This window comes from Aegilops tauschii, chromosome 1, assembly GCF_002575655.3.
Source record: "Aegilops tauschii subsp. strangulata cultivar AL8/78 chromosome 1, Aet v6.0, whole genome shotgun sequence".
Lineage (NCBI taxonomy): Eukaryota > Viridiplantae > Streptophyta > Magnoliopsida > Poales > Poaceae > Aegilops > Aegilops tauschii.
This window is the reverse complement of record NC_053035.3, coordinates 29,965,868-30,037,956: the sequence shown is the minus strand read 5'-3', so window position 1 is coordinate 30,037,956 and position 72,089 is coordinate 29,965,868. Positions and strand designations below refer to the sequence as shown.

Here is a 72,089-nt window from a genome sequence, read left to right as displayed (position 1 = left end):
GGCACGGCACGGTCCGTTTATTATTTTTAATTTTTTTCAGAATCTTCTGGTGGGCAACATCATTACTTTCTCGAGAGCACATGCTATTTCGGGACCCTTTTTTTTTTTTTGAGGCTATCGGGACCCATTTTGTTGGGAGCTCCTGTTCTACGCTCGTGAGCGTCAAAACGAGCTGGTTTCACTTAAGGTAGCGCGCAAATGGGCCAGCCCAGTTCGCAGGCGCCGAGCAAATCGCAAAAAGAAAAAGGAATCGGCTGGGAGTCGAACGCCCAACGTAGCGATGCGTACAAGCAGTGCTAGCCAGCTAAGCTATGGACTGAGTATGGCTGATATATGGCACAACTTGGTCTACAATATAAAAGCGGCAGGTCCGAGTATTTTCAACTTTTTCAACATTTCTTGGACACAAATTTGAAGATTTTCTAATATTCATTTTTCTTCAATACGGTGAACAAAAGGGAATACCGAAGTATTTTGGAAACGTGAACAAAATTTGAAAACAGGAACAATAATCTAAAATTGTGAACAAATTTCGAAAATCTGAACAATTTTTTTAACTTTGAACAATTTTTAAAAAATACTTTAAAATATTAATTGAACATTTTCTTAGTATACCATGAACATTATTCAAATACACACTGAACATTTTTTTAAATACGATGAACATTTTTCCAAATGCACTTGAACAAAGTTTTCTATACACGATGAACATTATTTATACAGGAGTGAACATTTTTTAAATGTACGGTGAACATTTTTCTTCAATACGGCGAACAAAAGTTAATTCCGAACTTTTTTGGAAACGTGAGCAAAATTTGAAAACAGGAACAATAATCGAAAAACTTGAACAAAATTTGGAATTTCAAGCATTTTTCTGAATTTTTTTTGGAAATATTGAATTTACAAAAAAACAGAAAAAAGGAAAACAGTAGAAAAAGAAAAGAAAAGGAAGAAATAAGAAGGAAGAAAAAGAAAAAGGAAAATGAAAAACAAAAATAATGAAGAAAACCGGAAAACCCTGTAAGAAAAAACAAAACAGGGAAAAACCGGTATAGGGAACCTTCTAGAAAGTTTCCAAAACCGGTTCCTTGCTGCTAGTGGGCCGGCCCGTGTCGGTCGCTCGCTTCGCTTTGCTTCAGCGAAGCTGTGCCGATTTAACGCTAACGGGCGTTATATAGGATCCACCCATTTTGTTCATCTGTTCTTGAGAGAAAACCTAAGAGCAGGTCTAGTAGAGCCCTTAAACCTTCAAATAAATAAAAGTAACTTTTTTTACGGGTTGAAACGAAAAAAGGGCAAATAATAGAACCCCTAAACCCCTAAACCCTTAATTTTTTTTACGGATTGGATCTGGGGTTGCCCTCCCAATCTGTAAAATTGAGGATTGGAGAGGGAAACCCACCTCCAACCCGCACTCCACCGGTCGTTGCGCGGGAGGGAAATTTCCCCTCGCGCGCTCCCTCCCGTCGGACGCTTCGTTGATCCCGTCGCCCCCGCGGCGAGCCATGGAGGCGCCGCCGGACTCCTCCGTCGCCCCGGCCACCCCGCCCGCGTCCTCCCTCCCTCCGCCCGTCGCCCCGCCCCCGACCTCGGCCTCGGCGACGCCTGCGCAAGGCCGACTTGGAGGAGAGGATGATCAAGGTCAAAGAAGCAAAGGCATGGAAAGAACTCATGGTGGAAGAGAAGGAGCACATGATGATGTCCAAGAAGGACATGGATGAAAACCAATTGATGTGGTGAAAGGAGTACAAGCAGGACATCATGGAGAGGAAGAGGATATTCCGTGATGCGTCCTCTACTCTTCGAGGTGACACTCCGATGAGTGGTGGTGGCGATGGCGGTGTGAAGGACTCCACCACCAGCGACAATGGAGGTGCTTGATGGACGTGGAAGTGGTCTAAGAGATGGCGCCAGGTGCAACTTTTTGATGATGGTGCCGATGAGAGGGGGAAGATGATAATTGTGTGATGTAAACTATTAAACTATGCATCAATGATCTTCATTTCTATGTTTGTTTGAAGGTTGATTGCATTTTCTAGTGAAAATTATGATATGTCAAATGACAGTTTTAAGGGGTGGGGTTGGGACAAAGACTATTCTCAACCCTTAAAACTAAAACCAGATTTAAAGAAATGGCCAATTCTCAACCCTTAAAATTAAAACCAGATTTAAAGATTTGAGGGCTCTACTAGACATGATCTAAACCAGATCCAGATGCGGGTCTGACACCGGACCCCCTCCCACGTCGAGCACGCGCTTCCCCCCGCCGTCGATTCTCTGCGGCCGCCGAGCAAGCCCCTCCCCGACTCCTCGCCGTCGGCCTCCCAGCTCGCGCCTCCCGCTCCTGACCCGTTCGCGCCTCCCCGACCCCTGCCGCCGACCTCCGCCGGCTGCGGCTGACGCCGTCGACAACTCCTCCCCAACTCTGCAGCCTTCAGCCTCCCGCAAGAAGATCGAGGTAACTGCATGGTCTTTTTTCCGAGAGATCTTTGTGAGGCCTTTTGTTTGAATTGTCACCGGGGTAGAGATTCCCCACCTTTTTTTTCAAAAAAGACCAAGACGAATGAGCTAGGCAGTGGTGTGATCCTGAAGATCTTGTGAGGCCTTTTTCACTCCATGGTCGATGCAGTTAACAGACCGGTTGAGTCCCCCGGAGAAATTAAGAAGTTCGCAGTAGCAACACTACAGTATTAGTTATCTGTTCTTGCTCCGACAAAAGTTACAGGGAAGGAATGAACTACTACTATGTTCCCAAATATAAGACGTTTTGGCAGTTTAATCCTAGAGAATGCATTTGGAGCTTTAATCCAAATGTGGAGCTTAAAAGCTGCTTGCCTGATCCATCTAGACAATAACCTGCAATTGAGGACCCCTGAGGGTGTAGTAATTTGCAGGTTAGTGAGAGGTGTTACACCAGAGGTCCCCAAGTGCCACTTTGTTTCAGCCTTTCAGGTGTGGACATGCATCAGTTTGTTATGGCTCAATCTTGCAATTTTCTGCACCAAAAGGCCGCTGTTAATTCTGAGAGTATTATGGATCGTGGATACGTTGATTTAACAGTAATAGGAGAGGGTTCTGTGCCTGGGATAAGAAAACATTTCAGATTTACTTTAGACTTTAACATGTCCTTTCTTCTATTCTGCGAATCGGGTTTGGTCATGCTTCAGTTATAATATGTGTTTCAGACTTTTAGTTTATGTATGGACAATAGCTCATGTGTATGCTGGATTGCTGGTTGTTCATGTCCTTGATGCTTGTTTTATTTAATGTTCTTTTGGTATTATGTATGAACTGTTTAATCTTTGCTAGCTATTAGGGCCTTGTTGAATAGTTCACATATGCTTGCTGTCCACATATATACTTGCTGTAAATGTACATATACGGAGCAAGATAATAAGACTCAACCAAAAGAGAAATAGTCATCCTAGAGAATGCATATCCAGTAGCTTTACATGGATCAGGCAAGCAGCTTTTAAGCTCCAAAGGCATTCTCTAGGATGACTATTTTTAAGTTCATAAGTACTCACTAAAGTTTGAAAATATGAAGTCATGTTGCTGCCATAACATAATCATCAAGCCTCAAGACAGCAGCTACATGTTGGAAAATTAATTTATTTGCTTGTTTGGACCAACAAAAACCTAGTCAGTAAATGGGCCTACACACTATATGACATTATTAATGCTGTGAGGGTGCATTTTGGGTTGATTGGCACCATTTGCATGTAAGTTTGTCTGGTTCAACTGATTATGCTTCTTTGAATTTTCAACTCGAGCCGTCTTATTTTTGGTGTGTTTGCTGGAGCATTATCTATTTTAGCCTATTGTGGTATCTTTAAATTTTACTAAAGATCAGTTGTTTGACGGTTGCAAATGTTATATTTATACTTAATACACCATTTGAATGCATCTCCAAATAGTGCATGATACTTTCTAAGAAGTTGTGATGTTGATGATACTGTCCTCTGAATTCTTAATTACTGTGAAGTGTCGATTTCTGTGAAGCAAAAGATGTTGTAGTTCTCGTGACATGGCCTTATTGCTGTCTTGTCCTTCATTATAAGATGTTCAAAGTGAACAATATTTAGTTCTATTATTGTCAACTAGCTAGACACTGTTTTGTTGCCAATCACAATTTCCCTGGGCATGTGATTAAATAAAACCATCTCATGTCATGCCATGCATTATACTATGGGAGAAGAGAAACAAGTTAATCACTTGAAAGACATTTTTATCTTCTGGGGATGTCTAAGTTTCTTCCTTGAATTTCCCAGTAGTATCTTTGTATATTGTTGCTAGAATTCCTTGTTTATTAGGCTAATTTTGTCACAGGATTTCTAAATATTAGTCAGACAGGTTTATACTTTTTTTCCAGAAAATGCAGAAGATTTGCGTTTCATTGCATTGAAAAGGAAGGGGTTTTCAGTTACATCATCCTAGGAGGCAATCATACAGTATGAGGGTGTTGCAGTTAGTGTACATCCCAGGTTTATACTTGCGATCACCATAATTATAACAAGCAGTCAGATTTCATTTTGTTATTTTACAGAAAAAAAAAGTATTGACATGCTGGTAGCAAGGCAGTGTATGTATCTTGTGTACCAAAATTGTTATGAATTATAATTGTAATATCATAATTTTTATAACTTTTAACTGTAACAACTCAGCTCCTTATGTTGTGAAATGCAACTGTGTTACCTGTATCAGTGAATTGTATACTGCATTTTTTTCTTTATTCTTTAACTCGATGTCCTCTAAATGTTAGTTTTCTATTACTGGCAGATAGGAGCCTGAGGTGGTCAGGACAGAACAGTTGGTTACTACTTTAAAGCTGACACATACTTGGAACAATGCCGCCTCATAAGATAGAGACTGGCCACCAAGATGTGGTGCATGACATCGCAATGGATTACTACGGGAAGCGTATTGCCACTGCCTCCTCTGATAACACAATCAAGATCATTGGCGTAAGTGGCACCTCGCACCAGCAACTTGCTACTTTGAGCGGACACGAGGGCCCAGTCTGGCAAATCGCATGGGCTCATCCCAAGTATGGTTCCATGCTTGCATCCTGCAGCTATGATGGTCGGGTCATCATATGGAAAGAAGGGAGTAAGCCCGATGAGTGGGCACAGGCACACACTTTCAATGAGCACAAGTCTTCTGTCAATTCCATTGCTTGGGCGCCTCACGAGCTCGGCCTCTGCTTGGCTTGCGGTTCGTCTGATGGGAACATTTCCGTGTTCATGGCTCGTTCTGATGGAGGGTGGGAGACGACGCGCATCGATCAGGCACATCCAGTGGGCGTCACCTCTGTTTCCTGGGCCCCATCAATGGCGCCGGGCGCTCTAATCAGTCCAGGGCCTTCTGGGCAGTTCGAGTACGTCCAGAAACTTGCTTCTGGTGGCTGCGACAACACGGTCAAGGTGTGGAAGCTCACCAACGGGAGTTGGAGGATGGACTGCTTTCCTGCCCTTCAGATGCACAGGGACTGGGTGAGGGACGTCGCCTGGGCGCCGAACCTAGGCCTCCCTAAGTCCACGATCGCCAGCGCCTCTCAGGATGGAACCGTCGTCATCTGGACCGCGCCAAAAGAAGGCGAGCAGTGGGAAGGCAGGGTCCTGAATGATTTCAGAACCCCTGTTTGGAGGCTGTCGTGGTCGCTGACGGGCAACATCTTGGCGGTCTCCGATGGCAACAACAATGTGACCCTCTGGAAAGAAGCCGTCGACGGCGAATGGCAGCAAGTGACTACCGTCGAGCCATAGATGTTCCGCGTTCCGCCTCTAGTTGCGTTAGCAATTATCATCATGACCAATGTAGTTTCGCCATCTTGTTATTTCAGTGGATTTGATTATCATAATAACGCATCCGGTGCTGCGAGTTACTCCCTCCGTTCCAAAATAAAGTTAGTACAAAGTTGGGTCATCTATTTTGGAACGGAGGGAGTATGTGATAGAATTGTGTTTGTCACCACCTTTGTTGAAGCAGGCGATATTTTCAGTACCAACAGTACAAGCATCCTCGAGGGTTTTGTGGTCTATAATCTATCAAGAGGTCGTTTGTTGCAACGGAAGTTTCTTTGTTTTCTTCCTGGGAGGTCATGCTGCTGTTGCATGTTCGTTTGAAAATAAACAAAAACAAATCCAATTTCCTGTGAATAAGCATATATTCATGAGCAGCTGCTGAACATCAGCGGAATTGCGGAACACGTGAGATATCATTCAGGGTGTCCATGGCTGTGGCGTGCAGCCGAGCCAGCAAATTTAGTTTAACTGAACCCAATTGACTCCGAACTTCTGTCGGAGTCTGCGCCCAATCGACCCACAGTTGTCCACAACTCGGCAGCCAATCCGCCAGACAAGAACAGGCAACAAAACACCGCCCCGAACTGACGGCGAGCACATGAGACCATCGGCTCAACACCGCCTGAACTATACTCTTGAATTGAAACAACCAGAGAAAGTCATTCTGTTGGAGTATACAATTAAGGTTCTCATTGTTACGGTACGGGCGCTAACAGGAATTCACGATTGCCAACCGGGATTAAGAGGAACAATGCTCGAGAAAAGAATTAGCGAATACGGGATATACTCCGCAGTGGCATTACACACAGCATACGCATATAAGTATGTCTGTTATTTAGGTAGTTGCCTTGCATAACATGAGCATGCTCAGAAACTTGAACAAGCCTTGCTTTTCTATACTACTCCTCATGCCTTCTTCAACACTTTGAGCAGCATCGATGCCGCTGTACCAAACAGATTTCTGGGCTGAGAATTAACTCCTGTACCAATCACCATCCTGGGCTGATAACTAACCGCTGTACTAAACAGCCTTCTGGATTGCCTTCTGTGTCGCCTCATGTATTTGGGTATATCATCGACCGGTATTGTAGTAAACAGCTCACCGGGCTTGCTACTATATTACTACCATGGGAACTCGACCCATCGAGCCGGGAGCTGCAGCAGCAGAACCATCCTGCTGGGCGGTTGCCTTCTTCGAAGCTGTCTCGCCATCCAGGCGTTCAACTGGTTTCTTCCAAGCCATCTTCAGATCCAAGCATTCAGAAGGACGTGCCCATTTGTGGGGGATGATCTTGACTTTGGACCGAGCAGATAACACCGATCTCCACCATGGGAAGAAGCTTCTCCTGGCGAGTTTGTGCTCCCATCGTCTCGGTTTTCTCTTCCTCCTTGCAGCCTGGCTCTTGAGCGTCAATAAAGATCTAAATGTTAGAAACCTCAAAACATCACATGTTTCAGTGAAGCCTACCGGCAAGCGGCAACACTGCCTTGAGATATTAGATGATTTTTTTCCAAAGGGCATTGAGATATTAAACTGGCTGCTTTGTTTCACAAATCCAATTGTATCTTAGCATTAAGTAAATTTCCTGGGTTACCACAAATATGATGAACTATACAGAATTTGATCACGGCTTGGATATCTATTGAGCGTCAGATCAATTCAGCTTGAATAATGCGTACAAATTTACAAGTTATATATATATCTGGTCATCAAAATCAAACAATAAATCTTTGGCCATGATATTTTGATATCTTTACCTTGTTCACTACTGTGCGTAGATAATCCATTTCTAGAGCTTCCCTGTCTGCGACACTTTCCCCTGATTTCCATCATAAAATAATTAGGGTTTTCCAACTAATTTTGAGATAAATAATTCAAATCAATACACACCACGAAAAAATAAACAAGACAGACACGTACCAGGTTTTCTAGGTATTTCCTCACTTGACAACACATCATGATAGGGGCAGCTTCAAGAACAAGTAGGAGAACACAGATCACACAAATTATGCATATGTATGTAAATTCTGGAATTGCAAAACCATAATCGTTGAAGAATGGAATCGACGCGTAAAAAGCATACAGGTTTCTGATGTCTACACACTCTGGAGCAGGAGAAAAACCATGATCCTTGAGAATCGATGAAACACGTTCAAGGACCTCCAAACAGGGCACCTGCATGAAATGGGGTGCCTGCATTACAATTTTGACTTGTGAGAGATGAGCTATGCCATAAGCACCATCACATAATCAAAGATGACTCAGGGATGACAGAGAGAATTATTTACATTGGAAACACGAAAGTAAGACATCACAAATTGGAAAGGCAAAATGAATAGTTTCAATGGTAAATAACATTGTAATATGAATGTATTTGATTACATAAATACATGTTCAGAAGCACAAATTCTGCCTTAACTATATTTGTTTTAGTTTTCTGAATTTGCCTCGATTGTTTAGTTTAGATTTCCCAAAGGTGAAATGTAGTTTTCATGTTATCTAACTGAACACAAAAACCTCGACAGGTTCCAAATGGTGAGTGTCATTGCTTATCCAAAATTTGTGTAAACTGAACTAAACTTCAGAAACATCAAGTTCCAGAAACTTACATGTTCTAGATAGAGTACAAATTTTGCTATTTATCTCAATAATTGACAGTATTTTTAGCATTTCCTATTCTATATATATCAGGATAATGCAGGAATTACCAAGAAGCTATGCAAATTTTAGTAAAGCGAAGAAAATAGAGGCATTGTAACTGCAATTACCAACACTGTGATACCTCTAGATGGTTTCGAATGTATGATTCAAGACCTTCACCAGCTTTGGAAATTACATGAACAAGCATCATTGCTGTATGATGAAGCTTTATTTTCGTCTCCAATTCCTCCTTTTCCATTAGGTTTTGGCCCTTTTCAGACTGTAATTTGATACTGTTGTTTATAATACATTCGTAGATAACCTGAAACCCATCTGCCTTACTATTTCCAATTTTCTTACAGGAAGTTCCCACACGGATCTGCTCTTGGGCTGCCAGTAGCAAAATGGCTGTCTCGGCAAGCTTTCCATCTTTTATGTAATTCCAAAGCTCATCAAGTAGATTATCTGTGTGTTTTGCGATCAGCCTAGTGGAATCCAAAAAGATTTTCTACAAAAACCACCAGCATAGACAAAAACTGAGTGCTTTTAGAATTTATAGGCAAGGTGCCAGTTCTGATTAACTTAAAATTGTGTTCTCACTTCCAACCAAAAGAGAAACACATTTTCAAATTTGTTTGCAGCCACTTGAAATTCTTTTCTAGCTGGGAACAATTCTGACTTTGACAATGGACGTAAAGAAAGTAAGGTCCTCAAGTTTGAGGTATATGCCAACTTCTTTTAACCATGTTGCAGAACTGGAGAATTAGTAATTTGATTTATGGGTGGATACAAACCATTTCAGGTAGGCACAAAAGATGGATGAGCTTGAAGATAAAGTGGGCATCTGCCTCACTGTAATCCCGATGCTCGTGGTTAGGAAATAGACTGTCTTCTAGATACTTGTGCATGCACGTGTTCTCGACTGCAACATGGAGTGGGAGAAGGCCCTCGATGACCTCAGCACCAGCTGTGCGTAGATTGGCGGACGCGCCATGGCGGATGAGCAACTGAATCATGTCAACAGAAAAAAATTCAGCAGCTCGGTGGAGGGGATAGTATCCATACTGGTTCATGCAGTTGGGACCGGCCCGGCACCCATCAAGCTCAGGTGCCTGACCCTCCAAGGCAGCTTTGACACATTTTACCGCATTTTGTGCAATCATATGGTTCAAAGCCTCTGGGGTGATGATCGAACCCCATTGCATGCCCGCCCCATTTCCCCGGATAAAGCGGAGAAAGCGCCGGACGCTATCCTTATCCAGGATGGGTGCCAAATGGTGCACTCTATCATGGAAGACATGATTCACCTCCTAAATTGACCCATTCAGAATCAAAAGAGGTGAAAGGAAATCAGTAATTCGATTAGCAAAGCAAAAAGAAATAAGCAATGCACTATAGGACAATAAAACAAAAATGTTGCATAAGTAGCACACACACAAAATACTGCAGGAAAAATATAAAATATAAATAACCAAATGATTTTTCTCAAATGCAGAGAACCTTAGGGATGCGGTCCGGGAAGATTATACTGGATGCTCTGATGGCACCAATTGCAGCTTCTTTCTCACGTGACCATTGCAAACGGAGGGAGGGGAGGGGGCGTCAAGAGCTATACTAGGGAAAGCAAACATGATAAGATAGAAATGCCATAAAGTTCAAAAAAGAATGTTGGTTAGTTACTGCACCTTAGCTACTAAACGGATAGAGTCACTTAAGCTAAGTCCAACAGCAGGAGGGCATGGAGGATACGGAGGATTCCATGGATCGTATTCATCCGTCCTTGATCCATCAGTACTGGTAGTATCTTCATGATAGGTGGTTTTGATTGCCTCCTCTTTGTCCATTTTATCCATTTCTGCCGAACTAGCCTGGAATTCCAGTCCCACTGTTTGTTTGATTCAAACAAGTTTAACCTGGAATTGCATCCCAAATCAGTTTCACACCTTGCTTGATTCAACATTTTTAAGAGATGGTGGAGCAATACGAAGTTGGGAAGCTGGAATTTTCAAAGAAACCTCCAAACTTCAAGTAAATGTCAAATGTGGCAATCTCACCAGTTAGGTTAAAAAAACATATTTCATGAAAACGACTTACAAGTATTACAATATGAAAGTGCTGTATTATTTATATTGTGCACAATTTTACAGCAAGGCCATTGCAAACTTCATTCATAGCTGCTTCGACTCTGCAATGGCTTTGTTCCTACAAACTAATGCCACTGCCAGTTGATTCAATTGATGAGAAATATGTCCAGAAGTTTGACATTATAAGCATCATTCAAGCACTGATGTTGAAGACAATGATGACATACCGCAGCATCATATTTCTAATCAAAATCAACACTTGTCCTGCAAATTAAATAAAAAGCTCCTTCCCTCCGTATATAACATGAAGATACCACATAAGTCAGGCACATGCCAACAACAACAACAACAACAACAACAAAGCCTTTAGTCCCAAACAAGTTGGGGTAGGCTAGAGGTGAAACTCATAAGATCTCACAAGTCAGGCACATGCCAAGTAAACTAAATGTAAGCAGTCCGTAGCAGTAGTTCTGATACATGAATTGGTTAAAGCATACATGCTTAGCAGCCGTGCAAGTTGAATAATCAATATTCAGGCCTCATATTTGCACAGGAAGAAGTGTGAAGCTTAAATAAAGCTATTATTATTTCCAATGGACACGACTTCTTGGTAATATCAGTTAGGAACTACTCCCTCCGTCCAATATAAGACTTTTTTGACACTAAAAAATGTCTTATATTATGGGACGGAGGGAGTAGTACTATATGTATCTCCATTCAAGCACCATCAAAGACAATGAGCTTGTGAGAAAACCCTTAAGCTAGGGTTCCAGCAGCAATAATCCAAAAAAAAAACACCAACAGTTGAAATTCGGAATAGCATACTAAAGTGCGCTTGGCAAGAGAAGAAACCCTTATTAAGGATTTGCTTTTTCAACGATGGATGATCAGACGGCAATTCTCCAATTTGAGGAAGCGAAGAAGATACGAGGCATGAGGTCCAACCGTGGTTTACAAGAGCCGAAGATCGATGTGACCACCACCGTGGGCTGCAGGTCAGATCTGTACGCAACGACTCAGGAGCTGCGGCAAAAGGTACGTACAGATCGCAGAAATTCTGAAGGTCAATGGCCAAAGCTTGAGGGCGGGGTGGAGGCGGCAGGGACGCGACCAGGAAGAACCGGCGATGGCGGCGACACGAGCGAGAACAGGGCCATCGAGGGGCGTGTGCACACGGCCATCGAGGGGCACAAACACTGGGCCTAATTCTCAGGGTATATTGTTATCTGGGTCCTATGGGCCTACTTCTCAGGATATGCCGCTCGCTGCGTCCAACGGAGGAGGATCGATGGAAGCAACTAGTTAACGAGGGCTTCTTAGGGAGCCTCGCAACTATCAGCGCCACTAGGCGCGCTTTCGTCCATTCCCCATGTGTCGCGCTCTGGATGCTCCCTCCAGATTTTGTTTATTTTTTATTTTTCCGCACGTGTTTTCGGCTTTTTAAACGGTTTTTTCCTGGTTTTTTTGACGTTTTGGTTTTTCCCCGGTCTTCCTTAGCGTTTCGACCCAAAAAGTTTTTTTTTCTAAAAATTTCTTTTCGCGAAAAAATGCGTTTATTTTTTTTCTTTCGTGAAAAGTCACTTTTTTTTTCGCGAGAGGCACGGTTGTGCTTTAGCGAGAGTCACGGCCGTGCCTTTCGGAAACGAAAGAAAAACGCGTTTTCTGTTTTTTTTCGCGAGAGTCACGGTTTTACTTCCGCGAGAGGCACGGTTGTGCTTTCGTGAGAGTCACGGCCGTGCCTCACGGAAAGGGAAAAACAAAACGCGTTTTCTGTTTTTTTTCTTTCGCGAGAGTCACGGTTTTGCTTCCGCGCGAGGCACGGTTGTGCTTTTGCAAGAGTCACGGCCGTTCCTCTCGGAAAGGGAAAAAATACGCGTTTTCTGTTTTTTTTCTTTCGCGAGAGTCACGGTTTTGCTTTTGTCAGAGGCACGGTTGTGCTTTCGCGAGAGTGCGTGCCTCTTTCGGAAAGGAAAAAACGCGTTTTCTGTTTTTTTCTTTCCACGAGAGTCACGGTTTTGCTTCCACGAGAGGCACGGTTGTGATTTCGCGAGAGGCACGGGCGTGCCTCTTTCGAAAAGGGAAAAAACCGTGCTCCCGGTTTGGTTTTTTCGTCCGGTTTTTTCGTGAAAAAAAGTTCGTCAAAACCTATCAACATGGGATCTAGTTTTGAAGATCTCGACGCGAGGAATCCAATGGTGAAAACGGTTTGAGATTTGGATGCACGGTTTAAGAGATAAAACGTTTTGAATAAACGAATCTACGAAAAAAGGGAAAACTCCCAGGTTGCCACTTGTCATGACCTGGGAAGATGAAGTGTTCTTTGCACGAGTACTCCTTAATTAGTGATTTCGAGGATCGAGGGATCGATCCCGCGCGCGCCAGCAACAGGATGCATAGGAGCGACTTTTTTTTTGAAATAAAGACACCCAAAGGGCATCTTAAATCTGATTATCATCGAGGAAAACAAAGGCCGGTACAATGGATAGACAACTAATAAAAAATAAAATTACAATAAAAAGCATACTAGTCTTCTTCTTCCTCTGATTGTACGCTGTCCGTCGGTGATTGAAAATTGCACTGAACCAACAACAAAGAAAAGCAACACCTGCAAATGCCCTCGCCATACAGGCTTTGAAGACCGCAATAGCCACTCGCCCCTTGAGACAAGATCTAAAAGTCGTTGAAGCAGCATCGGTTGGAGCATCACCCCAAGCAGAACAAGCTTGCAATCCACCACCACCAGATCAGAGGGTTGGAGAAACCGGGTTAAGCCACAGAACAACACAACACAGAAGAAGATGTCATGGTCGCCACACCAAACGCCAGCCAAAAGTACTCCTTGAAAGATACACAAACTGCGAAGATCTGAAGGGAACCAACCGATCTGGGGACACAAACTCTGACAGGCCCTTCGCCGGCGCCGGATCAGACGTCGTCGAGGTAGGGAGAGACCGGAGAGACTTTATTCCAACACGTCATCGTCGCCACCACCTCGTCGATGCCGTCGGAGAAACAAAAACCTAAGAAAAATAAAACAAGACGGACGGGTCCCCACTCCTCTTGCCGCCGACAAGGCCTCTGGATGGGAAAGAGGAGGAGGGGCGACTTGACTGGCTTGCCCACCAGTTACTAAAAAAACATGACTCACCTGCCCACCAGCCGCTGTAGCAAGTTGCGTTCTTTGAATTATTTGACAATTTTATGAAAATTATGGCCATTTTTTATAAATAAAAAAATTGAAATTTCAAACAGCTTTTGGAAACATGAGAAAATTGTGAAATTCTCAATATTTTTTGAAAAGCACGAACAAATTTTGAAAACATGAGCCTTTTTAATTCCAAACAGTTTTTGAAATTTTAAAAACAGATTTTGAACGGTTCTAGAAAAAAAGTGAACAATTCATTAATGTTCTCCTATCCTCCAAAACAGTTTGATCGGTGGCTCAATCAAGATGGTGTTGACCTACATGCCTTCTTCCTTCGGTTGTGGCATCTGCAATTCCACGATAGAGCCAAGAGGCCCTAAGTATAGTGTTTTATTTGAAGATGATGACTCTGAGTGCTGCCCTTCTCGTTTTTTATGTTGTCTTAGCCTGTGCGCATGTGTGCATGCGTGTGTATGTGTGTGTACACGTGCGCGCCCTCCTCCTTGGACCTTGTTGTTTTGTCATTGTATTGATCTTTTTTATTCATATCAATTTGATGCTTCAGGAAAGTGTCATTTAAAAAAATCACCAAGGATAATAGACAAACACGCACCACGATCATATTACCACTACTAGGAAAATGCCTACTAATGGTGCACCTAATTTGGCCATTAATGGCGCATTAGTGGTGCGCCATTAGTGCCACGCCATTAGTATATTTTACTAATGGCGCATCACTGGTGCGCCATTAGTATCTGGTATACTAATGGCGCACCCCAGATGCGCCATTAGTATATATACAACAGTGCGCCATTAGTATGCCTCCCAGGGGGCCATCTATACCCAGGTGCTTTGGCATACTAATGGCGCACAACAACAGGATGCGCCATTAGTAACTTCGGCATACTAATGGCGCACTGTTTAGTGATGCGCCATTAGTATCCTTTGGCATACTAATGGCGCACTATGATGTGATGCGCCATTAGTATGAATATTAGGTTTTTTTTATTTTTTAATTTTCTGTTTTTTGCACAGGTTACAAAATGTATAATTGGACAAAATATAGACAGCACACATCAACAACAGATTCATCGAATACAATAAAAGATTAGTCTCTGAATACAATTCATCATTTTAGTCTCCGAATACAATTCATCATATTAGTCTCCGAATTGAAAAGACCGAACAAAGATAGAACATTATATTACAAGTCTCGAGACCGCGAGTTTGTCTTCACATTACAAGTCGATATCGATCATCTAAACTACCATCACATAGAAGAGAGCTGCGGTCATCACGATGAGCATCATCACGATGAAACTCGTCTTCATCCGGTTCCTCCAACGCTCCCTCCCCTCTCCCGCTAGATAGCGGGCGTATCTAGATTCGGCCTCGGCCCTAGTGGCGTACCCTTTGTAACTGTTACCGCTGAATCGGTGAAACTGTCTCCGACACTCCTCCCAGTCGTCGTAGACTCCGGGAACCTTACCCTTGTACACGACATACCACGGCATCGCTATGAAGTAGCCAAACGAAACGTTAGTACCAATTCACAGACAATACATAAGCAATATATAAGTATGCAACAGAACGATCGGAAGAGAAAAGCAAGACATTAATAGCATCGATTACATCTAAGTTGAACGACTCTCGAAACCAAAGAGACATACTACAAGTTCATTAAAGTTTAATTACAACATGAGCCAATCGATGTTTCAGAACTAGACACAGCATCACTGCTTTCGACTCGACTCAAGGGACCGGAGCGTGGATGAAGCCGCCGTCTATCGTGGGAGTCATGAAACAACGGGCGTTGTCAGCCTGCATTTGTAGGATTGTGTCGATGTCACTGTTGGACGGTTGATTTCTGAGGTAGAACTGCCCCGAGGTACGAAGGACATCTTGATGGATGATTTCCGCAAACTCCGACTGGATGCGAAAGAATTCTTGTCTGATGTCCGCGTCCTGGATTGCCGACACGCTCGCGGCCCAATCTTTGAGTCTACTCGGTAGCAGAAGTTGATGATGGTCCCGTACGATCGCCCGCATGTGATGGATGGCGTAGTAGGCACCCTTCTGACCGCCAGGCGGCTGCTTGACGCAGCAGAACGTCGTATTGTGGGAGAACACGTGCTTGCCGTACTTACGAATAGGCCTGGTGAAGGTGCCTCCAGATTTGACGTAGCCGGGGAGAACATCATCAAGAACCTTCTTGACATTTGTGTAGTCTACGTTCGACTGACGGTCCGGGTCGAAATACGTGGCCATGGAATATTTGGGGCTTAGGAGGATGAGCGTGCAATGTGTGTCACTGCAGAAAACACGGAATGTTAAAAGAAAAACGATCGAAATCTAAGAATTCATATGTTACGGGGCGGTTGAGGGGAGGACTTACTCGGGAAAGTAAGGCACGAGGAAGTTATCCTTATCTTGGTTTGCCAGAATGACGCCTTCGAGGTAAGAACTCGCGACTTGCCGGTCCCCAGCGCTGCCCAAGATCTTGGCACGCATGTAGAAGGGGTCGACTATCACGATGTCCGGGGTCTTGTCGCGAATGATCCGCATCTCCATACTCAGCAAATAGCCGAACGAAGGTGTAGTGCAGCGGATGAAGGTTCAACATAGCGTGGATGTCATCAAACCGCAGGATGATCGTACCCCCGATGGAGTTATCCACAAAGCCCTTGCCCTCTGGCACCTTGGCCGCGAAAACCGGGTATGCCACATCCTTCTCTCCGAGACGCCGCTTCTCCAAAGAAAGAACACTGTCATGCAGACTCCGCATAGCACCGGTTGCAGCATCGAGCATATTTCTCGGTAGCATCGGCCTACCCGCCACATGCACCCTCCTCGAGATATCCTCAGTTGAAGGTGGCCCGTCCTGAGCACGGATCATACTCGGTGCCGGCTGGCCCGCACCCTTGTTAGTCTTTCTTTTGCGTGCCTTCTTCTTCTCCTGTAATGGGACCGAGTTCTGCTCACAGACCGCCTTCTTGAGTGTGTTGGGGCTGATCATATTTCGCACCTCGCCTATCTGAGGCTCGGTGAAGTCGGCAGCTAGAGGCGTCTCCTGAGAGCTGAACTGCAGACGACGCCTGTTGCAACTTGGCTTCTCCGCGGTACCAGCTAGATCGCGCACGTCTTTTGTTGGGTTGGGTTCTTGAGAAGGAGGCCCCATGAAGTCGCCACCGTACCCATGATCGGCAAAGTACTGATCGACGTTGGCTAATGTATCGTCGTCGTCGCCGTTCTGATCCTGTGCCATATGCATGTTTGGATCCAGTGGCATAGGGATGTCCGGCACCGTTGCGGCGGTCTTGCCATGGGGCCGACTTGGCGCCGGCACGACTGGCGGTGTTGTCTTTGGGGTGGTGTCCCCCGCCCCCAAACGAATCTGGCTCTTCGGCCAAAGTAGGGGCCAGCTCAGGCACGCGCTGAGGGTCATCACGTCATCATCGTCGGCCCCGATGGGTCGAATCGGAGGCAACAACTCGTCGCAACCTGGCAGCACCCGAACCAGTTGAACCCTAAACAAGTTGGGTGGCATCTGGGTACCGTGGAACAAGGGGTTGCCCAGTTGAACGATTTTGCCCTTGGCGACATCGACCAACTCGTTGTTCACGAAGTGCAGGAGAGTGCACGGAACGTCGGCGGCGCCCTGCGAAAACATGTAGGGCGTTAGGGATGCCCAGTCAAAGGCAAGGAGATGAAGTCCTCGGCCGAGAGAGGCTTAATTAGTTACCGTGATGATGGCGTCGAGCTCGGCTAATGTCGAGGCACCGCCAACGGCGGGCGTGCAGTTGACGGAGGGGCCGCTTGCTGCAGAGGTGCCGGCCGGCGTACACCCGGGTGCATTAAGCTCCCGTGCCGGCGTCGGAGACACCAATGCCGCCTCCGCCGGAGACACCAATGGCCCCGCCATCGCGTTCTGCGAGTTGCTGGCCGTGAAGCTAGGAATCGGGGGCGGCCCCTGTTGGCCGCCCGCAATCCACGCACTAATCCCCTGGATCAAGGTAGGCACAATGGCGGTGATCGTCACTCCGAGTTGTTGTTGCACTTGCTCTTGGACAATCTCCGGAATCCGCGCCACCTGTGCCTTGAGTTCTTGAACCTCGCGCGCCTGGCTTTCCGAGCTGGTCTTTTTCTCCTTTCGCCCACCAGTGTTATAGTATGACGACCATTTTGTCGACAAGCCTTTGCCGGCCACACGACCAGCTGACGTCAGCTTACTGAGCTTATCCTTGTTCTTCATTACATTCAACGCCCTATTTAGAGTGGTGTCCCAAGGGTTGCTCTTAGTCGACCCCGTGCTACTGCTTTCAGTCGCCCGCGGAAGGAATGTGAACCATTTAGAAATTTGGCTTCATTAATTAGAATGCAACCATATGGAGCTAATTACGGGGGGGTGTATTCCTTACCAGAACAAGCTCAAGCGCCCTGGTCTTCGGATCCGTGGTAAGCTCATTTGTTTTCGGGTCCTTCTTGTACCGGGCCCTGACAAAGTTCCTGGTCTGCTTGTCACCGTATTTATCGAAGAGGGGCGGTAGGCCTTGCTCGGCACGGTCCGCCTCCTCCTTGTCCCATATAGGCTCCGCCACTCTGTAACCGCCGGGACCGAGTGTGTGTTCCCCTAAGTTCAGCTCCCGCATTTCTTTCCCCCACTTACTTGATTCGGAGTTTGCGGTGCTCGAGCAATTGATCTTGAAGTCGTTGTAGTCATCTTCGGTGATCGAAGGATTTTTCTCCTTGATCTTCTCATAACTCTCACCTTTCTCGATCATTCTCTTCACATTGCTTTTCCAAGTAGACAGGGCCTTGCTCATCTTCGTGAGGGCAGCATTGTTCACTTTTTTCAAATTCAGCGGGGAACTTGTATCGTTCGTGCAGCTTCGCGAAGAGGAGGTTGCGCAAATTCCCTCGGTCAGGATGCCTCAGGTTCTCGGTGTTGATCGAGACGGTGCTCCGGAGAATGCACCCGAGCTGAAGCGAGTACCCCTTGACTATTCGTTCGGGCGCCGTTGGATTCCCGTCGGAGTCCACTTCAGTAACTTCCTCCTTGAGGGTGCGGAGCACGGTCGGGCGCCGGTCCTTCCGTTGCCTCTTCGGTTGGCTGCCATCTGTGCGTGCGCCGCCATCATCAGTGGTGGCATCCTCGGCGGCACCATCAGTGGTGGCATCAGTGGGGTCATCCTCGGCGGTACCATCAGTGGTCTCAGGATCGGTGGGGAAGGCGGCGTCCTCATACAAGTGAGGTTGTTCCTCCATCTCCTGGGACAGCTTCCAGAAGCCTTGACGCCCGAACCCCCGGCCTCATCGTTGTTGGCCATGTTTCTCTCTAAATAGGAACAAAGTTTGGTCAAAAAGTTGGTTATTGTCAAGGAACAAGATCATGGTCTCATCATTTAGGGTTTGTCGACACCGAGGCATCCTAAAAGCTAAGCTTTTATCATTGAGGGTTTTTCGACGCCGAGGCACCCTAAAAGCCTAAGCTTTCATCATTTCGGTTTTTATTGACACCGAGGCACCCTAAAAGCCATGCATTAGTCACAAGTACGCCGGGGCACTTGATCCTACTTAATTAACTACTAAGATACCCCGGCCCATGCATTAGTCACAAGTACCCCATATGTCCTATTTTTAGCAAAGTCATGCTAAAATTCACGGAAAATTTCAGCATGACCTTTGCTGAAAATAGGACATATGGAGTACCCGAATTTGCCGGAACGGAAGTTAATCGGCATTCCGGCAAACTCAAGGGCCTCTCGGGTGGACAAGGCAAAAAAGGCCTCCATCACAACATGGAAAATACATTGGCATGTGAAGAGGTGAAACAATATATGCATCTCCAAGCAGTATCATTCAACATTTTGGACAAAACACTACAAGCAACATGAGACACTGAAAACAATTGCTACCAATGAATCTACACTTCTATAGAAAATAAATCAGAAACTTAGTCTGTCATCATTAGGCAGCCACCATTAGTTATTCCGTTATGTTAAAGCAGAAATAGAAAAATAGACTGAAAACACTCAAATCAGAAACAAATCCAACTGTACAGGCCAATGCATATAGGAAAAGTGAGGGGTTGAACTTCATTTTTTTTTCAGGTTTTCTTGGGTGTATGAGGTCTGCAGATCATATGATCCATTTGACTTATTATACTAACACTAGCATTTGACATATCTAATCCCGACTAACTGAGCTATGATTCACTTTTGTTATTGTGTTGTTCATGCAAAGACAGGCCGGGTGCGGCATTGTCGTGATTTGGTTTATGCCTCAATCAAACAATCAAGAGCAAAAGTTTACCTAAATACTAAACCGAAGACTCAAAAAACATGGTGCCATGGTCGATGCGGTTTATGCAATGCCCAATCAAATAATCAAGAGCAAATGTGGCCACAGCCACTGGACACGCAAAATAAACAACAAGAGTGGCGCGCTTGAGTTGGGATCGAAGGAATAGCATACGAAAAGGATCTGCACTGAAATGAGAACAAGAGTGGCGCACTTGACTGAAGAGAAACCCAACAATGTTTAGCTTTTGCACAGTTGAATGAATTGGATCACCCGCCACATGCAGATCAATACAAATTCAGAACAGGGCAAAGCGGAAAGACAGGCTGTGTGCGGAGACTATCTATTTAGTCGCAATTCAGGAAGGACTAAACTGAAGATTCCAAAAAAACATGGTAGCATGATCGATACAGTAGATGCATTGCCTGATCAAAACAACCAAGAACAAATGCGGCGCGCTTGTAAGGGGATCACAGCAATAGCATCCGAAACAGCTCACCCGCTAAACCGAGAATTGGGCGCACTGCCGTCGGTTCAGCAAGAGGGAAATGATTTGACCTGAAACACGGGCATAAACTGGACTGGTGATTAACAAATCCCCTTCCCGTGGACACAGCTGAACAGCTACTGGACATGCAAAATCAAGAAGAAATGTGGCGTGTTCGAGTGGGGATCACAGCAGTAGTACACGACACGGGTTTCCACTGAACTGATAATAGGGCGCGCTGCCAATTTTGGCGAGGTGGGGATCAGCTTAACCTAAATTGCATGTGTACGGACGGAGTGGGTTAACGTTAAACGTATGCCGCGGGCACGAGCACCGGGGCGGGTGGCGGGGTACCTGGAGGAAGGCGGGGAGGAGCGCGAACTTGTCGACGGGGCTGGCCACGGGCGCGGCCAGCGGCCAGCGGGGAGGAGACGAGGAGAGCGGCGCCGAGGAGACGAGGACGACGGGGCGGCGGGGCGGCGGCGTCGGGAGAGGAGAGGGCGGCGTCAGGGCGTCGGGGTGGAGATGAGGATGACGGGGCGGCGTCGAGGCGGCGGGGCAGCGGCGTCGGGAGAGGAGAGGGGAAGGGGATCGAGGGCGAGGGCGAGGGAGAGAGAGGGGATAGGTTTGGGCCGGGGATAGGAGAGGGGAAGGGGATCGAGGGCGAGGGCACAATACTAATGGCGCACCACCCCTCGGTGCGCCATAAGTACATCCATACTAATGGCGCACCTCACCCTGGTGCGCCATTAGTATTTTTTTTGATTTCTGCTCGAGCCAACAGGTTATCTTCCACCTGACCTGATCCACACCAAGTTCCCTCTACTAGCTCGACTGGTCAGCAGCCAGTTCTCACACCAGGAGGTCTTGGGTTCGATTCCAAGGCTCCACAATTTTTTTATGCTTTCAAAATGCTGTTTGATATTTATTTGTGTTTAAATATGTTCAAACTTGTTTAAATCATAACAGTAATATTTTTTTATAAGACAGTAATAATTTTTTAAAAAATATCATCAAACAGTAATGCCGGTGGAGCGGGGAGGGTGCGCGGGGTGCGGGGGGCCGGTGGACCGGGGGGTGCTCGGTCAGTATGAATTTGTCATCTAAAATTCTTGGCAGCTACCCTTCATGATTTTCCTCTTTAACATTCATATATATATATATATACATATTCATAACCAGTTTCAGTCAGTGTCTTGCACAAAGTCATGATTATTTTTACCGGGAAAATGCATCCTATTACCGGGTGTAGCTACACCCATTTTCAGTCAGTGTCTTGCACAAAGTCATGATTATTTTTCTTCATGCAGTAAACGCCTAGACCACATAAAGTGGTCAGATGTTAGGGGAAGCATCAAAATTCAATATAACTAGTTCTGGACATGGACAAGGGCTTCATTTGATCTTTTGTTGCTCTGAAGCCATATTTTCCCTGTGTGTCTCTTTGTGCAGGTACTTGAAAAAAAATACACAACTTGATGATGTGCTCAATTTTGACTTAAGTAGAATAAAAGAGCTTGCTAACATATATAAGAGTGCAAAGAAGATTGGTTGTATTTTTTCACTATAGTAGCTACTACAGATTTTTATGATGGTTCATTTTCACCAATATCTAGCTGCACTTCAACAGTAGACTATGTGATAATTTGTAAGAGTTTACAGCAACTGGGCAACAGACGGTTCCAAAAAAAGTGCACTACAGGGTTACTGAAACAAATTTATGCTGCATTATGGAAGTAATCTGTGTGGGGAGCAATTGCAGGCGCGTTTGGATAAGGCATGATGCATCCAATTGACTGCCAGAATACAAAGCTTGCCGGAGGGGGAGGTGGGGGCAGTACCTGAGGAGGCGGAGGAGGCCGGAGGGGGAGGGAGAGGTGGGGGCAGTACCTGAGGAGGCGGAGGAGGCCGGAGGGGACAAGGAGGAGGTCGGAGCGGCGCGGCGGTGGCGCGGACGAGGAGGAGGGCGAGGACGAGGACGACGGGGCGGCGGCGTCGGGAGAGGAGAGGGGAAGGGGATCGAGGGCGACGTCGAGGGGCGAGGAGGAGGTCGGGGCAGCGGCGTCGGGGCGTCGGGGCGGAGACGAGGACGACGGGGCGGCGTCGAGGCGGCAGGGCAGCGGCGTCGGGAGAGGAGAGGGGAAGGGGATCGAGGGCGAGGGCGAGGGAGAGAGAGGGGATAGGTTTGGGCCGGGGATAGGTTTGGGCGAGGGCACAATACTAATGGCGCACCACCCCTCGGTGCGCCATAAGTACATCCATATTAATGGCGCACCTCACCCTGGTGCGCCATTAGTATTTTTTTATTTCTGCTCGAGCCAACAGGTTATCTTCCACCTGACCTGATCCACACCAAGTTCCATCTACTAGCTCGACTGGTCAGCAGCCAGTTCTCACACCAGGAGGTCCTGGGTTTGATTCCCAGGCTCCACAATTTTTTTATGCATTTAAAATGCTGTTTGATATTTATTTGTGTTTAAATATGTTCAAACTTGTTTAAATCATAACAGTAATATTTTTTATAAGACAGTAATAATTTTTTTAAAAATATCATCAAACAGTAATGCCGGTGGAGCGGGGGAGGGTGCGCGGGGTGTGGGGGGCCGGTGGACCGGGGGGTGCTCGGCGGCGAGGGGGACCGGATCTGGCGAGGTGGGATAGCGATCGAGATGGAGGGGGATCGAGATCGAGTGTCCATGAAATTTAAAAATATTCATGATAGTTCAAAAAGTGCCCATGAAATACAATCGAGAAATGAAGGCTACGATTTAAATACAATCGATCTTAGCTAGCTATCTGTTCACAATCTTCTTGCCCTTCTTTTTCGCAAATGGAGTTCTTCTGTGGAACGGACGTCCTTTAGGTAGGGTGGTCCTGCTTCTTCTTGTGGTGTATGCTGCTACTTCATCATCGTCGTCATGTTTGATTCTCGGGTCGCCATACTTGTCGAAGTCTTGCTCATTGGCTACTCCATCCATTCCGATGATCTTCCTTTTGCCTCTCCTCACGACAACACGACTGGGCTTTGACAGGTCGGTAATGAAGAAGCATTGGTCCACTTGGGAAGCCAGTACCCATGGCTCATTTTTCGCGGTGACGTTTGCGCCTGCGGTCTTGGATTTGGCTTCGGGTATAACCATGGTGGTGAAATACCGGTATTCTTTTAGGACGCTCTTGGCCCATCTGACACGGAACATCGGGACCTTCTCTCCAGCGTAGCTCAGCTCCCAGATCTCCTCGATCCTTCCGTAGTATCTGTCCTTGTCGTTACCGGTGTAGGATTCCATCGTTACCCCGGAGTTCTGATAACCATCGCTCTTCATGTCCTTGGCCTCGGTGTAGAATGTGTAGCCGTTGATATCGTACGCCTCATAGGTCATCAGATTGTGCTCGGCGCCCTGTGACAAGGCGAATATGAGTTGTTCTTCCGCGGAAGAATCCTCATGTAAAGGATACGACAGAAGCTTCTGCTTGAACCAACGCGTGAAACATGAGTTGTGCTCTTTGAGTATATCTCCGTCCGTCCTCTGTTGGCCTCGGTCATTGTACGTCTTCTTAATAAAGGTTTTGTGCTCTACCACCCAAGGATCGACCACGTCTATGTGTTGTAGCGCGACTAGGTTTGCTCTTTCAAAGTCGGCGAGTCGACCCTCGAAGTCGACATGCATTTCGCGGCGACCCTCACGGTGACCCCATCCAGCGAGCCTGCCGAGGTGCCTGTTGACAGGCAGACCAACGGGGTTCCCGATGCCTAGATAATTCGTGCAGTAGGAGATGCACTCTTCGGTCAGAAAGCCCCTGGCTATGCTTCCCTCTGGACGTGACATGTTGCGAACGTATCCTTTGATGACACCATTCATCCTTTTGAACGGCATCATGCTGTGCATGAACGTCGGCCCGAGTTGGATGATATCGTCCATGATATGGACCAGCAGATGCACCATAACGTCGAAGAATGCGGGCGGGAAGTACATCTCAAGCTCGCATAGTATCACCACGATCTCTTCCTATAGCCTTCTGAGTTGCCTCACGCCAACAGACTTTCGAGAGATGACGTCGAAAAAGTTGCATAGGCCAAATAGCGTTTCACAGACGTGCGCGTCCATGATCCCACGGATTGCAACTGGAAGTATCTGCGTCATCAGCACGTGACAGTCGTGAGACTTCATCCCGCTGAACTTCAGCTTCGCTAGGTCTAGGTATCTGCTTATCTTCCCCGCGTAACCGTAAGGAAGTTTTACTCCTACGAGGCAGGTGAAAAACTGCTCGATCTCCTCCTGACTTAGAGTGAAGCACGCGGGAGGGTAGTCATTTCCGGTCTTCTTGGCCTTTTTGCCTTTGCGATGACTTTCCGTGTCCTGCTTCGCCTCATCCTCATCATCATCATCATCATCATCATCATCATCATCATCATCATCATCATCATCATATATAGCGTGAAGCTCCTGCCTGATGCCCATTGATTTCAAGTCTGCCCTTGCTTTCGGCCCATCTTTGGTCCTCTCTGGCATGTTGAGCAGGGTACCAAGCAGACTCTCACACACGTTCTTCGTGATATGCATGACATCAAGGCTGTGAGGCACACGGTGGATCTTCCAGTACGGCAAGTCCCAGAAAACAGACCTTGTTTTCCATACCTTCAGCAGCGGCTCTGGCGCCTTTCGCTTCTTTCCCGGATCTGGCGCCTTTTGCTTCTTTCCCGGCAGTGGGCAGTCTTTCCAATTTTTCAACAGCTCGTCTATTTCCTCGCCGCTCCTCGTACGCGGGCGTCCTCGGGGTTCGGTTTCACCATCGAATAGATCCTTGCGTTTTCTCCACGGGTCATCGTCGCGAAGCCACCTTCGATGTCCCATGAACACGGTTTTCGAAGACCCGGGATCTCTATCTAGCTGGCGATACATTGTGTCATCCATGCACCTGACGCATCCAGAAAATCCGTGGACCACCTGCCCCGCGACATATCCGTAACCGAGATAGTCGTGCACCGTCGTGAGCAGCGCGGCTCTCATAGGGAAATATTCTTTCTCTGCGGCGTCCCACATATTGGCTGGCGTTTTCCACAGCGTGTCAAGCTCCTCTTTCAGCAGCCCCAGATACAGATTGATGTCGTTCCCTGGTTGTTTCGGTCCTTCAATTAGCATACTCATGTGAATGTACTTCCTCTTCATGCACAACCAGGGGGGAAGGTTGTACATCCACACAAACACAGGCCAGGTGCTATGTGTGCTTCTCTGGCTGCCAAACGGATTGACTCCATCGGTGCTCGCGCCCAGCACGATGTTCCTTGGATCGTTCCCAAATTCTAGGTCTTCGAAGTTCAACGCTTGCCACTGGCTCGCATCCTTAGGGTGACTCAGCATCTTGTCTTTTTTATCTATCTCCGGATCATTTGCGTCATCTTCTCGCTTCTTCTCCTCCCTATCCGCGTGCCAACGCAGGAGCTTTGCTACCTTAGGGTCCGCGAAATACCGCTGCAGACGAGGAGTGATCGGAAAGTACCACACCACTTTTCGAGGAGCTTTCTTCCTCTTCTTGTATCGAGTGACGCCGCACACCGGACATATGGTAGACTCCGCGTGCTCGTCCCGATAAATGATGCAATTGTTCATGCACACATGGTATTTCACGTGCGGTAAATCCAGAGGACACACGATTTTCTTCGCCTCCTCCAAACTGGTCGGGCACTTGTTCCCCTTGGGAAGACGTTCGTGCCAGAATGACATGTTCTCGTCGAAGCATGCGTCGGTCATTTTGTGTTTTACCTTCATTTCCAGAGCCATGAGCGTTACTTTCAGGCGGGTATCCTCGGGCCTGCATCCTTCATACAATGGAGTAACCGCGTCTAACTCAAGTTGATCCATCTTGGCTTTCTCTCGGGCGGCAGCTCTTGCGTTATCCGTCTGCTTGAGAAGCAGCTCTTGAATATGAGGGTCCTGCACCCAGCCCATCGATGGTCCAGCGTCGTCTGCTCCGCCGGCATCATCATCTTCATGATCATGCCCGTCGTCTGCTCCAGCATCTTCCTCATCATCATGTCCTGCATCTTCTACATGATGACTGTGTACAGCATCACCGTCGTGATCATCTCCTGGGGATTCTTCGTCTTCTCGCCCGCCCGAGCCGCGGTGGTTGTCTTGCTGCCCTTCCTCATTTCTTGCCCGGCCCCCATGGACGACTTCGTAGTCATCTTCATCACCTTGCCACCGATAGCCATCCATGAAACCACGCAAGAGCAGGTGGTCCCGCACCTGCCCGGATTCCGGGTCCGCAATAAGGCTCTTCAGCTTGCATCTTCGACACGGACATCTTATCTCCGTCTCGTTCTTTTGAAGCATCTCGGCCTTCGCGGACCTCAAAAACCTATTCACGATGCCTTCGGTCATCATGCGGACCATGGTCGCCTGCGGGGTAGAGCAAAACGATATTTTAGAACCAAGAAAAAAATTGGCATGACTTTCCCTAAAAATAGGACCAAAAAGAATGCTTAATGCCAAAATTCTCGCCGAAACGGAAATGAATCAACATTCCGGCAAATATTGGCAACTATCGCATTTCAAATACCGGTACACCTCCAAACACAAACACATATGCAACACCACAAACATATGCAACACCACGAACATACATAGATCTAGCTAGGCCATAAAAAATGCATGTGCACATTGTTGTAGGGAGAACAACATAAATATAGCTTCCCCCCTTACTTACCTATCAAAACAAGGTAATTTAACCACTTAAATTGAATGAATCTATGGTGAAAATGAGGTGAAAAAGAGGAGGCACCCGAGACAAGGAGGAGGTGGAGAGAACGAAGTGGGGAGAAAGTGAGTGTGGGTAGGAGAGGCTGTCCAAAATATCTTGTTGCTGCCCACTTACTAATGGCGCACCAACTCTAAATGCGCCATTAGTAATCCAGGATACTAATGGCGCACCTTCTGGTGGTGCGCCATTAGTAGTTTTGCAAAAAAAAACATACTAATGGCGCACTGTTCCACAGTGCGCCATTACTAGTTTAAACTAGTAATGGCGCACGGTGGAAAAGTGCACCATTAGTAGTTTTGCAAAAAAGGGAATAAAAATATAATAGAAAAAACAACATTAGTGGCGCACTTTCTGGCAGGTGCGCCATTACTAGTTACAACTAGTAATGGCGCACTGTGTCTGGATGCGCCATTAGTATGTTTGGACAGGCGCACTAATTAAATTTTTTTTTTGATACTAATGGCGCACCTAATGGCGCACCACCTTCTGATAAGCCATTAGAGTTGAAACTACTAATGGCGCACCCGACTACTAATGCCGCACCCTGGGCCAGGTGCGCCATTAGTAGTTTCAACTCTAATGGCGTATCAGAAGGTGGTGCGCTATTAGTGTCAATCCCATCTATAGCCCTTTTTCTAGTAGCGTACAACCGAACTTGCAAACACTAACAAGTAATGCACAACTATTAAATAGCAACCAATCATATGGTAGCCTCTTCAGTTTTTATTGTCGACATGTCATTTATTTATTTACAAACTAAAATAATTGACCCTAGCTAGGTTATCGATCAACATTGCGGCAGGTCTTTAGGTGGCGGCGGCAGAGAAGTATCCGGTGTGGGGCCATCCTGAACCTCAAACACCATTCCCAACCCGAGATCAAGATGAGCCTCAAAGTGACAGTGCATATACCACATCCCTGCATTTAACAAACACGCACATTTAGTTAGCATATGCTCAAGCTCAAATCTTCTTAGCAAGCTAATAACATCACATCATGATTCTAACTTCTAAGGGAATGAACTCCATCCGTCTCAAAATAAGTGTCGCCGATTTAGTATAATTTTGTATTAAAGTTGTACTAAATTAGCGATACTTATTTTGCGACGGAGGGAGTATATAGTAGGAGTATATTTAATATGCATGATGTGTACCTGGATTGTCGGCGATGAAGCGGATGACGGCCCAGCCACCGGCGGGGACGAGGACGGTGTTGCGCTCTTGGGGGTTGACGAGGTTGAATTGCGGCGCCGTGGTTGTCTGGTTGTAGTTCCCAAAGCCCTGTGCTAGGACGAAGAAGTTGAAGCCGTGGAGGTGCATGGGGTGGCTCTCCTTGGCGATGAGTCGCGTGTTCTGGAGCACCATCTCCACCGTCTCGTTGTAGCGGAGCGTCCGCACCTTGGTCGACTTGGTCGTGTACTGCATCGTGGCGTTGTTGCTAGCGTCGGCCGTGTAGTCGAAGACGACCGGCGGCTGGTCGGGGAAGTCACGGGTGTACACGCCGGCCGTCGCGTTGCTGTAGTGGGCCTCGAGCATGGAGGTGCTCCTCGGCGGCACGAAGGACTCGTTGTTCATGCTCGACGCGAACATGGTGCGGCTCCGGTTGCACAGCGTCTGCTCCGGCTGGCAGTCGGCGACGCCCATCCCAACGGTGACGAACATGCGGGTGTCCACCGCGAGTGGCACGGTCGGCTTGCCGGGGAGCACCAGCGCCGTGAGGTTGGAGAGGAACCCATGTGCGGTCTGCGGTGTCCGTGTCGTTGAACTGCGGCAACTGTGGCAGCGCAGGCGGCAATGTCGTGTTCGGTCCGCCGGCGTACTCTAGCACCGCCGTCGCGTTGGTCTTGCTGAACGGCGGCCCCGACGGTATCCCACTATCGTAGGGGGACGCTGCCATGTAGTAGCGGCCGACGGCGGCGTCCGCGACCATGAGCGCGTCAACGGTCTGCCCGGGCCCGACCACCACGACGTCAGTCTTGTACGGCGTGGTGTAGCACGCGTCCGCCGCCACCACGGTGAAGCTGTGGTTCGCCACTTTGAAGAAGAGAGGCGTGTTGAGCGCAGCGTTGATGATTCGGAGCAGGTACGTCTCGTTCTTCCGGATAGGCTCACACAGATTGCGCATGCTGTTGTGCAGCCTACTTAAACTGCTTTCATGCCTTATACGAATATCCTTGAAGGGGTTGTGGTCCTTCATGAAACGCTCCATGAGATTCACACGAAAAAACTTGATGGAGTTATTTTCAAGGTGAATTTTGAGAAGGCGTACGATAAAGTCAAGTGGCCGTTCCTTCAACAGGCCTTACGCATGAAGGGTTTCGATGAAGCTTGGCGACGCCAGGTAGCATCTTTCACGCAAAAAGGGAGTGTTGGAATTAAAGTGAATGACGATATGGGTCATTATTTCCAGACACACAAGGGCCTGAGACAAGGTGATCCCATGTCCCCTATCTTGTTCAACATTGTCGTTGATATGTTGGCGATCCTGATAGGGAGGGCAAAGGAGGCCGGTCAGGTGGGTGGCTTGGTGCCTCATCTAGTTGATGGTGGTGTGTCTATCCTGCAGTACGCTGATGATACAATCATCTTCATGGAGCACGACGTGGCTAACGCGAGAAATATAAAGCTGGTGTTATGCTTATTTGAACAATTGTCTGGATTGAAGATTAATTTTCATAAAAGCGAGTTGTTCTGCTTTGGTAGAGCCAATGACGAACAAGAGGCTTATAGGCATTTGTTTGGATGTGAATTGGGGGCTTTACCTTTTACGTACCTAGGTATACCCATTCACCATCGAAAGCTAACAAACAGAGAGTGGAAGTGCATCGAGGATCGGTTTGAGAAGAAACTGAGTTGCTGGAAAGGAAAACTCATGTCATATGGAGGCCGATTGGTTCTCATTAATTCGGTGCTCACGAGTATGCCTATGTTTCTCTTTTCTTTCTTTGAAGTCCCAGTTGGGGTTAGGAAGAGGCTGGACTTCTATCGATCCCGATTCTTCTGGCAGAGTGACGAACTTAAGAGAAAATACCGACTCGCCAAATGGGATATCATCTGTCGACCAAAGGACCAGGGGGGCCTTGGTATCGAGAATCTTGAAGTCAAAAACAGATGCCTTCTCAGTAAGTGGCTGTACAAGTTGTCAGTTGAGACTGAGGCAACTTGGGCGCATATTCTCCGTAGTAAGTATTTGTAGTCCAAGACTTTGTCCCAGGTGACAGTCAGACCAACTGACTCGCCGTTTTAATAGAACAAAGTTTATTGTCGGTAATGGCAACACCACTCGCTTCTGGGAGGATACTTGGCTTGGTGTAACACCGTTGGCGCTCCAGTATCCGTCCCTGTATCATATTGTTCAGCGTCGTGATTCTCTTGTTGCAACGATTATGCAGTCCATTCCCCTCAATATTCAGTTTCGGAGGGTGCTTGTTGGCGACCGGTGGGAAGCTTGGCTTCATTTGGTGAGTAGACTGATGGAGGTTCAGCTAACTCATCAGCCCGATCAATTGTGTTGGAAGCTTACTAGGTCTGGAGAGTTTACAGTCAAATCGATGTATATCGATGTCATTAACTCTAGAAGTATTCCTAGTTCCAAACATGTTTGGAAAGTCAAAGTTCCTTTTAAGATTAAAGTGTTTATGTGGTTTGTACATAAATAAGTAATTTTAACAAAGGACAATTTGGTTAAGCGCAACTGGACATGATCTACTAGGTGTAGTTTTTGTGATCGGGATGAGACTATCAAGCACCTCTTCTTTGATTGCCCGTTGGCGAGAGTTTTGTGGCGCACCGTGCAAATTGCCTTTAACATTACTCCTCCGAATTCGGTCAGTACGTTATTTGGAACGTGGCTTGCTGGGATAGAGTCAGAAACAACTAGACACATTCGAGTAGGAGTATATGCGTTGTTATGGGCAATTTGGAACTGCCGAAATGATTTGGTTTTTAACAGAACAACAACTATTCATTTTTTGCAGGTTTTATTCTGGGCTACCGTGATGATCCGTACGTGGTCCTTACTCACTCCGACGGAGGCCAGGGAGCGTTTGGTTACTGGATCTGTCCGGTGGGAGATGGTAGCGCGGGATATTTTCAATCGGTTTGGATGGCGGTCATGTAACAGGATAGGCGATTAGTTTACCTATCTTTTGTTGTGCCAGCCGGTTGTGGCTTTTGGGCCTTCAGTTCTTGGCGTTGTGGCTCTGTGTGAGCTTGCCATTTTTACTTTTTTGCAAGACATTAAAACCTTGTTGAACCTTTTTTATCTATAAATGTGGACGTATGCATCGTTCTGATGCAGAGGCCCGGGAGTCCCCCCTTTTCGAAAAAAACGTCTCGTTCTTCCTCACCTCAAACATGTGCGTCTCTACACGCAAACATAAAAATTACTATATTTCTATATATATGATCAAACTTACGTAATAATCTGACATGGGAAAAAGGTTAGAACTTCTATTAACCACACCATCCATAGAAATGAACAACAATCTTAAGCAGAAAAGATCATGAGAGTTAACTGGCACGTACGATTTGGGGCAGAGCAGTGGTAGAAGTCTCCCGGCTTGCCGTTGATGGTGTAGGCATCGGCTGGCCCCGCAGGGATTCCGGTGAGGAGCGCCATCTGCTGCAGGTCAAAGACGTTGGCGTTCCACCACTCCCCGAACATGATGACCTCTTCCTTGTCTGGCTTGGCAAAGGGGTAGGCCTTGGCGCCGCCACGGGGCAGGATGATGAGCGCCCCATAGACGGTGGCACGAAGGAAGGAGAAGTGGGCATGCCACCACAACGTGCCCTCCTGCCCGGTGACGTTGAAGCTATACGTGTAGTTGCCTCCTGGTTGGAAGGGGCACTGTGTAACCATTGCCGGTCCATCTGCCCACTGGCTGCCACGCTGGAATATGCCATGCCTGCATGGGTCGATATTTTGGTACCCGAAAATTAAATAGTACCCCTTTGTTTCGTATTATTTAGCATTGTTTTATTTTAAGTATAATTTGTGAAGTTTGACAGAGTTTACATAAAAAATATTAACAATTATAATACCAAATAAATAAAATATAAAAATAAGTTTTCATATAATACCAAATAAATATAATATGAAAATATATTTTCACGATGAATGAATGTTGTTATTTCTTCAATAGACGTGGTTAAACTTCACAAAGTTTTGATCTAAGACAAAACCAATATACTAAGTTTTTTTAGGACATATATTAAGTAATAAGATTACCAGTGGATGGTCATGCTGTATGGCGATTCATTGACGAGGTGTACAACCACCGTGTCACCCTCGCGGGCCCGAATCGTCGGGCCTGGTAGCTGGCCATTCACCGCTGTGATGATCCTGTTCGGCTGGCAGAGCTGGCTAATGGAGAGGTTCCCGACCTGGTGAGTGAGATCAAATATTTAGGACCTTGATAAGTGCCCTACATGTGACACGAACACATGGCAACTCCGAACGTTTTTATGGCAAGTTTAGTGACGCGAGGATGGCAACTTTAGTTGTCAAGCATGACAACTTTCTTTTTAAATGGTAAATTTTAGCTTTTATTTAGAATTTTTTTGGATGACAACTTTAATTACAAAAGACGTCAGGGGCGGAGTGCTTCGGGCACTTATCATTTGGCAATATTTATTACATGGAAATTACCATCAATAGATGGAAATTTTCAAGTACGCAGGGGGTAAAAGACACTCAACATATTTTTAAGTACTCCCTCCGTTTCTAAATACAAGTTTTTTTAAAGATTCCAATAAAGACTATATAAGGATGTATATAGACTATTTTAGAGTATACATTCACTCATTCTGCTCTATATGCAGTCCATATTAGAGTCTCTAAAAAGACTTATATTTAGAAACGGAGGAAGATATTTCATTGTTTACACCATAGTTATGACTTATGACAAAATTTTGTCCTGTTTAGGAGATAATGCACTATTGTGACAATGCGACAAATATTTATCCTATTTTATTGTTTTTTCCAAAGCTAACAATCTTGAACCATATGTCAAGATGATGTGACAAGCTTTTTTTTTGCGGGGAAGATGATTTGGCAAGCTGACTAGATGGACAGCTTGAACCCGTGTTCGCTGGACGTATTCAACGTGGTGCAGGAGCAGTTTGCCATAATTTGACACAAAAGTCATAGGATTGGATTGAATCTGATGAAATATGAGATAGTCTGGCATCAATTTGCCCTATTTTATTATTTTCTCAAAAAACTGCCAATCGTGTACCACATGTTAGGATGATGTGACAACTGACTAGATGGACAACCTGAACCCGACGTGTTTATTCTTGACGTATTCAAGGTGGCGCATGAGCAGTTTGAAACAATTTGACACAAAATCCATAGGCCTCGATTGAATTCGATGAAGTACGAGATAATTTGACATTAATTTTGAAGGGGTTAAAATCCATCAGCACACGTCATGACTAGATGGTAAAACACGATTTTTTTTCTTTCTAAACTAATCATCCTGACCATCCAACTAAAATGATACCTTGTTGCATAGTGGCTAGGTGCAAAACTAGACAAAAGCTATCAGTAAGCATATTAAGTTAATTAGCGATGACATGCTGGGGCGGACCAAGAGAGAAAATAGCGCGGTGTCCTAGCATGTAATCACACTTTTTTAATGTAATGATGGAGTGTCACATCCTATACTATGCATGAAGCTTACGCAGAAAAAATCTTGCACCCGGATAGCTAAAAGTTGGTACACCCTTATGACATGCATGCATACCAGGTGCCAAGAACAAAAAAGAAAAGAGATGTCCTAATAAACAAAAATGCATGCACTTATGATACTACCCACTACATATGAGCCAACATGTAACTAAGCTCGATGAGACAAAACTATGCGCTTGGAAACTAAGCATGGGAAGTGAAGAACAGAACTGTATGCATATAGTACTACGGAAAGAAGTGCTCAATTACATTGAAGGTGTGCTCCACAATAGCAGCGTGGGCAGCCGAAGCAACCAATGCTAGAGCAAGCGGCAGAAGAAGCGACCAGGACCTCACCATCTCCGTACTTGTATGCATACAACAAGGGCAGAACAGAAGATTTGATTGATTTGTCCAGTTAGTATGGCGTTATATGTATAGAGAGAGGTGAGAGATCTTCAGCCGACCAATTTGCATTTTCAAACACAAACGGCATTTGGGTGCTCAAAGATAGAGAGAAAGAGGGACGTTTTGATTAGCTTCAAAGTCCCTTTTTTTTCGAGTAAAACCTTCAGAAACGAAAACTCTAATGTGATCCCGAGCTCCAGTGATCCTGGATGAACAGTAAAATCCGAAAAAATAGTAAAAAAATTCAAAAAAATCTGAAATTTTTTGGCAAGAAACTTTGATGTTTTTTCTACATGCGTGCAAATTTTCATGACGAAATGACATTCATGCAGGTCTCGGCAAAAAAAAAATCGATGCTCCAAAATGCTTTCAAAAACAGTTTTTTTGGAGCATGATTTTCTTTTTTTTTTGCCGAGACCTCCACAAATGTCATTTCATCACAAAATTGGCACGCATGTAGAAAAAACATCAAAGTTTCTTGACAACAAATTTCAGATTTTTTTGAATTTTTTTACTATTTTTTTGGATTTTACTGTTCAGCCAGGATCACTGGAGCTCGGGATCACATACTTCAGAAAGTCTTATTTGTGCGTCAGAGTACTACTGTTATTGAGTACGACCGGAACGCCAAGTGGCAAAGTTGGTTAGGTTACTGCATACATATCCAGGGCTAATTTTATTCCAGTGCAAGTTGAAGAATCAATACCCGTGTGTTAGTAAAAGGCTAAACACGTGTGCTTGTTTTTTTTTTTTTGAAGGGACACGTGTGCTTGTTTAGGAAGTGTTACGGAGAGTAGTTATTCGAGGCTCTAGAGAATGATTTGATGCATCGATAATTGATTGATCGTGCACTAGGCACATATATGTAGATACAAGGGGTGCGACCGATATCTTGTCTCCTAAACAGAGGGAGACAGATACTACAGGTACTGCATACAGAACCCAGACCTACGTACATGTACACATGTTCAACACCCCCCCCCCCCCCCCCCCCCGCGCAGTCGAAGCGTCGCCGGTGACGCATAGACTGGACCGAAAGCCCTCGAAAGTCAAGGTGGGTAGTCCCTTCGTCATCACATCGGCGAACTGCTGATCGGTGGGCACATGTAGAACACGAACACGACCAAGTGCGACGTGCTCCCGGACGAAGTGGATGTCGAGCTCGATGTGCTTCGTCCGTCGGTGATGGACAGGGTTGGCAGCGAGGTACACCGCGGAGACGTTATCACAGTAGACGAGCGTCGCCTTGGTGACCTCACATAGCAACTCCTGGAGTAGCTGTCGTAGCCAGGAACACTCTGCGACGGCGTTGGCCACGGCCCGATACTCGGCCTCGGCGCTCGATCGTGAGACCGTGGGTTGTCGTTTAGACGACCACGAAATCAGAGAGGGCCCGAGGTAGACGCAGTAGCCGGAAGTGGAGCGTCGAGTGTCAGGACACCCAGCCCAGTCGGCGTCGGAGTAGGCGACAAGGCTGGTGTCTGGCGAGGCCGTCAGGGTGAGACCCATGGCTGTGGTGCCACGTATGTACCGAAGTATACGTTTCACGAGAGCCCAATGGGTGTCACGAGGAGCATGCATGTGAAGGCACACCTGCTGGACAGCATACTGAATGTCCGGACGCGTCAGTGTGAGGTACTGAAGCGCACCGACGATGGAGCGGTAGAAGGGAGCGTTAGACGCCGGAGAGCCCTCGACGGCGGACACCTTAGCCTTCGTATCGACAGGCGTGGAAGTAGGCTTGCAATTAAGCATGCTCGCTCGCTCCAGAAGCTCGTAGGCATACTTCTGCTGGTGCAGAAAGAAGCCAGTAGCCCGGCGCACTATCTCGATGCCGAGGAAGTAGTGGAGAGCCCCCAAGTCCTTGAGGGCGAACACGGTGCCGAGGCGAGCTGTGATCTGCTGAAGAAGCGCTGGCGAGGACGCAGTCAGGATGATGTCGTCGACGTACAGGAGGAGGTACGCGGTGGCGTGGCCCTGGTGGTAGACAAACAGGGAAGCATCAGACCGTGTGGACCGGAACCCATGTTGCTGGAGGAAGGCCGCGATCCGCTGGTACCAGGCCCGAGGTGCCTGCTTAAACCCGTAGAGAGAAACGGGAGAGCAAGCACACGTGGTCCGGATAGTCGGTGTCGACGAAACCAGTCGGCTGCTGACAGAACACATGCTCGTCGAGATGGCCATGCAAGAAAGCATTAGACACATCGAGCTGGTGGACAGGCCAAGCGCGAGAAACAGCAAGCTGGAGAACAACGCGAATCATGCCCGGTTTAACAACCGGGGCGAAGGTGTCGGTGAAGTCCACGCCGGCGCGCTGGCGAAAGCCGCGCACCACCCAACGCGCCTTGTAGCGCTCGAGAGAACCGTCGGGGCGAGTCTTGTGGCGGAAGGCCCACTTGCCAGTGATGACATTGGCACGGGGTGGCCGCGGGACAAGCTGCCACGTACGGTTGCGCTGCAGGGCGTCAAACTCCTCACGCATCGCAGCTAGCCAGTTCGGATCCCGAAGGGCTGCGCGAGCGGAGGTGGGGAGCGGTGACGACGTCGAGGTAGAAGCCGCGCATGCGTACTCGTCCGACGAGTAGCGCGTGCTGGGACGCAGGGTCCCAGTCCGAGCCCGAGTGACCACACCGGTGAGGGGTGCGGCCGTGGCGACGGGGGCCGCCAAGGGAGCCACGGCGACGGGGGCCACGGCGGGGGCCGCGGCGACGGGGGCCGCAGCGGGGCCGGCCGAGGGGACCACGGCGACGGGGGCCGCCGACGCGGGGAGCGCGGGCAGAGCCGGACCCGGGGCGCGGCTGGGCGGTCCGCCAGAGGTGGAGGCAGGGACGAACCGCGCCGCAGGAGACTCCGAAGGTGACGGTACCTGCTGAAATGGGAACACGAGCTCATCAAAGTACACATGCCGCAAAGTGAAAACGCGGTGGGAGACTGGATCATAGCAACGGTAACCTTTGGTGTTGGGAGGATAGCCAAGGAAGATGCAAGGAAGGGACCGGGGCGCGAGTTTGTGAGGAGCAGTGGATGCGGTGCTAGGATAACAGAGACACCCGAAATGCGAAGACCATCATAAGATGGAACCGCACCGAAGAGGAGCTGGTGAGGGGTGTAGTTCCAGCGGGAACGACAGGGGCGAATGTTAATGAGGAGGCTGGCGGTCGCGAGCGCGTCCGGCCAGAACCGAGTAGGCACGTAGGAGTGGAAGAGCAACGTGCGGACACAGTCATTAAGCGTGCGAAGGACGCGCTCGGCGCGACCATTCTGCTGAGACGTGTAGGGGCAGGTGAGGCGAAAGATGGTGCCGTGGGACACAAGTAAATTGCGGACGGCGACGTTGTCAAACTCCTTGCCGTTGTCAGTTTGCAAAGCGAGAATAGGACGACCGAACTGTGTGGTGACATATGAATAAAAGGCTGTGAGTGTGGCAAGAGCGTCGGACTTGCGACGGAGAGGGAAGGTCCACACATAATGAGTAAAATCATCCAATATCACCAGATAGTATAAATAGCCCGTGTTGCTAGCAACCGGGGACGTCCAAACATCACTATGCAATAACTGAAACGGAAAGGTGGAAATGTTTGTAGATGCGCTAAAGGGAAGACGAACGTGCTTGCCAAGACGGCAAGCCTCACAAGAGTGATCGTCGACTTTATTACATGAGAAAGAAAAACTTTGAAGAATCTGACGCATAACGGTGGAGTTGGGATGACCGAGACGGGCATGCCAAAGATCGACACTGGCGGTGAAGGCGGCGGGGCGACGGGTGGTGGTGGCGCCGGAGGGATGCACTGGATAAAGCTCGTCCGGGCTATCACATCGGTGGAGCACCATCCGTGTACGGGCGTCCTTCACAGAAAAACCGATATCGTCAAATTCAACAGTTATAGGATTCTCACGAGCAAGGCGACGAACGGAAACAAGATTAGTGACTAAGTCAGGAGACACAAGAACATTAGACATATGCACAGGAGTGGAAGTAGAAGGAAAAAACATATGACCGACGTGAGTAATGGGTAGGGAGGAACCGTTACCAACGGTGATACGGGTGTGAGTATGAACGGGAGTGGCAGATGTGAGGTTACCGGGATGAGCAGTCATGTGAGCAGTGGCGCCCGAGTCCATGTACCAGTCACCACCGCCACCATAGGAGCTCGGTGACGGGGCGGAGTGCAGTGCAGCGAGCAAGGCCGGGGTCCCACGACGGCGGCGCCTGAGGAGGGTAGAACCCTCCGTAGGCCGGCGCGGGAGCAGCCGCGAAGGCCGGAGCGGCGGCGACGCCGTAGGAGGGCGCGGTCCCATAGGCCGGCGCGGACCCGTAGGCGGGCGCGGCGGGGGGGGGGGTGTGACGCCCGGATAATTAAGCTACAGTAATCCCACGCTAATGATGCCACGTCACCACGGTTACTGTTGTTAACCTCGCGATGATTCGAAACCGTTTCAAAATTTAAATTTAAATTAACATCAATAATAAAAGTTTTCAAAAATTTAAACAAAAATGTTCGGTGGGTGCCAAATATTGCACTGATAATTATTGTGGAGAAAACATATTTTTAGAAAATGCCTAAATGCATTAACATGAAATAAAACAGAAAAGAGATAAAAGAAAATAAAACAAAAAGAAACAAACAAACAAAAAAAGAGCAAACCCCTTCCTGGACCTAACCCCCTCTCTCACTGGGCCAGATGGCCCAGCTGGCCGGCTCATCTGGGCGGCCCAACCCAGCAGCCCACCTTTCCCCCGGTCGCCTCCCTCCTCCCTGTTCCCCCGACCCAGCGACCGCACTCGCCGGTCGCCACCGAACCCTGTCGCCGTCCCCGTCGGAGAGGGGATAAGGGCGACATCCCCTCGACGCCTCGAGCCCTTCCCTCCACTCACCCGCTCTCCCTCTCGGCCCCTGCGCCTTTCCCCCCTCAGCTCCACCTCGTTCCCCACCGCAACCGAGCGCCGCCGTCGCCATGGCTGCGCCATAGCCGCGGCCACCGAGCCCCGTTCTCCTCCCCGACGTGTCCACGAGCTCCGCCGCGTCGAGCCCGTCCTCCTCGACCACGGGCCCGAGCCCCGGGAACCCTGCATCGACCCCGCGCCATCTTCTTCCTCGTCGGATCCCCGCCGCCGTTCGCCGTCGGTTCCGACTGCACCACGCCTTCCCCGCGCCCGCTCTAAACGGCTACGCCCTGCTGTGAGCTCTTGCTCCTCCTCCCCCTCTCCATTAGCTCGCTAGCTTGCCGTAGCCACCGCGCCGCACCCTCCGCCGCCTGGCCTCGTCGCCGGCGTGGCCACGACGACCTTTTGGTCCCGTTCGTGCCTCCGTTGCCTTGGCCGCATCGTGTAGGCCTCGCCCCGCTCTCCGGTTTGCCCCAGTTCGCACCGTAGCCCCGCCTCTGCCGCACGCCCGAACGACCCCGCCGCCGGTGAGCTCCTGGCGCTCCGCTCCGACCTCCCCAGCACCACGCACCGCCACCGTTCGACGCACGGCGTCGAGCCGCGTCGAACGCAAGCAACCGCGGCCCCTGGGACCCCCTGTGCGCTAAACCCGAGCCGAGCCCGCCGCGCGCCGCCGCGTTTTGGCTCGCCGGAGCTGTTCCGGCGCCGTCCGCCGACGTGGCTAAGTGGGCCCCCCTGGGTCGCTGCCAGTGGGTCCTGGTGGCCTAGTTGACTGGGTTGACCCCAGTCAACTGCTGACTGGGCAGCCCAGTGTCACTGTCATGCGGGCCCCGCCGCGTAAGTAAACTAAATAAAATGTTTTTATAAATAAAACTAATTAATTAATCTAAATAGGCACTGACAGGTGGGGCCTACCTGCTAATAACCTTGTTTAAGTTAGTTATAAAACTCTGTTAGTGCCCTGTCAATGACATGTGGGTCCCACTGGACCCACCTGTCTGGTTTGACTGGTCAGCCGACCTGTTGACCTGCTGACGTCAGCGTTACGTCATGCTGACGTCATAATTCATTTTTGCTAAATTCAAATAATTCCAGAAATTCAAATAATCTTTGAAAATTCATATCTTTTAAACCGTAACTCGGATGAAAATGTTTTCTACATGAAAGTTGCTCAGAACGACGAGACGAATCCGGATACGCAGCCCGTTCGTCCGCCACACCTCCCTAACCTATCGAACTCGCAACTTCCCCACCTCCGGTACCTCTGTCCGAAAACGCGAAACACCGGGAATACCTTCCCGGATGTTTCCCCCTTCGTCGGTATCACCTATTACCGCGTTAGGGCACACCTAGCACCGTGTATTGTCATGTTACGCTTTGTGTTGCTTTGATTGCTCTGTTATTTATTGTGTTCCCCCTCCGTTACTTCTTTCCGGTAGACCCCGAGACTACTGACGACCCCCAGTTCGACTACGGAGTTGACGACCCCTCCTACTTGCCAGAGCAACCAGGCAAGCCCCCCCCTTGATCACCAGATATCGCCTATTCTTCTCTATACTGCTTGCATTAGAGTAGTGTAGCATGTTACTGCTTTCGGTTAATCCTATTCTGATGCATAGCCTATCATTGTTGCTACAGTTGTTACCCTTACCTGCTATCCTACTGCTTAGTATAGGATGCTAGTGTTCCATCAGTGGCCCTACACTCTTGTCCGTCTGCCATGCTATACTACTGGGCCGTGATCACGGGTATATACTATATACTTTATATACATGACACATGTGGTGACTAAAGTCGGGTCGGCTCTTTGAGTACCCGCAAGTGATTCTGATGAGGGGGCTGAAAGGACAGGTGGCTCCACCCCGGTAGAGGTGGGCCTGGGTTCCTGACGGCCCCCGACTGTTACTTTGTGGCGGAGCGACAGGGCAGGTTGAGACCGCCTAGGTGAGAGGTGGGCCTGGCCCTGGACGGCATCCGCGGTTACTTCAAAATAACACGCTTAACGAGTTCTTGGTATTTGATCTGAGTCTGGCCATTTGGTCTATACGCACTAACCATCTACGCGGGAGTAGTTATGGGTATCCCGGCGTCGTGGTATCAGCCGAAGCCTTCGTGACGTCAGCGACTGAGTGGCGCGCGCCGGATTGGACTGGAACGCCACTAGGCTAGGTCTGCTTCCGGCCGCGTACGCAACGTGCAGGTGTGCAATGGGCGATGGGCCCAGACCCCTGCGCGCATAGGAGTTAGACCGGCGTCCTGACCTCTCTGTTGTGCTTAGGTGGGGCTGCGACGTGTTGATCTTACGAGGCCGGGCATGACCCAGAAAAGTGTGTCCGGCCAAATGGGATCGAGCGTGTTGGGTTATGTGGTGCACCCCTGCAGGGAAGTTTATCTATTCGAATAGCCGTGTCCCTCGGTAAAAGGACGACCCGGAGTTGTACCTTGACCTTATGACAACTAGAACTGGATACTTAATAAAACACACCCTTCCAAGTGCCAGATACAACCCGGTGATCGCTCTCTAACAGGGCGACGAGGAGGGGATCGCCGGGTAGGATTATGCTATACGATGCTACTTGGTGAACTTACCATCTACTCTCTTCTACATGCTGCAAGATGGAGGTGGCCAGAAGCGTAGTCTTCGACAGTACTAGTTATCCCCCCTTATTCTGGCATTCTGCAGTTCAGTCCACCGATATGGTCCTTTACACATATACCCTTGCATATGTAGTGTAGCTCCTTGCTTGCGAGTACTTTGGATGAGTACTCACGGTTGCCTTTCTCCCTCTTTTCCCCCCTTCCTTTCTACCTGGTTGTCGCAACCAGATGCTAGAACCCAGGAGCCAGACGCCACCGTCGACGACGACTCCTACGACACTGGAGGTGCCTACTACTACGTGCAGGCCGCTGACGACGACTAGGAGTAGTTAGGAGGATCCCAGGCAGGAGGCCGGCGCCTCGTTCGATCTGTATCCCAGTTTGTGCTAGCCTTCTTAAGGCAAACTTGTTTAACTTATGTCTGTACTCAGATATTGTTGCTTCCGCTGACTCGTCTGTGATCGAGCACTTGTATTCGAGCCCTCGAGGCCCCTGGCTTGTATTATGATGCTTGTATGACTTATTTATGTTTTAGAGTTGTGTTGTGATATCTTCCCGTGAGTCCCTGATCTTGATCGTACACATTTGCATGCATGATTAGTGTACGGTCAAATCGGGGGCGTCACAAGTTGGTATCAGAGCCGACTGCCTGTAGGAATCCCCCTTCCACACTCCTTGGCCGAAGTCGAGTGTAGACATTTCAAAAACTTTTACTAACATGGCTGTGTGTCTTACGGGCCCACGTCGCCATTGGGTGGTATTAGGATCTTTTACTCCTTGCCTATACTCTCGGACTCTGATCTCTCTTCTATTCGGGTTAAATGATTTTACTAAATCTAACATTAGGATCTCGTTATCACTTTCACCCGGAGAGCCCCTTATTACTGATGATCGTCTGTTGCACGTGAAGACCCTAAAGATACTCTCCGCTGATAACCCGAGAACTTGTGTTCATCGCTTTTGCAATTCCCTTTCGTCGATAAACTCCTATGGATAACCACGTATACTCGCCATTCATACAATGTTTCCCAGATGATCTTGTTATTACAAGATACCCCGAAATTCTCTCTGTTGTTCCGAGAATCCTTTGAGCTTACTACCTTGCTGTTCATTGTCACCTGAATACCCCTACGGATAATCCTCGCACTTACCGAGTATCCGCTCATCCCCAGTTGATTCAAGTATTTCACAAAAGTGTTCAAAATATCATTCGATCTTCCGAAAATCTTCAGGAGCCTGTTGCTCTTGAAATTCTTGCTTACTAGCATTATGGTTAATCCCATAAGTCTATAATCTTATTGGCATCTTTTGTCATTATCATTTTGAGTCCGTTGATTCAATTTGTTGCGAATGCTCGCAATCCTCAATCATATCCTAGAATTCATCCTTCCGGCTCAGACGTCATTTTAAACGTGAGCTGGATCTCGACCTATCAAATTGCCATCGATTGTACCCCTAAGCCTACTCAACTTATCCATCCTTGATCAGAGCGTTGCTTCTGACCCCCTGATTTGGAAATCATAATTCTTTTGCATTTGAACTTTGAGTTAGTCAGTTGTTTCTATAATCAGATCTCCTTGCATTCTTCTTCCTCTGGTTGAGTACCGATGCTCACATCAGATCCCTTGTGGACCATCGGTTCCTTTGTTGGATTTTATCCGACAGTGTCCTTCCTATTGAATAACCTTGTGAGCCTTTCCATGGGTATATAATGCCTTTGGTAAATTGTATCCTCTGTTTTCTCAACCATGCTCTGTTTTCGAGCTGGTGGTATATGTTTCCACGATACCCTGACGGGTTGAACCTATGCCTTCCTTAATATGTGTGAACTCAGAAGTTTTCACGAGTCATACTCATCTGGTATTTCACCAGGTAAAACTTTCAACACTAATGCCTTTAGCAAAGCGAGGAGTGAATGGAAGGTTATACATTGAAGAAGTGGGAGTCGACCTTGAACCTTGCGTTCATGCCCATGGATACGATGTATAACTTATCATGGAAGCTGCTTGTAAAAATAATGACCCCCCTTGTTATAAGTTCATCTTGTATCCGTGGTTCGATCATTTATGATCGTGGTTTCTGACCATGTTCTCCTTTAAATACCATTTCTCGTGCAAGTTTAAGCACTTGTCTTCTGCAGAGTAATACCCCAGTCCAACCTCTACTTTGATTTGTCGTCGAGTATTACCCCCCTGGTATCTCAAGATTATCACGGAACTGCATAACTTCTTATGAGTTCTGCATCAAGTGCTACATTCTCACTGATTCCAATTTTTCACGGGCTTCGAGTTTTAAAACACTCAAAACCACCGATAACTGAATCGAGTCCGCACTGCGATTAAACAACTCTTAGTAATCTTCTTTACTTATGAGTTTGTACCCGATCACGTCATTCCTAGCCTGATTGGCTACATCATTATCGTGCCGATTTTAACTGTGCTACCTGGTCTTTATTCCCGGAGCACCACTTTTGACGATGAGCTAAGCTTACGTCGATTTTCCTCGTCATATCATTTCGCCTTGAACAGCAAGCTTGATTTCGAGTTTGTGTCGTACCCCTGGTTCCAATAACTTTTCGCTTCATCGTTCCTTTGACTTGATGTCATCGCCGATCGATTACCTCTTCATAAATTCTCGCTACAAATGTGTCGTGAACATCATCAACATTCTGAGCTCTTCCAAGATATCTATCGAATTCTGGATGAGAAATACCATCCTTGCCCTCGATGATTTGTTTTATCATCGACCATTTTATTGCCTTCCATTCAACACAAACTTGTTCGTGTTTTGTGTTGTACCTTGATTTCCTTGCTATCTAGCTTATGATATGTTCTACCTTGGAGTATTACCCTCTTTTATGTCAAGAATGTCGTAAGAATTTCACCACCTCGTATGACATCTTGGTACAGTGATACTTCTCCCGATCACCATTCTTTCTTGGTCCCCGTGTTGTTTCTAAAAGGAATACCGACAAATGGTCTGTGATGTGTAAATTCTAAACTTCTAGCAACCCTATTGCTTTGAAGTTATTACTCTATAGTTTCATTCTACGTCTATGGCTTAATGAATCATCTTTCGAACATTGATTGTGCTACCTAGCCCATATTTCGGGTGCACATTTCAACCAATGTTTAACTGTGTATGTTTTCCTCGAGCATACATCATTAAGTCATTCGATCTAGCTAATGTTATCTCCTTGTTCACATAGTGGGGGAAATCCATCTTTTGGAAATCTCAATGGATTGTCGCTGAGTCAATCAGTCACCTCCTCACCTCTCCTTGATGTAATGATGAACCCTTGTTCGGAACTCGCTTCCATAGTTCATCTCCCGAGAATCTTCGATGTCGTTTCGACAATTTGTGTTGCACCTTTCTTCTCAGGCATCCTGAGTCTGAGTTATCCTGACACCAGTCAAATCTGAATCTCGGTCAGATATGATGGTTGGAACATATTTCCAAGAGTTATAACATTGGCCTATTTATGACCCGGTGAGGTGATGACATGCCGAACAAACCTGGCCGGAGGACCTATTGTTATAAGCTTTCCTTTCAGCAAGGTTATCTACTCTTCCATGAGGAAATTGTAAGACTTATTCTATAAGTTGTTCCTGATGGATCCTTTTTGTTTCCAAATTCTGATCTTCACCTGTTGACCATGTCAATGCTATCTCAAAGCATGTCTATAGTACTCCGATTTTCAACAAGAACATTTGAAGCACAATACTAAATGTTTCTTGCTCAATTATCCAAACACCGCTGTATGGGTTATGTCATGAAATTCCTCTCCCCTTACCTAAATGGTTTTCTACTTTCTATCCTGTCATGGATATGATACGCTGCTTGTCCTTGGGAAGGATATACCCTTGAAATATGTGTTTAAACACATTTTCCTTTCCATTCTTCTGTTTAATCTGATAATCATATTTTCCTTTCCATTGTTTGGTTTAACCTTTCTGGTGATCTATATGATCTAAGCAGTAATATTCTCCTGCTTATGTAAACACCTCGGTGTACAACTCTGTCAGTAAGACCCTGTTACTATTGTTGGTGACATTTCGGTAACCACCGATGGACGAGAACTTTGCCTAATGGTCCGCCTCGTTTGAACGAGCAGGAAAATGGTTCTCTTCGTCCCTCGCCCTTGGTACCAACGTGTTGCCGACATAACTGACAGGGTGTTCTCTGACATGCCTTGCTATCATGACCGTGCAAGATGTCACTGCTCCTATAAAAAAACCACATGGTGGGCCCATAACCCATAGTTCCACAGGATCGAAACCTGACTCTCCTGTACACCCCCGGTTTCCAAAGTTATTCCTCGCGCTTGAATTCTTATGTAACTCACGGGCCACCTGCCAAGTGATCTATTCGGGTATCAGACGCAATACTTATTCTCGTTGCTCTGAACCCCTTTCACCTTCTATTAGGCATCGAACGCTTGCCTATCGGTTTGAAATTGCTCATGGTACCTTCTTACTTTGCTCTCGACATCTTCTTAGGTTTCAATTCGAGAGATACTTATGCTTCTTCCCCTGGGTTAACCGCTTGATGCTCGATCTTGTTAGAGTCCGTCCTTATAGGGAATAAGCTATTCCAATGAAAAGTTTTCCCTGCTCACCCTTTCGTAAGTACGGTGAAGATCCTGTAGGAAGGACAACAAACTTCATCATGATGACCTGAAGCAGAGGACTGAAGACATCAACGTAATGGATCGACCTCTTCGAGAAGAGCAACTATGACCGAGAAGAATCGTTAGAATTTCGTAACCAGATCCCTTCCCCCTTATAACCGCTCCTAAATCTCGGGACGAGATTTCTTGTAGTGGAGGAGATTTGTGACGCCCGGATAATTAAGCTACAGTAATCCCACGCTAATGATGCCACATCACCACCGTTACTGTTGTTAACCTCGCGATGATTCGAAACCGTTTCAAAATTTAAATTCAAATTAATGTCAATAATAAAAGTTTTCAAAAATTTAAACAAAAATGTTCGATGGGTGCCAAATATTGCACTGATAATTATTGTGGAGAAAACATATTTTTAGAAAATGCCTAAATGCATTAAAATGAAATAAAATAGAAAAGAGATAAAAGAAAATAAAATAAAAAGAAACAAACAAACAAAAAAAGAGCAAACCCCTTCCTGGACCTAACCCCCCCTCTCACTGGGCCAGATGGCCCAGCTGGCCGGCTCATCTGGGCGGCCCAACCCAGCAGCCCACCTTTCCCCCGGTCGCCTACCTCCTCCCTGTTCCCCCGACCCATCGTCCGCGCTCGCCGGTCGCCACCGAACCCTGTCGCCGTCCCCGTCGGAGAGGGGATAAGGGCGACATCCCCTCGACGCCTCGAGCCCTCCCCTCCACTCACCCGCTCTCCCTCTCGGCCCCTGCGCCTTTCCCCCCTCAGCTCCACCTCGTTCCCCACCGCAACCGAGCGCCGCCGTCGCCATGGCTGCGCCATAGCCGCGGCCACCGAGCCCCGTTCTCCTCCCCGACGTGTCCACGAGCTCCGCCGCGTCGAGCCCGTCCTCCTCGACCACGGGCCCGAGCCCCGGGAACCCTGCATCGACCCCGCGCCATCTTCTTCCTCGTCGGATCCCCGCCGCCGTTCGCCGTCGATTCCGACTGCACCACGCCTTCCCCGCGCCCACTCTAAACGGCTACGCCCCGCTGTGAGCTCTTGCTCCTCCTCCCCCTCTCCATTAGCTTGCTAGCTTGCCTTAGCCACCGCGCCGCATTAGGCCGCACCCTCCGCCGCCTGGCCTCGTCGCCGGCGTGGCCACGGCGACCTTTTGGTCCCGTTCGTGCCTCCGTTGCCTTGGCCGCATCGTGTAGGCCTCGCCCCGCTCTTCGGTTTGCCCCAGTTCGCACCGTAGCCCCGCCTCTGCCGCACGCCCGAACCACCCCGCCGCCGGCGAGCTCCTGGCGCTCCGCTCCGACCTCCCCAGCACCCCGCACCGCCACCGTTCGACGCGCGGCGTCGAGCCGCGTCGAACGCAAGCAACCGCGGCCCCTGGGACCCCCTGTGCGCTAAACCCGAGCCGAGCCCGCGCGCCGCCGCGTTTTGGCTCGCCGGAGCTGTTCCGGCGCCGTCCGCCGACGTGGCTAAGTGGGCCCCCCCTGGGTCGCTGCCAGTGGGTCCTGGTGGCCCAGTTGACTGGGTTGACCCCAGTCAACTGCTGACTGGGCCGCCCAGTGTCACTGTCATGCGGGCCCCGCCGCGTAAGTAAACTAAATAAAATGTTTTTATAAATAAAACTAATTAATTAATCTAAATAGGCACTAACAGGTGGGGCCTACCTGCTAATAACCTTGTTTAAGTTAGTTATAAAACTCTGTTAGTGCCCTGTCAATGACATGTGGGTCCCACTGGACCCACCTGTCTGGTTTGACTGGTCAGCCGACCTGTTGACCTGCTGATGTCAGCGTTACGTCATGCTGACGTCATAATTCATTTTTGCTAAATTCAAATAATTCCAGAAATTCAAATAATCTTTGAAAATTCATATCTTTTAAACCGTAACTCGGATGAAAATGTTTTCTACATGAAAGTTGCTCAGAACGACGAGACGAATCCGGATACGCAGCCCGTTCATCCGTCACACCTCCCTAACCTATCAAACTCGCAACTTCCCCACCTCCGGTACCTCTGTCCGAAAACGCGAAACACCGGGAATACCTTCCCGGATGTTTCCCCCCTTCGTCGGTATCACCTATTACCGCGTTAGGGCACACCTAGCACCGTGTATTGTCATGTTACGCTTTGTGTTGCTTTGATTGCTCTGTTATTTATTGTGTTCCCCCTCCGTTACTTCTTTCCGGTAGACCCCGAGACTACTGACGACCCCCAGTTCGACTACGGAGTTGACGACCCCTCCTACTTGCCAGAGCAACCAGGCAAGCCCCCCCCCCTTGATCACCAGATATCGCCTATTCTTCTCTATACTGCTTGCATTAGAGTAGTGTAGCATGTTACTGCTTTCGGTTAATCCTATTCTGATGCATAGCCTATCATTGTTGCTACAGTTGTTACCCTTACCTGCTATCCTACTGCTTAGTATAGGATGCTAGTGTTCCATCAGTGGCCCTACACTCTTGTCCGTCTGCCATGCTATACTACTGGGCCGTGATCACTTCGGGAGGTGATCACGGGTATATACTATATACTTTATATACATGACACATGTGGTGAATAAAGTCGGGCCGGCTCTTTGAGTACCCGCAAGTGATTCTGATGAGGGGGCTGAAAGGACAGGTGGCTCCACCCCGGTAGAGGTGGGCCTGGGTTCCTGACGGCCCCCGACTGTTACTTTGTGGCGGAGCGACAGGGCAGGTTGAGACCGCCTAGGTGAGAGGTGGGCCTGGCCCTGGACGGCATCCGCGGTTACTTCAAAATAACACGCTTAACGAGTTCTTGGTATTTGATCTGAGTCTGGCCATTTGGTCTATACGCACTAACCATCTACGCGGGAGTAGTTATGGGTATCCCGGCGTCGTGGTATCAGCCGAAGCCTTCGTGACGTCAGCGACTGAGTGGCGCGCGCCGGATTGGACTGGAACGCCACTAGGCTAGGTCTGCTTCCGGCCGCGTACGCAACGTGCAGGTGTGCAATGGGCGATGGGCCCAGACCCCTGCGCGCATAGGAGTTAGACCGGCGTGCTGACCTCTCTGTTGTGCTTAGGTGGGGCTGCGACGTGTTGATCTTACGAGGCCGGGCATGACCCAGAAAAGTGTGTCCGGCCAAATGGGATCGAGCGTGTTGGGTTATGTGGTGCACCCCTGCAGGGAAGTTTATCTATTCGAATAGCCGTGTCCCTCGGTAAAAGGACGACCCGGAGTTGTACCTTGACCTTATGACAACTAGAACTGGATACTTAATAAAACACACCCTTCCAAGTGCCAGATACAACCCGGTGATCGCTCTCTAACAGGGCGACGAGGAGGGGATCGCCGGGTAGGATTATGCTATACGATGCTACTTGGTGAACTTACCATCTACTCTCTTCTACATGCTGCAAGATGGAGGTGGCCAGAAGCGTAGTCTTCGACAGTACTAGTTATCCCCCCCTTATTCTGGCATTCTGCAGTTCAGTCAACCGATATGGTCCTTTACACATATACCCTTGCATATGTAGTGTAGCTCCTTGCTTGCGAGTACTTTGGATGAGTACTCACGGTTGCCTTTCTCCCTCTTTTTCCCCCTTCCTTTCTACCTGGTTGTCGCAACCAGATGTTGGAACCCAGGAGCCAGACGCCACCGTCGACGACGACTCCTACGACACTGGAGGTGCCTACTACTACGTGCAGGCCGCTGACGACGACTAGGAGTAGTTAGGAGGATCCCAGGCAGGAGGCCGGCGCCTCGTTCGATCTGTATCCCAGTTTGTGCTAGCCTTCTTAAGGCAAACTTGTTTAACTTATGTCTGTACTCAGATATTGTTGCTTCCGCTGACTCGTCTGTGATCGAGCACTTGTATTCGAGCCCTCGAGGCCCCTGGCTTGTATTATGATGCTTGTATGACTTATTTATGTTTTAGAGTTGTGTTGTGATATCTTCCCGTGAGTCCCTGATCTTGATCGTACACATTTGCGTGCATGATTAGTGTACGGTCAAATCGGGGGCGTCACAGGGGGGGGGCACCATAGCCGCTGTAGGGAGCGCCGTTCTGCCCGGCGAAGAGGGCCTGGTGACCCGCCGGGTGGGGCCCAAGGAGGCCCGGAGCCGGAGCCCGAGGGACCGGCATGGAGTAGGCGTGGACGACGCCGGTCCACGGGTTGGTGCCGTACGTCCATGAGGGAGTCACCTGCTGCTGCTGACGCCCCCCCGGCGCCTGTTGCTGCTTGCGGCCGCCCCCACGGCGGTTGCCGCGGCGCCCAGCACCCGGCTGCTAGGGGGCAGCGGGAGGGGCGGGAGGCGCGGGCGGGAGGGGGAAGTACCCCGGAGGCGCTGGTGGCGGCGGCTGGTGGCGCGGCGCGGGTGGGGCGGTCGGTGGAGGGGCGCCGCGGGAGGTGCCTGCGACGAGGGCGTGGTGCTGCACACGCTTCTTGACCCCCTTCATCCGGCGCTCCTTCAACCTCAAGTACGCCACAAACTTGGGGAAGGAGGGCTCCGGCATCAAGGTGAGGTTAGAGGCGGCGTTGCCGAAGTCCTCGTTGAGCCCGGCGGTGAGCGTGCTGAGGAGGAGGTCGTCGTCCACCTTGGCTCCAATGTCACGGAGCTCATCCGCCAACGTCTTTAGGCGGCGGCAGTAGTCATCAATGGACTGTTCATCCTGGTGACAGTCAAAAAATTCTTGCTGCAAAAAAACGTGGCGCTGAAGCTTGTTGTCGGTGAAGAGGCCGTTCAACTTGACCCACATGGCGCGGGCGTCGTCGCCGGCGCTCACGACCGTGTGGAACAAGTCCTTGGGGATGGTGGTGAAGAACCACCGGATGATCGTGGCGTCGATCGCGGTCCACTCGGCGTCGTCCACCATGGTGCGGGAGTCCACGGTGCCATCCACGTGATCCACGAGATTGTTCTCGCGGAAGAGCAGCGTGAAGTACGTCTTCCACGCGAAGTACGTGGAGTTGGAGGCGTCGAGGGTCACGGGGACGCGTGCATGGACGTTGATGTCGCGGATCTCAGCAGGGTCGACGGCGAAGGGGTTGGAGTAGGTGGAGGCGTTGGAAGACATGGCGATGAGATCGTGGGGAGGGAGGCGGCGGCGTGGCTAAGGAGAGGCGGCGCGGCGGCGGGAAGGGGCGGCGCGGCGTGGAGGCGCGCGGTGGGGAGGTGGCGCGCGGGGAGGAGGGGTGGTGGCGGCGGCTTGGGGCGGCGGCGGTGGCGGCGGGATGTCACGGCGGCGGTGGCGGCCCGAGGCGGCGGCTAGGGTTAGCAGAAGCTGGAAGATCGACTTGCGATAGATACCATGTAGAGAATGATTTGGTCCATCGATAATTGATTGATCGTGCACTAGGCACATATATATAGGTACAAGGGGTGCGACCGGTATCTTGTCTCCTAAGATACACGTACATACAGAGGAAGACAGATACTACAGGTACTGCATACAAAACTCAGACTTACGTACATGTACACATGTTCAACAGAGGCCACTCGGCTCCTCTTAAACACACACGTTTGCTTTTACATGACAACGGTACAGTGTGTCATCTTTCCTGACAGCGATCGGTCTTGGTTACTTGATGAGATCGAACTTAATTTCTTTATCAAGAAAATATTGAACTTTCTTTTCCAAGGTTTGACTAGGAGAAATAACAAGGCAAGGCGCCATTACTTTTCTATCTGGGACTGCGGCAAGCTAGAGCTTGCTTGTCATCGACGTCTACGATGACTTCGTCCTATCATGATCCGTAAAGATCTTTCCTTTCAACTATACTGTGTTATTTGAGAGAAAGGTATATTGTGCTATTCCATCTCAATATATTACTAGTAAAATGTCCGTGCGTTGCCACGGGCTATAGTGCATGTAAATGAGTCAAACAAATTATTAAGGTCTCTTCAAGATCGAAGCTCGTTTCTTCCTCATAAGTCCACGTGTGTTTGGACATCAAACGGGCGTCCAGCAGGCTCTTCAAAATTCAACCATCTACACAGTCCGAGCTCCCTCAAATCCACACCATGTGTTGGCGGGAAATGTGCTTGTCCGAACTATATGTCATGTGATCTCCAACACACGGGCTCAACACAAAAACCTTACCCACGACGCAACCTTCCCTTTTCCTGCCAGATCCTCCCTTCTCCACTCGGTTTCTCGCCATAGAGGGACATTTCTCACCGAGCCCTCCCTTTAAAACTGGATGACGCCACCTCATCTTTGCCATGGCGCCCTCTCTTTCACACCGTACTTCCCAACGGTTCGCCAAGGAGGAGTCCCCCACCAACCGCCCTGATCCCCTCCCCCCGTGTCTATGTCGATCCGCCACCCCCATAAAGGGGGAGGAGACATGCGCCGCACATGACGCCCCCCTAGCCAGTAAGGTAGATCTGTTGTCTCCTGATCCATTGCCACATTGTGCGGCATTGTAAACCTTCATCTACCTACTATATCCACAATACATAATATTGGGATCATCAATTGATTTCCAAGGCACTATATACTGAGATCGATGTTATCACAAATTTCATTCAAGTTGGAGTATGACATTGCCATGCTACATGTGTTATCCAAATGTACACATCAATCAATAAATTCTACTTATTCACACTAATTTCCTTAATCCACTCCGTTGCATGTGAATGATGTACGTTCTCCCATATTTCACTATGTGATGCAAGTGTAGTTATAAAGGGATGCCAATACATTCTTCAATGCTCAAATTCCATCAAACATGCACGTCCACAACTTTCTCACATGAAACATTATATATTAGTACAAATGCTTATAGACCATGATGGCACATGTACATAAACCCAATATAAGGAATTTACGTAAATATATGAAGTAGGTACCCGTCTATTTTTGAATCAAGATATAAGTGTGTACTTGCTAAAGTTGTATGTTAATTTTTGCAGTACCAAAATACAAACATAACATTTTAGAACTGATACACATATGAAGTTGCTTGATCCAAAAGTCTTCACACGTTCAAAAATGGTGGGCGTCTAGCTAGCCGGGTGCATCGGGTGGAACATGCTAAATCTTCAAAAACTATAAAATTTGAAGAAAATCGTATACAGAACACACCATCACTGTTTGATACTCCTGCATGCATTAGTGAAATAAGCACACAAGTTATAAAAGCAACTTAGTACAGAACATAAGATAAAAAATTCTTAGTATAGAACATACGAAAAGGTCCCCACGCCAAGACTATGTGCCCTAAAAACAACCACAAGCAGTCCTGCATCATGATTTATTTGGTACATGTACAATCGTGCATCTGCTCCAGCTCGTCAGAAACACAATCATTATGCATATTTTTCGCAAGGTAGCTCAATATGGAACAACCTTGACTTGAAACATCATTTCACTATAAATTTAAAGAAAATATGAGATTGAGTCATACACTAAAATACGTGCACATGAACTACCAAAGGCCATGCTAAAATAATATTAGATCTGGTAATTTTGGGATATCCTCACACGAAGTGATACCAGATAGAAACTTCATCATCTAAATAATCATCGACAATTTTGGGAAATCCTTACAGGAAGTAAGAACAGATAGAAACTTGATCAATCTAAATACTCCTATAATGACCTCAACACCCTTAAAGTATATATGGACGCAAACATATAATCAATGTTGCTATGGAAGTATTAAGCAATCATGCATTGATGCTACATAAATAGCAGGAATAGGTAAAAGATTACTTCCTCCGTTCCAAAATACTTGTCCTGGTTCAAGTTGTCGATGACATGATGTGCAACTACTATTATGAATCATTCCGGTGAGAATAAGCTAATATAAAAAGGCATTTGGAAACACACATTGTAGTCTTAAAAATAATTTGCTAATAACGTGGTGCATCCTTCTTGATCCATCTGCAGGGATAACGCACCAACGTGGGAAGAAGAGAGAGAGTGTCCTGGCGGAGTCTCGATGACGGATGATTAATATCTCCACATTTGTTGAAAAAAAAAACCTACTGACGATTGTACTCTGAAGAATTAACAACCAAGCATATTAAGGCTTTTCCATTCAATCCATCGGTGCAAGTGTGAAACACTTCTTAACATGAGGACATTTTAGAAAAAAAATATAGGTTATTTGTTGTGAATAATTAATGCAGATCAAGTGTTTTCCAATCAGAGTTGCCGATGAATGTATGAACCTAATGCATTGTAAAAAAAAGTACCCCTTGATGTCTACAGGTCTTAAACTGAATAGTGGAACGGAGAATTTTGCAACGTGGAGTAGATATTTAGAACAAGACAGCAGATTCAGATTAGTGTGCTCTGCTCATCAAGCTAGAGAAATTCTTAGAAGCGATAGTGTGCCCTCGCAGTCATAGATACGCCCCATCCCAGGAGCTCACGGTCTGGATCAGGTCAGCAGCTCGACACCTCCCTGCCGTCTTAGTTGCGGCCATGGCGTACACCACGTCCTGACCCGTGCCGGGTAGAGGAGGTGATAGAGATACTGTTGGTTCACCACATTCTGGAGGTGGCTGTAGATACTGTTCATGGCAGACTGTTGGTTCTAGGACGACAGCCGGGTAGATGATGGTGATAGCTTTCTTTCTGTTAGCTGAAGATCTGGTGGATTCTCCCAACGCATGTACGTGCTAACCATGCCTATTCTTGGTATGTGACCTGTACGTGCATGCTATGCTTAGATGCGCTTCTAATTTTCTCTCATGCTAATACATACTTTTTTATTGATTTATCACTCATTTGTACTGCAGTCTGGATTTTTTTCAATTTCACTTTGATTTCACAAAGTGTTCTTTCAACTCCCATTATCGCGGTTACATCCATGAGTGCATACGCCATATAGAATATATGTGCCCCCATTGCAACGCGCAGGCAATTGCCCAGTAACTATAAAAAAGTATGTGACCTCTCTCATATCAAACAACCACTTTTCTCTAAAAAAACAAATAGCGGCTCCTTTTCTTCTTATATTAAAAGATAAGCAATTCACTCAATCACTGCCCGGCACAATGCTCACACTCACATCTCACTACCCCAGCCTATTCTTCCCGCCAATAAGACTTACTCAATTGGCAATAATGTGTGGACTTGTGGTGAGCTTGACTGAACTAATGGATAGTGTGTGATATATTCCCCAATCATTTAACATTGAAATATCAGAAATGAGAAGATTATGTAACACCTCCGGTCGTTAGCTACAGTGACCTCCCCCTAATGATGCCATGTCATCAGGCTTGCTAAGCCAAACTGCCACTTGATAAAAATCAAAGCCCATTTCAAATTTAAAATAAAGTCAAATAAATTATTTTGTCAAACAGTAAAACTAAAATGTTCACCATATTCTATAAATTTCACTGATATTTTTCATGTTCAGCCCAATATTATTTGACCCAACAATTAAATCTTATCAAATTAATAAGAGGTCCAACATCAGTTAAAATAACCAATTAAATATAAACCTAATTTTATGTATTTCCTTTTGGCCCCAAACTTTTTGTGCCACCTAGTGCTCGAATTGTGTGCATAGTTTCAAAATTAACAAAAAATATTTAGTTGATAAGAATAAATAGAAAATAGTGTTAAAAAGGAGAAACATTGCCGCCATGACCGAACGCCTCCGCTACTTCGTCTGCGCCAACGAGATCAAGTCCAACACCACTGCATCGACGTCGCTGCCGTCTTCCTCAACCTTCGGCCACCGCAACATTGCCGTTCGATCCGCGCCACCCCGAGCTCCCCTCTCTTCCCCTAGGGTGCCATTGACACCGCCATGATCTCCTCTTGCCTTTCCCCTGTTTTCCCTCTCGTTTTCTCTCGTTAGGTATTTCGCCGTGGCCGAGAACTGCCGTCCGCCATGGCCGTTGCAGGGGTAGCCACCGAGCTCCTCGGATTGATCCCGTGGCACATGCCCGCTCCTGTGCGCGCCCCTCGAGCCTGCCGTTCTTCTTCCGCACCTGCCGGGCCACTCCCTCTCTATGCCCACGCCCGTGCCACACCGCGTCGGTCGCGCCCGCCGTTGCCGTCGCGCTCGCCGCAGCCACCGCACCACTGTGCCCCGCGGGACGCACACCCTGGCCGCGCGCCACACCCTCGCTGGCTGCGCTCGCCCCCGCCTGCTGCCGCCTATCCCTTCGCTCGCCCCGCTGTCGCGCCCCCTGCCTCGCGCCGCGGCCATCTGCCGCCGGCCTCCCCCTCAGCCACGCCGGCCGCATCTCTGCCCTCCACCGTCGGCCGCTCGCCTCGCCTGCTGTGTGCTGCTTCCTGCTGCTGTGCGCTGCTCTACCGCTGGTACGCTGCTGCGCCATGCACTCGACACCGCCGTGGACAAACATGGCGAATGGATAGTCAATGGAGTACGAGGAGGAGGTGGCGGAGATGGTGTGGAGAGGCAGGAGGTCTGGGGTGGCGTCAGCTGGCTGTGGTGGAGGTGTTTATGCGAGAAGGAGCCGAAGCGGAAGGAGAGGTGACAATTGGAAAGAATCGCAAAAAAATCATAATCCGGAGATCTCATTCCGAAAAAATGTTAATATCGATGGAGGGGTGATTTCCTTCAATAGATGGAAAACATAGGAATTGGTTGTTATCAAGGAAAGGTAAGAATTTAGGAAAGTTAGGATTTTGAACTGATTTACGTGCAAATGGAGTTTTATTGTTTGGTAAGGTGATATCAGTACCTGCTCGTTTGTGACGTGTCTGATTAGGAAAGTTTGCAAATATTAAGAAACTATTTATTGGGAGGAAAGTTTGTGATGTGTTCGATATTTGTTTTCTAAAACAAATTTCACTAATGAGAGAAATCGATTGATTTGGATAAGTAAGGAAAGTTAAATTAAAATCTATTATTTGTTTCCTGAAAATCTGTTATTTATTTCCTAAAACAAATTGCACCAATAAAAGGGATTGCTTGATTTGCATAACTTAAGGAAGTTAGATCCATGATTTGTTATACGTTAGGAAAGTTCTGGTTGTAATAAAGAGTGTAGAGAAAAATAAACCGATGGACCAGGGTGGGAGGGGGTGGTGGGAGGAGAGACGAAAAAAACCCAACAAAAATAAACAGTAGAGACTATTCACCAACTCAGACATTAGAAGTAGAGACTATATTTATCCAATAAAAGTTAATAAAAAATAATTAATGAAGGAAAGCAAGTGAAGTCGACACAAAGAGATGTTGGAGCAGTTGGCTAGCGTCGCACAACTACTCTAATTATTATGGTTTCAAGAGTTCGAGCCCATCTAACATAGTGAATCTAGTGCCGCTAGTCTTTAATCTCTACTTTTAATGGACGAGTTGGTTGAATAGTATCCACAGTTTATTTTCGTCTGGCTTTTCTTCGTCGGTTTTTTCGTCTCACCTCCCACCGCCACCCCTTCACATTGGTTTTTTCATCGTCTAATAAAAACTTTCCTAACTAGCAACTTTTTAAATGGGTAGGAACCGATAGCACTTACCAAACAATGAAATCCAGTTTCATGACAATCAATGCTAAAATTTTAACTTTCCTAAGGCATCGATCCTTACCTTTCCTAACAACCAAATCTTCTATTATTAAAAGGAAATTGGTGAATGATGATTCATCATTCAACTCCTCCATAATGGTACGTTGTGGCCTCCCCACACTTACCAAAACAATCAATCGCACTTACCAAATATACTCCTCAACCCGGCTAGGGTTCGACCCACCGCCACTCGCCTTCTCCCCTACCACGGTAGCATCAATCTCCTCGCCCATCGCTTCATCCTATCTTCTCTCAAGGCTTCCGCCATGGCGCGCTCCATGTCGCCGATCTTCGGGCTTCAGTGAGGCAGCGATTTGAAGCCTTGGGGCTGCAGATCAAGGCCTTATGGCGGCGAACTACATGCTGCCTGTCGGCTCCGGCAGCGGCAGGTCAAACTTTCCTCAACCTCTCTCTCCCGCACGTTCCATCTCCATCGTTCTTTTTGGTTGTCCAGTTTTTTTGGTCCAACGCCTAGAATATGCACGCACACACCTTCAACCTCCTCGCTCGCTCACGTCTCCCTCCTCTCCTCTCTCTTACGACGTTGTCGCCACCACAACGCCAGCCGGACTCCTCCCAGTACCAACATCCACCACCGCCTCGCTATTCTACCCCGCCCGCCGCGGCGAAACCCTACCTGACTCTTTCTCCACGTCATTGATGCCGCCATCGTCAGCCTCCTTCCATGCCTCCCGCGGCCTGTCACACATCTAGAGATATATGGACTAGATGATTGGAACTAAGCAGGAGCATCTGGTCGCATCTGTCACACACCGAGTTCCAATCATCGAGGTTTATGTGGTCTTGTGAGGTGAGTAGAGCGGTTGGATTGATTTCCTTGCCGTTGTTCTACGCCCTCCACTGCATGGGCGAGCAGCCGTGGCAATGCGGACACCGCTCAGATCCATGTCCACATGCGTATGTAGGGCAAGGAAATGGATGCATCATGCATGTGTGTGTGCATATTCACTTGCTTGCTCTTTCCTTGCTGTCATAGAATAGAGCAGCGGGAGAGGCTTTTTTACTGCCAATTCTTTCAAAACTTGCATATTTTGGCCACTTAAATATGGTTGCCTATTTATTTGATGTAATCTATCTTTTGTTTTTTCTCCTAAAAATATATATACCCCATGACATTATTATTTTTTCTTCTTCTTCAGATTAAGTAAACTGAAACAAGCGAGTGTGCTTTTCAAAAAGGAGGGAACAAACAGAAGCACGTCAATCGGATCTGAGCCACCTACTATATATATTGCCACTAATGGAGGAAGAGAAGAAGAATTGTTGCCTCTAAGGGCATCTACAATGTCGGGCGCTAAGAGTAGGCGCTAGGATTAATATCCTTCCCGATCGGCAGTTGAGCCAACAAATCCTGGCGTTCACCTCGGCATCGACGCAAAAGTTGGAGGCGGCCGCTTAGCTATTTTTTTCCTTCCCGCACGAGTAGGAACGATGAGACCAGGCGTCCAGCGATCGATTTCTGGCCGGTTTCACGATTAGTTAGCGCCTATGACTAGCGCCAAGCGTTGGGTCACATAGACGCTTAGCATAATTTTTATTTTAGGAAATTAATTTTTCCTTCTTAAGCGTCTACCGAAGCGTCTTGCAATGGAGATGCCCTAATGGCACGACGCACACGAACAGGTGCCCACCTCTTCCTTTTTTGAATATTTCTTCTTTTTTGGGAGTGTCAAGGTGACATAAGTTATGTGATAATGCATGGAAAAATCATATAAAGGCATGTATGAACCAACTACAGAAGCAGGTCAGAGCTCATGCGGCGTGGAATTTAGGATCAATCATGCATTTTCATAGTTGATGGTTGATGCACACACAACTTTGATGACAGAGTTGGTAGTTGATGGTTGACTATCCTATGGGTGAACCTAACCCATTCGTAATTCCCTATGTAAAGAATATAAGAGCGTTTAGATCACAGTGATCTAAACACTCTTATATTTCTTTACAGAGGGAGTACATATTTTTTTTTAATAATAGATCAATGTTTGTGCTCGTGTTTCATTTTCATTAAATCAATCTTTGTCCATGGTATTATTCATATTCCTCTGATTATTGGAGTTGGGAATTAGATTAGGGGCAGTGGAAGAACTGCGGGCGGGATCGTGTGCAGATGGCTTGGGGATATATGTCTGCCTTATATTTTTAGATTACTCTTATTTGCTTATGCATGTCCTTCTACGGATCAGTTTTGGATGTTTGACTTCTGGAAGTTCCAGGCTGCACATCCCAACCTCAACTGAAGTCTCACCATCGAGGATGTTCAGGTGCTTGTTGTTCTTCAGTTACTGTTGCTCTTTAGATTCATGTCTTAGATATTCTTAGGACAGAAATCTTATGGAGTTTAATGATCATTCGTTTCAACAAATATATGTGATATTTCCATGTAAAAGGCTGCCTTCCAAAATTATGGTGATTTGATGTTTCTTTCAACATTATTCTGTTTATAATCTGAATCTGAAGCTAACTATACGTCCTTAAAATGTTGCCAGTTAAGTAGTAGAAATTTAGTTAGTCCCTGTTGGAACCCTAGCCTTCCCCTAGCTCACCTCTCTCTCTCTCTCTGTGCACCTCACTTTCCCGCTCTGGCAAGAACCGAGAAGAAGGAGGAGGAAGAAGAAGAATACGGTGGACACGGCGAGAGTTTCCGGCGCACGAATGCCACCGCACGAACGGTATTTTTCCCAAGCAACAAACTCGCCCCACACATGTTACAACGATCACCGTGGCGATTTTATACCCGGGCCAGCGCTGGGCCACGACCCGCACGTCTACCCACTACTCCGTCTGGTCCGGCCTGCTACGCGCGCCCACGACGCGCTCCCGCTCGCGCTCGCCACGCTGAGCCCGCAACTGACCTGCGTGATCACCCCGCCCAGATCGCCAACAGCATGGCCTACGCACACACACGTATGGTGTCCACCCACACGGGCACCCCGTGCACCACACGCACGCGCACACACACACACACCCCTACGTCGCGGACCCGACGCGCCCGACACGCCCAGCGCGCACCCACACACACGCCCGACGCGTCTGACCCGTGGTCGCGGCTTATTTGGCCAACACTCACCCCCTAAGCCGCGGCTCAGAGGAGTCCAGGCTCGAGGTCGTCGCCGATCTCCACCAGGAGCGCGCGCTCCGCCGACGGCGCCTTCCGCTGGGAGCACTCGCGCATGAAATGGTCGCGCTCGTCGCAGCTGTAGCAGCGTCTGCACCGCTTGCCTCCGCCGCCCAATGTCGTACTTCCCGCGTCGTCGTCGTCGTGGTCGAGGCCGCCTCCGCCATGCCGACGTTGCCGAGCTGCCCACTGCGCCACAGTCAGCATCAGCTCCTCACCGTCGCGCCTACCCCCGTCCTGCCCGCGACGCCGGGTCCGTTCGTCGAATGCTTTGAGCCGCCCCAAAGCCTCCTCGTACACCATCTCTTCTACATTGCAAAATTGTTCAATTCCGGCGACGGCGGGGTAGAGGCGGTCCGGGGCCGTGTCCAACATCTTCTTCACGAGCGCAGCGTAGTCGAGCACCGCCCCCAGACCTACATAGCGCGTCGTCATGGTGCCGAGCTTCCCGGCGTAGGCTGTCCAGGTCGTCGTCGTCCGCCATCCGCAGCCGCTCGAACTCGCCGCGGAGCGACGCGAGCCGGGGCGCCCGCACCCGATCGGCGACGACGAAGCGCACCTTGAGGGAGTCCCATACCTCCTTTGCGGTGGGCTTCGTCGACACCGGCAGCAGCACTTCCTCCGACAGCGCCCCGAGGAGCATCACCCGCGCCGTCTTGCTCTTGCCGGCGTCGATCGTCGTGCCATCCGGCGGAGCGACCACCCCCCACAGCCCCTGGGCATCAAGAAAAGCTTCCACCTTGATCGCCCAGGAGGTGTAGTTCGTCGTGGTCAGTGGTGGGAGCGGCAGCGAGAGCGAGCCACCACCGCCACTGTGCGGTACGAGCGCCATGGCCGCCGGCGTTCACCTCCAAAACCGGGCTCTGATGCCAATTGTTGGAACCCTAGCCTTGCCCTAGCTCACCTCTCTCTCTCTCTCTCTCTCTCTGTGCACCTCACTCTCCCGCTCTGGCATGAACCGAGAAGAAGGGGGAGGAAGAACAAGAACACGGTGGACACGATGAGAGTTTCCGGCGCACGAACGCAACCGCACGAACGGTATTTTTCCCAAGCAACAAACTCGTCCCACACATGTTACAACGATCACCGTGGCGATCTTATACTCGGGCCAGCGCTGGGCCACGACCCCGCCTGGTCCGACCCGCTCCGCGCGCCCACGACGCCCTCCCGCTCGCGCTCGCCACGCTAAGCCCGCAACAGACCTGCGAGATCACCCCGCCCAGATCGCCAACAGCATGGCCTACGCACACACACGTATGGTGTCCACCCACACGGGCACCCCGGGCCACACACACGCACACACGCAGACCTACACCAAGGACCCGACACGCCCAGCGCGCACCCACACATGCGCCCGACGCGTCCAACCCATGGCCGTGGCTTATTTGGCCAACGGTCCCTCTACCGAGGATGGAACTCGGCGAACGCATGGCTGAGTTTATTTGGCTTTACTGAGTTCCCAAGAAACTCTACTCGGCGATTCCAATAGTGAAAACTATCACATGATTCACCCTAATTGTACGGGCAAATAATATGTATGCATGGTCTATAATGAAATTTACAACAGAGATTTACCCGCTCATGATTCTACCTAACACGGTCTACTATGCGGGGAGGCGTTTTGGCTCAAAAAACAGTAGAATTTAAAAAACAAATCTGAAATTTTTCATAGATGTTCGTGTTAGTGTCGCAAACATGCTTGACAATTTTCATGCAAAACAGAGCAGCAGCGTTTCGTCCGTGAAAAGAACAAATTTGGGTGTGACATTGTGGGGTAACAATTGATGTTCAATTTGTTTTTTTTTTTGCACAGGCCAAAATGATTCACATTTTTGCCTATATTTTCAGGTAGCATTTGGATTTAACAAAGAACACATACAAATTTTGTTGGGATTTTTTTGACATTTCAAAATTCATTTTCCACATGCAGGAGCACGTGCTCCCCGGAGGCGAATTGCATTTCCGGTCTATCATGCTCATATTCAATTTTGTCCATTATACCAAATTTCAAAATACTTGTCATCACCATGATGTATGTATACAATTATATACCAATTGCTCCAGAACTTGGTCTTTTAATAGGCCAGAGAAATGCATGTAATACTTGCAAAAAAAAAAACATGATTCCCAAGGCGTCTTTTTGAAACAGTGAAGCCCCCCATGTTCCCCCACTTCCATTTATGTGGGGTGGCAGTTTCAGTCATAGCTTTTGTTTCATTTATTATCAGCCAGGAAGCGGGCGTTTAGTGAGGAAGAGACAAAAAAGCATTTCGGCAAAGGGCAATATTATACAAATGATGGACGTGCAATCGCATGCTAAGCTACTCGATACTTGATGGTTTCTAAATATCTTGGCCCCATGATAATGGAATGCATGCATAATTATATATGATGATCTAAGTAAACAGGCGGTGGCTTATCGGCAAATGACGTCTTTGGTTGCTTCTACTTATTTCCTGACGGATTCTTGAAGTCTAAGGAAGAGGGGGAGGAAGAGTAGCAATGGTCCGAGGAGGAGAGAAGCGCTATAGCGAAGGTGAGATGGGCGTTATCCGGTTTTAAAGAAGAGTGTTCCAGCGAGAAATGCCCCACTACGGCAGGAAACCAAGCGGGAAGGGGAGGGTCTGACAGAAAAAGGGAAGGGTACATAGTAGGGTGGAGTTTTTGAGATGGGGCCATGTGTTGGAGATAATATAGCGGATAGTCCGGACAACCACATTTCTCCCCAACATATCGGATGGATTTGGAGGAGCCCGACCTGCCCAGACGGTTGGATTGTGGGGAACCCGTTAGGCCTGTTTGATGTCCGAGCATGCCTGGACGTAGGAGGGTGAAATGAGTTTGGACGAACACGCCTGGACGTAGGAGGGAGAAATGAGTTTGGACAAACACGCCTGGACGTAGGAGGGAGAAATGAGTTTCGATCTTACGGACGACCTTAATCATTTGTCTGATTCATATATATGCATTGTAGCCCGTAGCAACGCACGGGCATTCTACTAGTTATTAGGAGTTCAAGAGTTCGAGCCAATCTAAGAGCATCTACAGCCGGACCCCTTAAAGCCGCTTCATACGCTCGGGCAGGCCACCCGGTCATTGTCCGGTTACGATTTTTTGACCCAGACGGGCCCCTCAAACAGCCCTCAAACGCCCGGGCTGACCGGCGTGGGCGCGCCCGGGCACGCCCGCCACGTCAGACCCGGCCCACGCTGGCCCACCCGACCCCGCATAAAATCCCCCCCATCCGCTCGCCGGACCAAACCCTAGCCACTCCCCTCCCCTCCCCTCCACTCCCCTCCCCTCCACTCCCCTCCCCTCCACTCCCCTCCGCCGTCCAAGCTCGTCCCCGGCATGGTGGGCAGCGGATCCGAGTCCTTCACCTCTAGATCAGTCGACCTCGAGCTCATCCCGCGCGGCCCTGAGGAGGAGATGGCCGTCTGGCTTGCGCTCCGCCGCGCCCGGGAGGAGGCCCGTGGACGGCTGTGCTCGGACTCCATCCGTCGGGAATCCATTGCATCTGCCCAAATGGGGCATGGATCCGGCGCTAGGCCGGCCGTAGCTGCCTTGCCGGAGGCCATGCGGTCCGTCTGGCGTCCGAACGCGCTGGCGGACACGCAACCCCTCCGGTGGCACGCCGATATTGGGGACTCACCATCGTCCCACGAGGCCATGGTACGGCGTGCACGCCGTGCAAGGCACTGGGCGCGGGAGGTGGCGGCGGACGTCGGCGAGGCGGAGTCGCATTCTCCGGCGCCCCCGTATGACGCATTAGTCCGGGCGCCGTAACCGCATCGTGGTGGACGTCGGCGGCTCGTCCCCGGATGGATCCATCATCGATCTGACGTCCATAGGCACCGTTCGGGTTCCGGTCTCTGACGAGGAAGAGTAGGGCATGGGAGACGGTGGGGCCTTGAGTCCCGTGAGCCAGCTTGTGTCCCATGCCCTACCCTACCTTGCCGGCGACCGGCCCAACACTCTGAGGAGCGCAGCCGGCCGCCGGACATGGCCAGGGCGGAGCCGGGCGAGCGGGGAGCAGAACCGGACGAGCTCCGCGTAGATTAGGTTTCACGTTGCATGTAATAATATGGATTTGAGGTTTCTAATTTGAGGTACCCGGATGTGGAACGCGTTTTTTGAGGGTTGGCTGGTCACAGTCCGCGGACGCGTCCGGGCGCGTCCGCAGGCGTTTGAGGGGTCGGATTTGCCAAGTCCGGCTGTAGATGATCTAACACACTGAATCTACCGATGATGAAACACTCATGTGGCAATTTGGGTCACAACCAGCATCCGAACAGAAGATGAACACAACAACATTTGAGCTATTAATTTTTTTTTCTTTGTTATTTTCTTTCTTGATGAGCTTCATGTCACATGAACTATAGATGAAGAGAACTAATTTTGAGCTAGTATTTTCTTTTAAACATTTCTTGGTTTTATACTATTTCCTTTCATGATCAACTTGTGTAAGTTGTCTTTTTTAAAGCAAGTTGTAAAGAAGTTAGTACTCAATACAATCCACATAGCATTCATCCATTTATTGACCAACTGCTTTATAACTTTATTAAACAAGAGTAAAATATCCTAAATGCTTGGTTACACAATAGTGTAGCTCCGCTTAAGGCCGAGATATCTCGTTGTGATAATCTACTAATATATGCACGTTCATTTGTTCTCCAAGTGTGACAGAAGCATTTTAGGATGTGCTAGGATTACACAAGACATCCTGGAATTGTATGAAGTCACACGAAAATGTCCATTAATCCAGGCATTTTTATCAATCTAAAATTCAGAAGGTCACACCTTGGTGACTCCTTCTGGAATTCAGAAAGCCACACCTTGGTGACAAGCCAGAGAGAGAGATGGTTTTACACCTTTAACCCTATAGGATTATATGGGTATCCCAATATCACGACGTGTTTATGATGAATATGTCCTCGATTTTTGCTTACAAGATCAAGTGGCAACTGCACTCTTTTTTGCATATTCCTCTATATGCCGGAGGAAGATTGATAGTGACGGTGGGGGAGATGGCCTTGCAATGGGTTGATCATTTTTTACTATATGAGGCAGCAACAGAGAACACGCCCTAGATTCCTCTGCCTCTAAATTTCTATGGAGATGTTGATCAAACCACTTTTTGTAAGATTAAATTTGAAAATAAGTGGTGTTAGTGGCAATGCAAGGCGTCATGGTGTGTACTTTTTAAACCTTCGCGTCATATGGTTATGTTCCTATTGTGTTCCTGATGGTATGGGCACCCTAATATGCTAACAAACTTTATGGTGGCAGCAACCATTGCTAAAATAAAGCAAAGAGCCAATGGTGTGGCCAGTATGGCATACATATATGAGAGTTTGGATGCTATTCAGGGGGTGGAGGAGTGCCAAAACAGTTAGCAAATGTTTGTTATCTCTGCCCATTCATTCATTATGGGGTGGTTTGCGTGCTACTGGAGAGCAATGCCAGTTGAATTGGCCTCTTATACTTTCATTGCCATTTTTCTACAATATTTATGGTAGATATTTGGAGGGCCTCAGAAATTAATATTAATCTGGAGGGTGCACATCACTTGAGGTTGATGTACATCAGCACTGTTTGGCCAATTTTGACTTTCTAGCTAGGGAGGCTGAGGATAATCTAACCGAATAGTTGATCGATATCATGCACCTATCAACACAAGGCTAGTCAGAATATCTGAAATTGACTTCTTGCTGCATAGCGTGGGGCTTGGATATGGGCAGAACTGCCCAATCTATTTCTAAATTGGCCTATGATACACCCTGACACTGCTACTCATTAATAACTCAACTTTGACTATCCTGATTTGCCCTATGTTATCATATGCATGGCGCTGCTCAACTATTTCGTTTAGCGCAGTCTTAAGATAAGCGTATCCATGGCCTCCCTAACAATCCAAATGAGCCACGAACAATGCTATTGTACATCAACTGAAGGAAGAGGCGATGTGCACCCTCAAATCAATATTAATTTCTAATGCCCTCCAAATATCTTCTATAGAAGTTGGAAAATTGGTAACCAAAGTAATAAGGTTAGTTCGACAGACATAACTCTCGATCAGCATGTAAACCACCCCTTAATGAAATGAGGCCACCGGTGCAGGTCTGCATTTGATGCAAAGTGACCACCATCATACATGCACATGACTTCACTCGTATTCTGGAAAGGACAAACCTTAGGCAACATATGTTTAGTGAAAGGGAAGAGTAATCGGAGTGGAAGACGATATTTTAAAGCTCCCCAATATGCTATTGAATTAGACGTGCGTGGCAAATGCACGATTACTAGTTCTCTTAAGTTGGTAACTGCATCATTGGTTTCAATAATTAACCGTCATCCACTTGAACTGTTACGTAAAACTTTTTGTAGAATATTTACATAGGAATAGCTTTGCTCATACAAAATTAGTATAGGTAAGGGTAAAGAAATTTCAGAAACCCTACTTTTACAAAAACTTAGAGAGGGACAGTAACCACCTCGAGCTAGACATGGGAATAACCCTCATTGGATTGTACTAGTGCGTAAGATTTTTTTTTTTTGAGATGTAGTGCGTAAGATTGTAGAGGTGTTATGTAAGGATAGCATCGCGCAAGGAATTTCCTCACGCCCCCGGCCCCGGCCTTCAGTTGTAGTGGACCAGTTGAAGCATAGCCGAGCCTTCGACCTATTAGAGCAACTCTAGCCGATCCAAGCCAACGCTTTTTGTGGGTTTTCCAATTGATGATTTCGGCCACCCACGTCCCCCACACCCGCTGCCGGACGCGAGGTACTTCCTATGTGACCGTGACGGCGCGGGGAGATCGGGGAAGCCGGTCTGATGGGGCCACAGCGTCGCGGCGGCGGCGGCTTGAGGACGCGCATGCACTGTGCTCATGGTGGCGCGGATCCGCGCTGCGGATGGACGGCAAGGACCGGCGGCCACGGGATCCGGTCATGGCGGCAACGGTGGGGGTGCAGGAACGGCAGGGGATTCGCCGACGGCGGGGATTGGGGAGAAGAAGAGGCAGAGGAGGCGTGGGGAGTTTTACTCCAAGGCCGAACGGTGGAGTAAATTTACTCGCCGGATAAGCGGTGGAGTAAATTTTATACTCTTCTATCTATGGGTTTAGAAGATCGGATAGGTCTTGGTTAGAGGAGTAAAAACTAGATTTTTACTTCTCTAACTAGTAGCTTTTTAGGGGATCGGTTAGAGTTGGGTTTAGTCCCTTCGCCTGCGGAGCTTGCGAGGTTGCTGGGACCTTTCTTAGTACTGGATTACAGCGGATCGGTAAGGTAGTACTACTGGTCCCGCTCCTCTCGTCCTCCCGCTAGGGTTTCCCCTCGCCGCCGCCGGCCGCCGGCGCGGGCGCCCCAGCGCCTCCCCCGCCCCACTCCCCCTCCCCTCCTCCTCCCCGTACCCCCCCCCCCCCCCCGCGTCGCCCCCCGAGCGGGGCGACCGAGGCAGCTCCCCTACCGCGCCGCCTAGTCCGCCCCGTATCTCCTCTTCCTGCCGCTGCCGCCGGCCGGTGCGGTCGGGCGCTGCCCGCTCGACGCCGTGGCCTGGCTGGCGGTGGCGGCCCCCTGCTCTTCCCCGGCGCGGATTCTCGGCTCGGGCGGCGTTTCCGGCGGCGGTGTTCCTTGGCCTACGGCGGCCCAGCGGCCTGGTGGCGGCTGGCGGCGACCTGTTGCGGTGGTGGCGACGCCCTTTGGCGGCGGGGCGGCGGGATGGCGCAGGTCGGCCGGCGGCGCGATCCCAACCTAGATCTGGGCCCTATGGGCCCCATCTGGGTCCTAGCGGGCCGGTCTTGGTGTTGCCTCGCTGCTCTCTGCGCGGTGATGAGGTGGATCGGCTCGGACGGCGGACAGATGCGCCGTTGGCACGTCTTCTGCAGCGCGAAGGCGGGGGCTTTACGAGCATTTGAGCGCCCGGCCGGACCTGTGTGCCCACGGGTTTGGTTTGCCCCTGCTATTGCGTCCGGTCGGTTACCGTCGTTGACGGTGGAGATTGCGCCCTCCCGCGTACCGACGGTGCTGCTGCCCTAGTCCCGGCTCCTCCTCATTGTTGTGCAGACCCTACTTCGTGGTGCCGTGGTGAGACGGCGTCGAAGCTTCAAGTCCGTGTTGGCGCAGGGTGGTGGTCGGTTTGATGGCGCGCTCCGGAGCGCCTGAGGGGTGGGTTGGGATCGGGAGAAATCCCTGTCGGCTTGGCCCACACCGGCGTGGCGGCGCTTGCGGGTGTCGTCAGTCCTTCCTGTGACGACCCCGGCTTAATCGTGCACTAACCATACACGCAAATGCACACGATCAAGCCTAGGACTCACTTGAAGATATCACAACACAACTCTAAAACATAAATAAAGTCATACAAGCTTTATATTACAAGCCAGGGCCTCGAGGGCTCGAATACATAAGCTCGATGGCATACAAGCGTCAGCGGAAGCATCAGAATCTGAGTACAGACTATTACATAGAGAGAGAGATAAGCCTTTAGAAGGCGGGGTAAAATAAAAGCTACGATCGAAAGGCGAAGGCCTCCTGCCCTGGACCCTCCGATCCTACTCCTGGTCGTCCGTCGGCTCCTCGTAGAAGTACTCGTCGGGAGGGTAGTAGTAGTAGCCGTAGTCGTCGACTGGGGCGGCAGTCTCAGGGGCTCCGTCGTCTGTCGGCATCGAAAGAATATGGGGGAAAAAGAAAGTAAAGCAAACGTGAGTACTCATCCGAAGTACTCAACAAGCAAGGATCTACACTATAAATGCAACATTTTCAAGGAAGGGCTGTATATGTGGACTGAGCTGCAGAAATGCCAGAATAGAGGGGGAAAACCTAGTCCTATCGAAGACCGGCATCTTCAGCATCTTCAGTCTTGCAGCATAGAAGAGAGTAGAGTAACATAATGTAAAGTAGTGGTAGTATCATCAACCTCGGCCTGAGATCCTTTCTCGACTCCCTGCGAGAAAGCAATCCCAGAGCCCTAGTATCCATTTCTCATCACATCATCAAGTTCTAGTTGTACCGAACGGGATACAACTCCGAGTGTCCGTTACCGTAGGACAGGCTATCGATAGAAGATTCTTCCCTGCAGGGGTGCACCAACTTACCCACCACGCTTGCTTAACTCCGGCCGGACACACTTTACTGGGTCATGCCCGCCCTCGGCCAAACAATATGCCGCGAGGATGTTTTGGAAGCAAACCTAGCAACCCCTTATACAAGTGCAGTTGCGTTCCCAGTCCAATCCAAAACGGGCCGCTCCTCGCTGACGTCAATTAAGCTCCGGTTGAAGTATACGACGCAGAACGCCCATACTATGCCCACGTGATGGTTAGTGCTATCGGGCCAGAGGCCCCTCGGATCAAATATCGAAACCGCTCGTGGATTAGGAGCGCGCGGTAACGAGCAGAGACTCACGATCGATGTGACCCCGTCGCCCCGTCTCGAGGACTTGTGGCAAGGGCTAAGAATGCCCGGCCACGCCTCGTCATTATCTCGCGGGCACCTCTCAGGTCAACCCATCTCCACATCACTTCGCATATCAGCTCGCGCGGGTACCCCTCAGGGCCGACCCGTCTTTAGTATCATGGTTTAATGTCAAGTCTCAGTAACCAATGTAACTGTGTGTCTGACACCAAGGGGAACCCTGAGGAGTCACCCTCGACGGAATTCCACCTGATGTTGTCGTCAAGGTGAACGGAAGAGGATTCACCCTCGAAGTCCACACTTGAGAAGTTGCAAGATGGCGTCGCTATCGGGGGGTGGTGTAGGAGGATTCACCCTCGCTTACCACGACCGACTAGATAACCTACAAGGTTAACATCAAACGTGCTGAAGAGGAGTCACCCTCGGCACGTGACGGTAACCCATTAGTGTCGAGCAACTTAGGGGGAAGTGACGTGCGGTGCCCGGGTCTGATCTTCGATCCCGTTGCACGGGTCTTCAGAGAGTCCAGCGGGTCAGTTGGGACAAGTGGATCTCTCATCAGGCTCTACCCAACCTAAACTAAGCAGTTTAGGATAAGCAGTAGGTAACAGCAGGTTACAATAAACATGCTATGCATCAGAATAGGTAAAGCAGTAGCAGCAGCGATTCTAGTGCAAGCATGAGAGAGAAGAGAATGGGCGATACCGGAATGCTCAAAATGGGGGTGCTTGCCTGTCTGCTCGGCGGCAAGGGCAAGGTCGTCAACTGCGTCGTCTGGCTCCTGAGCAGCGTCGACCTCGGGAGCTACGTCGACGTCGTTGTCTACCGAGAGAGAAGAGGGGGAAGAAACAAATAAATACATAGCAACAAATGCATGACAATACGATACGCGATGCTAGAGGTGGCCTATCGTAGTGCTACATGACACCGGTGAAGGAGGAGAACATCCGGGAATGTTTTCCCGAAGTTTGGCCTTTCCGGACAGATGAAATGGAGGGGTATGGTTGCATGTTCAGGTAGTTAGAGGCATGAGACAGATAAACGGAGAGCGCATTTGGATTCGTCTCATCGTTCTGAGCAACTTTCATGTATAAAGTTTTTCCATCGGAGTTACGGTTTATTTTATATAATTTTTCAAAAATTAAAGCATTTTCTCGATTTTTTTATATTAACAGAGTTGACCCGAAAAGGGAAATGACGTCAGCATGACGTGGGCATGGCATCAGCGGCCAACAGGAGGCGTTCACTGGTCAAATCTGACCTGTGGGCCCAGTGGGACCAACTGGTCAGTGACTCAGGGCTTAATAGAGAATCAATTAAACTATCAGCAGCTAATTAAGGATGTGGGCCCCACATGTCAGTGTCTATGTTAATTAATAGATTAATTTTAAAACTTAATTAGTTTAATTAACGCACGGGCGCACTGGTCAGTAACAGGGGATGAACAGTGCTGCGCATTGACCCGGTCAACAAAGTCAAACGCGCTGCGGGGCCCGCTGTCAGCGTCTACGGGTGGACGCCACCACTTGCCACGTCGGAGAGGTCGCCGGAACGCGCCGGCGAGCGCTCCGCGGCGGCTGGCTCGCCGGAGAGGCTCGAATTTTCGCCACAGCACACCAAATCGCACGATTCCACTTGCGTTCGGA

At 48.6% G+C, this 72,089-nt stretch overlaps 2 protein-coding genes, 1 long non-coding RNA gene and 1 pseudogene across 5 annotated transcripts in view; 1 reads left to right on the top strand and 3 right to left on the bottom strand.

Moving 5' to 3' along the window:
• The first annotated feature begins 2,178 nt into the window (after window positions 1-2,178).
• Window positions 2,179-6,068, top strand: LOC109731939 (protein transport protein SEC13 homolog A). Of its 3 annotated transcripts, none has more exons than XM_020291116.3 (3): window positions 2,179-2,458; window positions 4,373-4,484; window positions 4,780-6,068. In XM_020291116.3, exon 3 carries the CDS (start codon window positions 4,848-4,850, stop codon window positions 5,763-5,765), a length of 918 nt encoding a protein of 305 aa, XP_020146705.1. In that variant the 5' UTR covers window positions 2,179-2,458; window positions 4,373-4,484; window positions 4,780-4,847; the 3' UTR covers window positions 5,766-6,068. The 3 variants fall into 3 exon arrangements, with proteins under 3 accessions (XP_020146705.1, XP_020146704.1, XP_020146706.1); XM_020291117.4 differs by having other exon boundaries at window positions 2,207-2,458; window positions 4,354-4,484; XM_020291115.3 differs by lacking the exon at window positions 4,373-4,484.
• Window positions 6,069-28,010: 21,942 nt separating this feature from the next.
• LOC109731927 (laccase-25-like) lies at window positions 28,011-34,255 on the bottom strand (annotated as a pseudogene).
• A 16,420-nt stretch (window positions 34,256-50,675) lies between these two features.
• On the bottom strand, window positions 50,676-51,464 carry LOC109731929 (uncharacterized). The gene has a single exon (XM_020291104.1). It carries the CDS (start codon window positions 51,462-51,464, stop codon window positions 50,676-50,678), a length of 789 nt encoding a protein of 262 aa, XP_020146693.1.
• A 17,906-nt stretch (window positions 51,465-69,370) lies between these two features.
• The window catches only part of LOC120966990 (uncharacterized), a 3,364-nt gene continuing 645 nt past the window's right edge, over window positions 69,371-72,089 (bottom strand). The window contains exons 2-3 of the long non-coding RNA XR_005761040.3: window positions 71,149-71,265; window positions 69,371-69,685 (exon numbers count right to left, since the gene is read on the bottom strand). This is a non-coding gene — a long non-coding RNA (uncharacterized lncRNA). The remainder of the gene's footprint in view (window positions 69,686-71,148; window positions 71,266-72,089) is intronic.

Bases quoted from the DNA above. Each gene is read 5' to 3' on its own strand.
- LOC109731939 (XM_020291115.3), top strand. From the start codon at position 4,848: ATGCCGCCTCATAAGATAGAGACTGGCCACCAAGATGTGGTGCATGAC.
- LOC109731929 (XM_020291104.1), bottom strand. From the start codon at position 51,464: ATGTCTTCCAACGCCTCCACCTACTCCAACCCCTTCGCCGTCGACCCT.